General features: G+C 50.6%; 3 protein-coding genes, 1 long non-coding RNA gene and 2 pseudogenes across 4 annotated transcripts in view; all 6 read left to right on the top strand.

The window, feature by feature from the left end:
* LOC141371443 (uncharacterized) overlaps window positions 1–3330 on the top strand; it is a 9320-nt gene extending 5990 nt beyond the window's left edge. The window contains exons 2-3 of the long non-coding RNA XR_012376397.1: window positions 633–1009; window positions 1138–3330. This is a non-coding gene — a long non-coding RNA (uncharacterized lncRNA). The remainder of the gene's footprint in view (window positions 1–632; window positions 1010–1137) is intronic.
* A 9164-nt stretch (window positions 3331–12494) lies between these two features.
* LOC112807324 (U4 spliceosomal RNA) lies at window positions 12495–12626 on the top strand (annotated as a pseudogene).
* A 7316-nt stretch (window positions 12627–19942) lies between these two features.
* On the top strand, window positions 19943–34394 carry IGSF23 (immunoglobulin superfamily member 23). The gene is given in 6 exon segments (XM_025849447.2): window positions 19943–20045; window positions 26251–26577; window positions 28875–29147; window positions 31117–31242; window positions 31245–31269; window positions 33491–34394. Coding segments are annotated over 6 exon segments (849 nt in total). The 5' UTR covers window positions 19943–19981; the 3' UTR covers window positions 33525–34394.
* An 8335-nt stretch (window positions 34395–42729) lies between these two features.
* PVR (PVR cell adhesion molecule) lies at window positions 42730–57641 on the top strand. Its single transcript, XM_025849997.2, has 8 exons — window positions 42730–42970; window positions 45544–45903; window positions 49491–49793; window positions 50744–50861; window positions 53175–53323; window positions 54177–54305; window positions 55783–55814; window positions 56326–57641. The coding sequence occupies exons 1-8, from the start codon at window positions 42907–42909 to the stop codon at window positions 56395–56397; spliced, it is 1227 nt and encodes a 408-aa protein (XP_025705782.2). The 5' UTR covers window positions 42730–42906; the 3' UTR covers window positions 56398–57641.
* LOC141371419 (haloacid dehalogenase-like hydrolase domain-containing protein 2 pseudogene) lies at window positions 47534–48023 on the top strand (annotated as a pseudogene).
* Window positions 57642–64128: 6487 nt separating the features above from the next.
* Window positions 64129–69986, top strand: part of CEACAM19 (CEA cell adhesion molecule 19) — a 17488-nt gene continuing 11630 nt past the window's right edge. Inside the window, 3 exon segments of the mRNA XM_073886558.1 lie at window positions 64129–64228; window positions 64754–64786; window positions 64789–65121. Coding sequence (XP_073742659.1) covers window positions 64174–64228; window positions 64754–64786; window positions 64789–65121 — 421 coding nt within the window. The 5' untranslated portion in view covers window positions 64129–64173.

The raw sequence follows: 69986 nt of genomic DNA, 5'->3' as shown, positions 1-69986 counted from the left end.
CAACCATATGAATGAGTCTTGCCGATGTGATGTCGGGCAAAGGGAGTCAGACCCAAGAATGCATGATGGAGGACTCCGTTTATACGTAAAGTACAAGAGCAGGCAGAGCAAACCTGTGTCCTGGGAGTCAGGATGGTGGTTCCCTCTGCGGGGTAATGACTGGGAGGGGGCGCATGGGGGACAGGAATGGGGCAAATGCTCTGACTTTGATCTGGGTCCTGACTAAACCGGTGTGTGCAGTCTGCAAAAATTCACGCTTCACGCTTACAATGGTGCACATTCCTACATCTGTATGATGCCCCACAGATGTCGCTGAACACCATGGGTTAGGGTTGACAGGCACAGAGAGGGTGGGTCTCGGGGTGTTGCGGTCAGTGTCGTGGCAGGAAACAGATGACCTGCAGAACATCTGAAAAGCACGCAATGGTTTGAGGAGCTATGGGCAGGGCTAAGGAAACCAGTCATGGATGTGGTGGCTCGAAAGGACTAACAAGAGCTAAGCAGGGGCGGGGGTGCCAGGACGCAGAAAGAGCCAGAACCGAGGCTGTGGGTGGAGGCCTCCAGTGGCGGAGCATAGCCAGCCGAGGCGAAGTCAGGGGAACAAACGCTGACACACCCTCTTCTCCCTCCAGACTCTCAGAGACGCCTCCATGGTGGCGCCCAACTAGAAACCGGAGGGCAAGGACCTTGCTGAGGCAGCACAGAGTGGGCAGCCCTCAGGACGGAAGGCCAGGAGGGCACCCAAGGAAGACCAGACGCTGGCTGCCACGCTGGGATGTGGTCCAGCAAGGCCAATGATGCTGTTTTTCAATGGAACTTGGAAATCTGGATTTTTACACACCATCTTTGCATTTGTGAATGCTGGCAACTCACTGAAGATATTTTTCAAGCACTGTCTGGGCCCAGGCAACACGTGTCTGGGAGCTGCTGGTTTGACGTCTCCAAGCCAACATCAGGAGGGGAATCCAGAGCGCTTGCCGGTAGAAGGGCAGCCCCTTCAAAGGGCCAGGTGTGTTGGGGGGCATAGTAGTGAGGACATGGTCGGGGGGAGGGTCCTATCCTTTCATTAGCAGGTATAATAGCACCAACAGGCACAAAATGAGTGGAAACTATGTGTAATTCTGTTTCTTGTTGAAGGCACTGAACCTCCCAGCAGCCAGACTCACTTCTTTGGGTCCACAATGCCCCCTCCTCCCAGTGACACACTTGGCACCTTGGGGCGTACAAAGATGGCTAAGATCCAGATCCCCCCTAAAGACTCTCACAGCCGAGGGAGGGCAGTGGTAAGAAACTCGCCATCCAGAACACGCTCAGGAGAGCTGGGACAGGCGTGAAAACCACAGAGGACATGGGAGCAGAGTGGAGGCTCCAACAACCCGCCTGGGGCTGAAGCAAGGCTTCGAGATGGAAGTCACAGCCAGGGGAGTGTGAGAACCAGGCCCGGGGGGGAAAGAACAGAATCTGTGTGAAACAAATGCAAGAAGTGTGGGCAATCGGGCGTGTACCAAGTACAGGGGCGGCATGGCCCAAGGAGAGGATGGTGGGGGGTCACAGAAGCCACATGGGGACACGCAGACCTGATTCTGATTCAGGAGCAAAGATGAGCCACTGAAGGGTTTTAAGTAGAAAAACGGGACAATGAATTCTGCATTTTGGCAGGGATAAAGTCAGACCTCCTCATGGACGTGATACTGTCCCTCCCAAAGTGGCCCTGACACTGACCCTGTGCCCCCTCTGCTCCCTCCACCAGGATGCCCCTTCCTCCCATGGCCGCTCCCCACCCACTCCTGCCAGCTGGAAGGCAGCGGACACTTCGTGGTTGGATGGTGAATGAACACACGAAGGAAGGAATGAAGACCCACCTTTCTGTACCGAGCAGGAGGCACCCACCCCCCCCCAGGAGTCCCAGAGCACCAGTTCCCCTCCCTTAGGGCCCTGATAGCACTGGCCTTGTCTCCTTTTCAGGACCATAAATTGTCCAAACACCAGGCCTGGCACAGCTGGATGGCCCCCAGCCCAGAGGGAATGGACTTTTATTAAATTTCTTCTCCGCGCCAGGGACTTTATGTGCCTTGAATCATCTCACAACAGAGTGGGGTATGAGTCATCATCACAACACCTTGGAGGAAGAAGCAGGTGTCTGTGCACAAAGTGACTCACCCACAGCTGAGAAGATGAGCCCAGGACGCGGAAGTCTGAGCCACCAAAGAACAGGTGCACCTTCTACTGGCCCAGGTTACCTTGCAAGGCAGCTCTGCCACTTGCTTTCTGACAGCATGAAAAAGATGCCTTAATGAGAGTATTAAACAAAACAGTGTGGAGCGCCAGCAACTGGGTGCCCAGGAGCGCTTTCAGGAGAGGTCACTGGGGTTGAGTGGTGATGGGTGAGGGAGGATCACCATGGGAAGAAAGGAGTGCCTTTGCGGAAGGCAAGGAAGATCTGGATGGGGCTTTGAGGGGCACGAAGAACTGGGATAGCCAGTCAGACCTGGGCACTCCACAGCTACTTAGCATCTTCGGTGTGCCGGGCACTGTGCTGGGTCCTGGGGCTGTGGCAGTGGACTTGCCCTCAGGGAGGTGACCTCTGGGGGGAGGCAGCCAAAGAACACAGCAAGGAAATAAATGATAGGGTACATGAGCCAGCGGTCAGTGCTGTGCAAAAAAAGCAGGGAAGGGAGATAAGTGTTGGGAGGTCTCTCTGGGGAGGAGACACTCGCACAGGGACCCGAAGGAGGTGAGAGAAGGATCTGAGTGCAGATCTGCGGGAGGAGCGTCCAGACATGGGGAGCAGCCAGAGAAGCTGGACTCACACCTGCCCACACAGCGGCCGTGGTGCAGGTGTAGAGGACCAAAGAGCAAGGAAGCTGTGCTGGGACTGAGTGAGGAGAGAGAGGAGGTGAGGGCAGAAAGCTAACCCGGAAGGAGGGGGTGGCATGTGGGCGTGGTGAGGACCTGCGTCTTACCCTGCTCGCCACAGAGAAGGGACAAGATGTGACTTAGGTTTTAATGGGATCCCTGTGGCTATGAGTGGGGGAAAGACGAAGGGGGGGCCAGGGCAGGAACCGGGAGATGTGACTGCCATGACCCAGACCACAGGTGGCAGCACTCTGACCAGGGTATTCCTAGTTTCTCAAAACTGGGACAGCCCAGATGTCCATCAACAGGGGAACGGAGGGCACCTGGGTGGCTCAATTGTTAAGCATCTGCCTTTGGCTCAGGTCATGATCCTAGGGTCCTGGGACTGAGTCCCATGTCGGGCTCCTTGCTCAGTGGGGAGTCTGCTTCTCCCTCTGCCTCTGAGCACCCCCCCACCACCACCACTTGTGCTCTCACTCTCTCTCTCTCAAATAAATAAAATCTTTTTTTTTAAAGATTTTATTTATTTATTTGAGAGAGCGAGAGTGAGAGAGAGAGAGAGAGAGAGAGCGAGCACATGAGCGGGGGGAGGGTCAGAGGGAGAAGCAGACTCCCTGCCGAGCAGGGAGCCCGATGCGGGACTCGATCCCGGGACTCCAGGATCATGACCTGAGCCGAACGCAGGCGCTTAACCAACTGAGCCACCCAGTAAAAAAAAAAAAAAAAAAAAAAAAAAAAAAAAAAAAAACAGGAGACCGGATAAACTTTGTTTGTAAACATAAAAAGGATTACCACACAGTGAGAACAATGAAGGAGCTGCTGCTGATGGAACAATGTGGAGAAAGCTCACAGTAATTATACTAAGTAAAAGCAGCCAGACAAAAGCAAAGAGTACCTGTGGAGTGATTCCATTATATAAAAGATGGGAAAATGCAAACTAACCTAGAGTGACAGAAAGCAGACCAGCAGTTGCCCGGGGATGGGGGGTGGGCAGGGGGCAGGGAGCAAGGAAAGCAATGGGAGATTCTGGAGAAATTCTGGAGGGAGAGCTGATGGAATCTGTGACAGATTGGATGGGGGTGTGAGAAGAGCTGCAAATGACCCTACAGGAGCCAAGGGCAGGTGGCCCTAAAATATGCCACTTTGGCATATTGATTTTTTTTTTAAGATTTTATTTAGAGAGAGAGAGCGAGCGAGCGAGCATGGGCACAAGTGGGGGAGGGGCAGAAGGAGGGGGAGAAGCAGACTTCCTGCTCAGCAGGGAGCCCAGCTCTGGGCTCAATCCCAGGACCCCGAGATCATGACCTAAGCCAAAGTCAGATGCTTAGCTGACTGAGCCACCCAGGCGCCCCTTGATTTTATTTTTATTTTGGGGGGTGCAGAGGGAGAGGAAGGGAGAGAATCCTAAGTAGGCAACACGGGACTCGATCCAACGACCCTGAGATCATGATGAGAGCCAAAATCAGGAGTCAGACATTTAATTGACTGATCCACCCAGGCGCCCCTGGCATATTGATTTTAAAGTTACTTAAGAATCGGCCTGTGTAAGAAGGACACTCAGCCCCTCCCCTGCCCCCTGAAAGCAGAAAATAAATGTCCCATGTGAAAGGTGCCCTCCCTGTACCAAGAGGTAAAGACACATCCTTATTATCACCAGATATAGGGAATTCAGGACCAAGAAGGCTGTTTAAACAATGCTTGTTACTTTTTATTAATTTACTACCCCACAGCAAATTCTCTTTAGAATTCCTTACTAATTGAAGCTCCCAAAGTTAAGCTTTCTTTGTCCTGTCAATTCTCCACAGATTTACTGTCTCTTTGTCTAAAAAAAAATATAAAAACAACGCTGATAATTAACAATTGACAAGCACCTCCCCTGTCGCAAGGGCACCATGTGCCCTGTCCCATTCAGCCCTCACAACAGGCTTTCCTCCCCTCAAAGGACAAAAGGAAGCCCGAGTGGTGCTTCACTCAAGGCCACAGCCACCAAGCAGCAAGCGGAGAGTCTGGGACTCAAACCCAGACACACTGCAGAGCTCAGTGGTTTCAGGAACAAACAGTTTTATCAGGCTTTTATTCCAGTGCCTATTCCAACACCAACCTTTCCTCACATTGTTCGATTAGCCCAGGAGCCTCAGATTTTAGTGGAGGAGCGACTATTCCAGTTAGGACAATCAGGACAAGGGACACTGGCAAAAGGGAAGGGGGGGTGGAGGCTGGGGGAGTGGGTGTGTCTCCAGAGGCCTTGATGCGGGGAAGCTCCGACCTTCCCGGATCAGGCCCCCTCCAGCACACCACAGGCCCTGCTGAAACACAGGACTGCACCTTGCTCACTTGAGATTCAGTCAGGTGAGCCCTAGGGAATCCATCTCCCTCCAAGTGACCAAAACTGTGAGCCTCAGAGAACCTGAGGGCTATGAGGAGCCATGCTCTGGCCTCTGTGGAGAAAGCCAGTCTGTAAGAGAAAAGAATGAATCCAGGGCACAAAGGAAGATGGGAGAGAGAGAGAAAAAATTCTTGTGGCAGTTTGAGCCTCTGGTTCTGGGTGTCCCTGAGGCACAGCCCCAGTCTTGTCTTGGAATCCCCTTATAACAAGTTTCTCAGTTTCCTTAAACTACCTCAAGGTGGCTTCCTGTCCTGTGGACTCAAAAGAATCTTAAGGCATACACCTGCCTTGACAAGATGCCCCCTGCATTTCTCCTTCCTGACAGAGTGTTCGGTCGTGACTAGATTCAGCTCTAAATAACAGAACACCCCAAAATCAAATACCCAAAACAAGATGGAAGTTTAATTTGCTTTTACATAAATGGGGTCTCGAGGTGGCGTGCCCAGGGCTAATGTGGCACCTCATAATCATGGGGACCCAGCCTTTCATATTATTGCTGTCATCTTCAGTCCACACCTTGTGACCCAACATAGCTGCTGGAGTTCCAGCCATCACATCTACATTCCAGTCAGTAGTGAAAAGGAAGCAGGGGTTAGAAAAACTTTCTTTAAGGACAATTCCTGGAAGCCCATACAACACTTTTACTTCTACTGGTCAAATGTAGTCACATTGCCACAGTTAGCCCAGGGGAACATAGACAATGTAATTTTTGCTGGGCTCCAGTGTGTCAAGTCTGTGTTATCAAAGAAGAAAAGGCCATGGATATCAGAGGAATCTTACTCCTTCTGCAGAGGTGCAGGGCATCCTGAACCTTCAGCCCCTCAGGCCCTCTAAACTGAGAAGTTTCCAGACAGATGTTTGGAGAACTGATTCCACCAAAAAGAAATCATCAACAGTGGGCCAGAGGATGTAGCTCACCTGGGGCAGGTGGTGGCCTGGGGAGCCAGCACAAAGCCAAGGATCTCGTGCTAGGTCCTTCTCTCCTGTCTTATTAACCTGGTTAGAGGCCAGTCTTCTCTCTCCTTCTCAAGAGAGAAATCATCCCAGTCCCACCCAGGGCAAGGTCCCTTCCTGACTGGTTGGAGCCAACACTAATCAATAACCCAGTCTTCCCATGTGGCAGCCACAGTGAGCACTTACCTGTGATCCCCCAAAATATACACCTCCAGGAGGCGCCATTTACACAGAGCCCATCCAATGGGGTTCCACAAGGCAGTGGCATCCTGGTCCACAGAGTCATGAGGTGAGAAGCGGGGGCATAAGAACTAGATTGAGAAGGTGTATCCCGCATCAGCTTCCAGAGAAGAGCTTGGTGAGGTGGCACAGGATGGGGTGGAAGAACAGCAAAAGATTGCTACCGTTACAGCCAGAACAACAGGGTCGGAGCCAAGGAACAAGCAGCATCTGGTGGCACGTGGAGGATGGACGGAGATGCAGGGATAGGAAGATAAGCTGGAGGCCCCCTCTGAGCCTCTGGGAGCACAGAGGGCGGCCCTGACCCAAGCAGCACCTGTGAACTACCAGAATTAACTAGTCCCTTGGCCACATTTGTTAGTGTTCTGACCAGTTCTCTAGGGAGGAGGAATTGGTGGGTGAGAGCAGAAAGCATCAGGGAAGGGTGCTCCACGCAAAGGGAAGAGCAGGGGCAAAGGCATGGCTGTACCCTTCTCATGGTATCCCTACACCATCAGGCAGGCACATGGCTAGAAGACCTGCCTTTTGGAAGGCACGTGGTTGAATTTCAAAAACATTATGCTGAGTGAAATGAGTGCTCAAAATGCACAGAAGAATGCATTCAGGTGATTCCATTGATAAAAAATACTGAGGGAGGCAAATCTAATCTTTTTAAAAAGGCTCATCAACGCCTGCCTGGGGTGGGGGAATTAACTGCAAAGAGACACAAAGGAATCCTCTGGGGTCACAAAAATGTTCTGTATCTTGACTATAGTGGTGGTTACACAGGTCAAAATAGAACATAATTTACACTTATAATGGGTGCATTTTAATGGATGTAAATTATACTTCAATAAAGTTGATTTTTAAAGTATATGGATAAAGTATATGGTCCCCCCTCAGAGATTATGATCTGGTTGCTTAGGGGTGTAGCCTGGGCACTGGAATTCTGATAAGCTTTCCAAGTGGTTCCAAAGTGCTGCAAGCAGTGATCCTCCAGGTATACCCAGCAAACATGCATCAGAATCATGGGGAGTTTATTCATGCAGATTCCTGGCTTCTGTCCCCAGAGGTTCTGATGCTGTAGGTCTGGGGTGGGGCTGGAACTCTCATTTTAACAAGCTCCCCAGATGATTCTTGAATGTAGAATTCGAGCACCACTGATTGTGCTGTGGGGCAGACCCCACTCCCAGGAAAGCCAGGGGCTGAGAAGAGTGCAGAGCTGGGCCCTGCTGTATGCCCTTGAGCCAGACTCCAAACCTCTCTGATCCTGCTTTACTGTGCACACTTGAGAACTCACCACAGTTCACAACAGTGGCCACTAGCCAGTGGCCACATGTGGCTAATGGGCATTTGAAATGCAGGTGGTCTGCTCTGAGACATGCTGCAAGTATAAAATTTGGGATTTAGGATGAAAAATGATTGTATGAAATGACTGCATGAAAAAAAGATTATAAAGCATCTCAGTAATGTTTTATATTGAATATATGTTGAAATGACAATGTATTGGATACACTGTGTTAAATTATTTAATTTTACCTGTTTCTTTCGTTTTAATCCCAAAATTTATTTAACTGTGAAACGATCTTCTTTTTCAATAGGGAATTCATATTATATAGAATTCTACTTAAGCAAAGGATACATATGTATTTTTATTTCTAAAATGCTATGATTCTTTAATTGGTAGATTTCTGAAGAAAGACCTTCAAAGAAATATTCTCTTGCCAACGAGGCCTTTCTCATTCTTTTTCCTAAGCAGCTCTGCTGAGGATTCTGATACAGAGGAGCAGAAAGTATCTCTCTGACATATAATGCACCTCCTATACCAATCAAAGTATGTGCTCAGTGCTTCCTGTGGGCCCTTGCTTGTGGGCTTTGGGATGCACAGAACACAGCAGCATCCTTACTCTGGGTAGCTCAGAGTAGCTGTGGAGGCATTCCCTCAACTAAACGTGACAAGCACCACAAGAGCAGGAGTGCAATGCTCTGGGAGCGGGGGCAGGTGGTGGATCGTTATCAAAGGGACAGTAGAGGAAGTTGAGGGAGCCCCTGAAGAATTGGATTTTGCCTGCTCAGTAATTAGGGTATTGTAGTTGTGGCCACGTACAGAGTATATGCCTCCATATACCCTGGCAGAAAGTCAGAATGGAAAGGTCAGCAGAGGTCAGGATACAAAGAACTTCAAATACCAGGCTAAAGATGTCACCATTTTCCTCTGGACAAAAGAAAATAATTTAAGGAAGAAGCATTCAATATAGTTGTTTTCCGGCATTGATTCATAGGATAGAAATCTCTGAGTATGAATTTCTATGAGCACCCACACATTTTTATTAATAACAGTATGTCACATGCCCTAACCGTCACCCTAACCCTACCCCTAAGTCCTAAACCCTAACCCTCTGGAGAGGTCTTTGAACTACAGTATATCAAGAACATACACTCGCCCTCACCCTAGATCTGAGAAAATGGGTTCCTCAACACACAATTTAAAGAGAGAGAGAAGGCGACTAGTTATTCTAAAGAAGATCCCAAATATTAAAGAATTAGAAATATTTCTGAAAATGATGTGACAGCAGAGATAAAAACACAACAACCAACTGAATGCCTATTTAAAAAGTATTTGGGTGGCTCAGTTGGTTAAGCGGCCGACTCTTGATTTCTGCTCAGGGTTGTGAGACTGAGCCCTGAGTCAGGCCCTGCCCTCAGGGTGGGGTCTGCTCCTCTCCCTCTGCCCTTCCCACTCCCCACCCCCCACTCACACTTTCTCTAAGAAAATAAAACTTAGGGGCACCTGCGTGGCTCAGTCGTTGAGCGTCTGCCTTCAGCTCAGGTCGTGATCCCAGGGTCCTGGGATCAAGCCCCCCGTCGGGCTTCCTGCTCTGCGGGGAGCCTGCTTCTCCCTCTCTCACTCCCCCTGCTTGTGTTCCTGCAGGGAACTATCTCTCTGTCAAATAAAGAAATAAAATCTTAAAAAAAAAAGAAAAAGAAAATAAAACTTTTAAAAAATAAAATAAAGAAAGTATTTAGAGTCCCAAATCCGTTCCTTGCTTCCACTGGGTAGATATCAGCCATGCCCTATACACTTACCCCAGCAGAAGTCTGAGGATTTGTTCACCAGAAAGGTCTCAAACTGCAGGATGCCAGGCAAGTACCCTAACCCTATTTCTTACCTCAAACCCCTAACTCCTAACCTTAACTTCCTGGAGAAGTCTGTGAACTGCAGGATACCAGGCACATACCCTCACCCTCATCCTGACTCTAACCCTAGAAAAGAGGGGGGGAAAAAAAAAAAGATGTGGCATATATATGCAATGGAGTGTAAGTCAGCCTTTTAAAAGAATGAAATCTTGCCATTTGCAACAATGTAGATGGAACTAGAGAATATTATGCTAAGCGACATGTCAGAGAAAGACAAATACCATATTGTTTCAATCATATGTGGAATTTAAGAAAGAAAACTAGCAGAGGGAAATGAAAGAGGCAAAACAAGAAACAGACTTAACTATAGAGAGCAAACTGATGGTTACTGGAGGGGAGGTGGGTGGGGGTCAAATAGGAGATGGAGATTAAGGAGTGCACCTGTTGTGATGAACACCAGGTGTAGTATGGACATGTTGAATCACTATATTGTACACCTGAGACTAATATTATACACTGTACATAAAGTAATGGAATTTAAATAAAAACTTAAAAAAAATAGCGTGTCAAGACAATCCATTTTTGGTAAGGAACACTAAAACAGTGACTCTCCATATATATAAGAATATTATATTCCCACCTAGTTTTTCTTACATTAATAGCTCATAATACCCAAGTTTCAAGATATAATTTTCAAGGATTCTCACAACTCAATATATATTACATTTAACTTTAATTACTAATCCAAATCCACCAAAATGATGACCACCTGAAATCAACTTTATAGAGGGAGTGCCAAACGGGTGAAAATAATTATCCTGTCTTTTGCTTTTTAATGTAACTACTAGACAATGTTATTTTTTTTTATTTTTTGTAAGATTTTATGTGACGGAGAGCACGCCCGAGAGAGCACAAGCTGGGGGAGCGGGAGGCACAGGGAGAGGGAGAAGCAGGCTCCCCGCTGAGCAGGGAGCCCAATGCATGGCTCGATCCCAGGACCCTGAGACCATGACCTGAGCCGAAGGCAGACACTTAATGAACTAAGCCACCCAGGCGCCCCACTACTAGACAATTTTAAAACACATATGGCTCACATTATATTTTCATTGTTCAGTGTTGCTTCCCACTTCCCAAAGGCTGACAAATGGCTCTCAGTTCAGCCTAAGCGTACACATACGAGATTGATTTTAAACTTTTGCGGGGGGCGGGGGAGAGTTTGATAAACCATGGTAAAAATTAAAATAGTAATGGGTAGCATGGAAAATGAGTGTGTCCCATACACCAAGCACATATGCGTCCATATTACTTCACTGAATCTGCCTGGGACCCTTGTGTAGGGGGGCATCCACTGCTGTGTAACAGATCACTCCGAATATTCACGGTTTAAAAAGTTATGACAGCACACCGTTTCTGCGCGTCGGGAATTTGGGGGCCGCTTACCTGGGCAGTGCTGGCTCATAACCTCTCGAACTTTCAGGCAGGATTAGGGCCGAAGCTGCAGTTAACTTAACCGAAGGTGTGTTTGAGGTAGAAGACCCACTTTCAGGATGGCTCATTCCCGCGGCTGGTGGCAGGAGGCGCCAGCCCCACCAGCGGAACTCTCTCTCTATGGGGCTGCATTTTAGGGCTGAGGATATGCGGACAGAAGTGCCTGAGGCTGAGCCGCGGGAAGGGAGGCTGTGAACCGCGCTCGGAGGGCCGGGAGCCGTCTCGGATGCGGCAGAGCTGGGAGGCTGGCGGCCGCTGTCGGGGAGCCTCGGCAGCACCCCCTCCTCCCTGCCTTCTTCGTGGAACGAGCCCTAGCACTGCGTGAAAGCCTCTTCCCTCCCTTTCTAGGCCATGGCTTCCAGACAAAAGCCCGCTCAGAAAGGACAAATCCTGATTGGCCGAAGGCTGAGCCAATCAGATGCTCCCGGTCCCGGGAACAGTCATGTGACCTGGCTCTGGCCAATGCCGAGTGAGAGGACGTCTCCTGGGTGGTGATGGGAAAGATTTTATTGGATTTTGAAGAGAGCTAGGAATGGAGCCGCGCGTCGCGTTTTCAGGCCTTCCGCCTCGGTTGTTGGCGCACATGGTGGTCACATCTTGGTCTGTGTAGGGAGTCGGTTTCTGAGCCACTGAGCCACCGTGTTGACAGCCCAGGAACTGCCCCATCATAGGAATCCCTGCTACATGATAGTACGTGTCAGAGTTGCAAACCATTTTGAGTTCGGACACCCATTTTATGCAGCCGGAAGCATCCAAACTGGTATTTTGAAGGCTGCTTTGCTCATCTGATCATAGCCCAGACTCAGTTAAGCATGGGATGGAGTGAGGAGCAGGGACACAGGTGGCAAGATAGAATGTCCATTAAAATGTTTTAAAATATGGGGCACGTGGGTGGCTCAGTCGTTAAGCGTCTGCCTTCCGCTCAGGTCATGATCCCAGGGTCCTGGGCTCAAGCCCCACATCGGGCTCCCTGCTCGGTGAGAAGCCTGCTTCTTCTTCTCCCACTCCCTCCACTGTGTTCCCCCTCTCCCTGTGTCTCTCTCTGTCAAATAAATCTTTTTTAAAAAATGTTTTAAAATACTGGGTATTAAGGGGAAGAAGCCCACCCCCACTCCCTACCCCCAGTAAGACTTGAAGACTGGAGTTGTCACCATTGTAGACTCCTCGGCTTTGCAAGAAGACAAGAGTTTTTCAAATGTAACTCTGAGAGGGAAAGCAATTGTACAAATGTAGATATTTTCCAAAATGAGGGCTAGTGGAATGTCACCATTAACCTCCAAATGGGATATAAAATGACAGGTTATTAAGTCTAAAAGATGGCCCAGGTTCAAAGCCAGCCTGGAACAACTCAAACCAAAGTTTTTATTTTTCTCTCCTACTTTGTTTATTTATCTTGGTGGGTGAAACGTGTTGCATGCCTTGTGTTTTTCTGTTAATAATCACACTATTTGTAAGCTTTGCACAGTGGCACTATCGTAGCCAGTGAGGTTTATCTGAGGTGTGATTACTGCCAATTGAAAATTTTCCCCAATAATCCTAGAATTTGCATTTCCTGTGCATTGTGAACGTTTTTACCCTGTTACAGCTCCTTCTTTATTCTCATGGTGCTAAAAAAATATATGATTGCAAGATTTTGACTTGAAACTCTAGGCTGTTCTAACTGCTAGTAACAAAAACCTAAGCAAAGCAAGAAAGAGAACATGTTCTGTCCTCTCCTACAGCTTCAGAAAAGTGGACTCTGCCTCATGAGACTGTCTTGTTAATGTATTCCTAACAAAGGAGTCTTATAAGACACCCAGACTTCAAAGATGGATTGTTGTTGCATCCTCTGACAGCCACCTTCAAACTCCTGTATTAGTTTGCTAGAGCTGCCATAACAAAATATTACTGGTTAGACTGGTGGCTTAAACATCAGGAATTTTTTTCTCATGGTTCTGGAGGTGGAAAGTTCAAGATCAGTGCTGGCAGAGTTTGTTTCTTCTGAGGCCTCTCTTTGGCCTGCAGATGGGCAACATCTTGCTGTGTCCTCAGATGGCCTTTGCCCTGTGTGAACATATCCCTGGTGTCTTTTCGTCTTCTTATGGAAGTCCTGTTGGATTAGGCCTCTACCCTTATGACTTCATTTAAAGTTAGTTACCTCTGGGTAATTGAGCCTGGCTGGCTTAATCAGTTAAGCGTCTGACTCTTGATTTCAGCTCAGGTCGTGATCTCAGGTTCATGAGATCAAGCCTCACGCTGGGCTCCGTGCTCTGCATGGAGTCTGCTTGAGATTCTCTCTCCCTCTCCCTCTGCTCCTCCCCCACGACTCATATACACATGCGTGTGCTCTCTATATATAAATAAATTAAGTCTTTTTTTAAAAAAGTTAATTACCTCTTTAAAGGTCCTGTCTTCAATACAGTCACATTGAAATTTAGGGCTTCAACATATGAATGGGGGGCACCACAATTTAGTCCATAACACCTCTAAAACCTGGACTGCTTGTCTTAATAATTTGTTGCCCTTGCTAATAATATGTACACCAACACTCCCTTTTCCTGAAAAGTACAAAGACTTGGGAGTTTTCATTGTCACTTCTCTCTTCTCCCACCCTCGTGGAGTAAAAAGAGCATCATAATTCTGCTAAACCTTCTTATTCAAGCAAATAGTGTCGTGTCACTTAAATTCATGTTTTCCTCCTGTTGATCTATGGGCTGTGGCTGAAACAGCAACGCAAGAAAATTGCATTCACATGGGAAATGCTGGTGCACCTGTATTTTCTAAATGTTGGGAGAGTAGGTCTGGTGCTGTGACATTCTCGTGCATCTGATTTGATTTAGGACTGGACTGATTCCAATTCTGAGAGGCTCAAAGGGGGCAGACCCAGCCCAGGGAAAGAGAGCTAGCTGGGTGCTTTCTGATGGGAAGGAAAAGAAAGCCGATTCCATTAGGCCCCACAGGCTGAAGATCTGAAGCTTCTGAACTGACCCACTGGGGGAATTGCTACTGCCACCATCATAGAAAAGTTGCTACTACTGGAGTTGTTGGCTCCAGAACCATGCCACACTTGCTAGATTCACACTGATAAGAGCCTCTCAAAATGCACAAAGCCAGTCACTGGTGGAAAAAGACACCAGCCTCTCCTTGACTGTGCTTGTCAGAATCCATGCCAGAAGCATCATAAGCACCCCCATTTCACTTCTCCTTTCCAAATCTCATGAAGTATGTCACACTGGCAGAACCCTGGCTTCGAGGGAAGTGAGGAAGTGTGCTTTTAGCTTACTGGCCTCTGTAGCACAGAAAGGCACACCAGAAGAAAGAAGGCTTGAGCAAACAAATTCACAATCTAAAACCCCTGGGACATTTTCTCTTCAGCTTCCTACATCCAGGGGGAAACCCATACCTGGTCTTTCCCCTGCATAACAGAGCCTGCTTTGGAGAAAAAGCTCCAGATAATCTCGGGTTTCTTTGCAACTGCTTTTCTACCAGCAACTAGGTGGAGACTTAAACTCTCAAAGAATATCACCCTTCATCCTGGCCTAAAGGCAGAACCAATAGAGAGAGATGCAGAAGTAAAAGAGAGAGAGGAGGCAACATGTTGGCTTTATTACCCAAACACTAAAGAATATCAGGAAACATGACTGAGTTGTGTGGCCCAATGGGTTTGACATCCCCTCCCCTTCTTTTCCCTTAAATTGAGCAGCTTAATTTAGGATATAAATTTGGCTTTGTGTAACAGATTCAAAATAAGAATAGCTTTAATTACATATAAATATATGTAAATGTATTTCTCTCTGCTGTAACAGTGCAAGCTGGTGTTCAGCTCTGCTCTGTGAAGGTGTCAGGAGCCTGAGCTCTTCCACCCTGTTCTTGGCCATCCCTATGGTGTTGTGCTTGTCCCCATGGTCAAAGATGCCACGCCACCATGTCCCCACCCTAGCCTGAAGGAAGGGAAAACAAGAAAGGAAGGGCCCATTCCTTTAAGGGCATGACCCCAAAACTGCACTTTTGCTCACATCTCATCGATCAGAACGTGGCCTCTGGGCCACACTTGCTGCAAGGGAGGCTGGGAAATGTAGTCTTTATTCCAGGCAACCAGGTGCCCAGGGAAAACTTCTTTAACTGTGAAAGAGGGGGCTAATAGATCAGGGGTGAGGGCACCACTAGTTTCTCTTACATATAATCATACTTCCAGGAGGCCCTTTATCACATGGCAGGAGGTAGCAGGCTACAGTGGACTCTTTCAAGAGACAGGCAAATCCATGGAGGGAGGGGGGGTCTGAGCCACGCAAGCTCAGTATCCTCTCCTAGACTCATCAATCTCATAACAAGGAAGTGGGACAAAAGCTGTAGCCTTATTCCAACTCCAGGTTTCTAACTGGGACACTATTGGCATTTTAAGTGAGAAGAATCTCTGTCGCAGAGGACAGTCCCGCCTATTATTGCGGGACGTTTAGCCCAGTTAAACATCAGTACTGTTCTGTCCTCAGGCATGGTGATAACCAAAACGTAGGCAGATATTTCCAAACCCCCTGGAAGGAGCAGGGGTTGCCTCTGACCAGTCTTTCCATGGAAACATGAAACACGTGGGATAAGACCTCTCCCTATCCAAACCTAGCCCCTGGCGGGACAGGGGGTCCTTTTGGCCTTCCAGCTGTCTTTCACAATTCAGCTTTGTCCCAAGCCGCCCAGCACTGGCTATCTGTCCTGTTATAAGTGAAATCATGCTTTACTGCTCCCCTCCAACACACCGAGCCCTTTGCACATGTGCGCATGCGCATGCGCACACGCGCACCAGGAGACATGAATGATGATGTTGCACGGGCTCAAGGAGCCAGGAATACAGGACCTGACCAGTGTCTCAGGAAACTCATCATCCCAGGACCGGAGGAAGTGAGGCTGGCTTGGAGTGAGGGTGCCTTACAGGGTTTGGCCTTAGACAATGTATTTAACCACACTCATTGTATCTGTTTCCTCGTGTGAAGAAGTGGAAACAATATCTAATACCTATGGATGTTAGGAAGCCCAAGTGACTAAAAGATGGGTGTATATAATGCTTAAGATCATGGACTCTGGAAACTAGCACCGGGGTCTGCCCAGTCATGTACCAGCTGCATGGCCTCGGATAAGCTAGCTACCCGCTCTGTGCCTCATTCTCCTCCTCTGTAATTGGAGAATGGCATCCCCTGCCATATGGCGCTGTGCCCCACTCAGAGTCAAGTTCTCCATAAATGCTAGCATTTGTCATTGTCAGGGTCATGACCGTCTCCTCTAAGCGGGACTCCTGTTCTTTTGTAAATGCTAGCAATTGTCATGATTCTGTCCTCCAAGTGGGACTCATGGTCTTTTTTTTTTTTTTTAACTCTAGACATTATTCACATCTCACCAATTTTTCCATTAATGTCCCTCTTTTGTTCCAGGATCCAATCCACGATCCCACACTGCATTTAGTTTTCATGTCTCCTGAATCTCCTTTGTGACAATTTCTCAGTCCTACCTTGTTTTCTCATGGCCATGATCATTTTAAGGAACACAGGGTATTTTGTAGAATGTCCCTCAATTTGGATTTGGCTAAGTTTTTCTCATACTTAGACTGGGGTTCTGGGTTTGGGGGTCGGGGAGAATACCATAGAGCTGAAGGGGCTCTTCCTCTTCTTCTTCTCCTCTTCCTCCAACACCCCCTCCCCCTTCTTCCTCCTCCTCCTTATTGTTGTTGTTGTTCTTCTTCTTATTATTATTATTATTATTTCTTCTTCTTCTTCTTCTTCTTCTTCTTCTTCTTCTTCTTCTTCTTCTTCTTCTTCTTCTTCTTTCTTCTTTCTTCTTTCTTCTTTCTTCTTTCTTCTTCTTCTCCTTGAAGTGCCCTTCTTATCATATCATTTCGGGGCCTACATAATACCCACATGACATTACTAGCCAGGTTGAACTTGCTCCATTGGTTAAGTTATCTTACTCTAATGAAAGAGAAGTGACTCATTAGATGTTATATCTGCCATTTGCATTCTGTTTTACTTCTTAATTAATCCCTTCCCCCAAGTTATCTATGGACTTGACGATGGTTTGTTAAGATTTCTGCAAATGTAACTTAGCTATTTCTTGGAGTATCAGCAAGGGTTGATTTCAACTCCATCCTACCTTGACTGGACCATAAAGGCAAGCTAGGTACATGATTGCTCCTTGTCCTCTTTTCTCTCTTCTTCTTCTTTAAATAATTTTTAAGAATTTTAATGGTGGTTTTAAAAAAAGCTCAGGACACAAAATTTACCATCTTAACCATTTTTAAGGTACAGTTCGGCAGTAAGTATCTTCACATTGTTGTGCTGCGGATCAGGGCTCATGTTCTTTCAGTGACACACCAAAATTTTTTGCACAGTTATGTGGACAGATGTGTTTCATTTTCATCATTATATTTTTGCCGTCATCTGCACTGATGCAAGTAGCCTATTAGGATGCACTTTTGTGGGTGTTATTATTTAAAAACTGAGTCAAGCTTATTTTAGATGAGCTGTTTTTAAGTAAGATATTGAATAAATAAATAAAAGTGCAGATGGGGGTACATATGGAAGGAATTAAGATGTGGTATAAGAAAGGCTGAGGTTTGGGATACAAAGACCTGCTAAGTCCTCCTCCTCCCCCAAGGCATCCCTTACCCATCTTCAGTCTCCACTAGATCCTGAATCACATGCTCTCAAAAAGCTCTGTTTTCACCTTTCCTTTCCATCAGAGTTCTTTGGGAAGCAAGTAACTAAATCGCAAATCAAACTTCCAGGAAGATCTAGGGGAATATATAGACTCAGATGACACAAAAGCTGAAAGATGAGGGCCAGCTTCAGGCACAGATGGGTCTAGGTGTTTAAATGAAGTCATCAGAAATCTGTCCGTCTACTCTGCTATGCTTTCTTATGCGTTGGCCTCATTCTAGGCAGCCTTTCTACTCATGGTAGAAAGAGGGCCCCCAGCTGCTCCACAGCTTTGGAGCCAGACAAAAAGAAAATGTTTTCTGTCCCTTCAGCTTTGCAAGCCAGAGAGAAAGAAAATGCTTTATCCCCCAGAGTTCCAACAGAAGACCTCTGTTTGCTTTTCCTGGGCCTGTGTTGGGTGGTGTGTCCAGGTATCACTGAAGCACGGGGTTGAAATTCTCCTATTGCTAGGCTAGGGTCACGTGCCCAACCCTCCCCCAATCACTGTGGTTGGAGGATGAAGTGCTCTGATCTGGAACCATGAGAAGGCTGGTTTCTCAAAGCAAACTCCAGATGCTTTGCCCCAATAAAAGAGCGTGAAAGCTGGATAAGCTGAAATGCCAGACTCCTCACCCATAGACGGTTATTAATCGTGTTGCAGATATTTGCTTATCACCCACTGGTAGTCCCCTGGCCTGGTTAATCGCCCCAGCAAGCCTTCACAAAAATCATTTTTAAAAAAAGGCAGTATGGGTAATGTTAATAAAGATATTACCAAGTCACTTGATAATGACTATTCTCAAAGACTTGTGTGTGAAACTTTGCCCCAGGGTAGAAACCTGGACCTCTTTGGGAGGGAGAAGCATGAGCTGCTGAGTCAGATAGGAGTTCAAATTCCAACACTCCCATGACACTCACTCACTTAGTCATTGTTCATTCACTATAAAAGAAATTATTGAGCACCCATGATATGCCTGGCACTGTTCTAGACACTGTGGACACAGCCAGACAAAATCCTTCCCGCCTGATGTTCTAGAGAGGTGGGTGTGGGAATGGGGAGACAGATAATAAACAAGTGGACAAAGAAATGAATAATTTCAGACAGTAGTAAATATTGGAAAGAAAAGAAAACAGTGTGCTTTGCTAGCAAGAAGATGGGGCTTCACCTGCCGCAGGCATTAGGGAAGGCCCTTTGGAGGAGTTTCTATTTGATTTGAGACTGGAACAATGAGATGCAATCAGCCATAAGATGACTTGTGTAAGGTGCTAAGAAAAGGGAGCAGCGAGTGCTAAGGCCCTGAGATGACTCTCTCCAAGAACTGACAAAAGCCATTGTGAATAGCTGTGTGAGGTTAGGTGAACTACTTAGCCTCTGTGAGCCACTGGAAAAAGAAGATGATCATACTGACCCCGCAGGGTTGCTATGAGCATTCAATTAAACAACAATCCTTAAAGGTCAACTGCTGTGCCGGGCATGTGGTAGGTGTTCAATAAATGCCAGCTGTTCGTTTGAGCAATACAATTATGGAGGAGGAAAGAATGGGTCCAAAGGATGAGAGAAAGAAGTTTTTGTGGATTATTCTTCCAGAATCCAAAATTCAGGATATAGTAGGAGCAAGGCCCTGAGAAAGGGCTTCTGAACATGCCTCCAGGACATCCCGGATACCTATAACAATACTTCGCATTATTTTAATAACTACTGCCATTCATCGAGCACCTGCTCTATGCCAGGCACTCTGCTGGGCATCTTGATGTCCATGGGCCCCTCTGACTCTGAGGCAGGCACTATTATCAACATCCCCATTTTACAGAGGAGAGACGTGGAGTCTCAGAGCTGATAGTCACGGAGTCTGGAGCCAAGTCAGGAGGCAAGCGAGGCCCCAGCCACCTCCTACCTGATGATCTTTGGCCATTCCTCTCCTCTGATGTGAAGTGACGGAAGCAGGACAATTCCGCCCCACCCTCCCATCTTCATCATTCTCCAGGCCAGGAGGGCTGGAAGGGGGCGGGGGCAAAGAGGGAACGAGCGAAACCCTAAAACCCCTTCTCCCAGAATCCCGCCCCTGCGTGCTCCCCACCCACCACTACCATAAAACCGGTGCTAGAGAAGAGTGCTGGTCCGGGAGGTGAATTCCCAGCCAAGAGCAGGAGCCAGGCAGGGAAGCGGGGGTGTGGCCAGGACGGGGGGCGGGGCCAAAGCTGCGTCCTTGACTTTGAGGTCTAGGAGGCCCCGCTCCTGACAGGGCGACCTCCCCTGCGCAGCGCCTGGACAGAACGAGGCATGAGGTGTCCTCTGGACGCCGGACCCGGCCACAGCCCTGCCTGGAAGAGGCTACTTCTAACAGGTGCGTAAGGAACATTGGCTTCACCCACAGGTTGGGGACAGGGAGAAGACACCCCCAGGGAGAGTCTCTATCCAAGTCAGAGTTGCCCCTCTCAGAGCTCTGCCTCTAATCAGTTGAGAGATGCACAAGAGCTCTTGAAGTCCCCCCAAGAGGCCGTGCTGTTGACCCTTTTTACCAAGGAAGAGAGGCTCAGAGAGGGACAGAGTCACCTGTCCAAGATCGCTGGCTGGTGAGGGTAGAATCAGAATTCAGGACCAGGACCACCCCCGCCCCGCCCTTTTTCACCGAGCTCCCTGGCTCACCCCAGCTATCTACATCTAATAATAATTTTTAAATAATAATAATATGATAGGGGCACCTGGCTGGCTCAGTTGGTTGAGTGTGGGACTCTTGGTTTTAGAGCAGGTCACAATTTCATGGGTCGTGGGATGGAGCCCCGCCTGGGGCACCACTCTCATCGCAGAGTCTGCTTGAGGATTCTTTCTCTCTCTCTGCTCCTCCCTCCACTAGCATGCACTCTCTCTCTCAAATAAATAAATACATCTTTTTAAAAATAATAATAATAGGGGCACCTGGGTGGCTCAGTCAGTTAAGCATCTGCCTTCAGCTTGGGTCATGATCCCGGCATCCTAGGATGGAGCCCTGGGACGGGCTCCCTGCTCAGTGGGGAGTCTGCTTGAGATTCTCCTTCTCCCTCTCCCTCTCCCTCTGCCCCTCCCCCTGCTCGTGCTCTCTCTCTCTCTCTCTCTCTCTCAAATAAATAAAATCTTAAATAATAATAATGGTGATTATAAAATAACAAGTCATAATATCAAGAGGTCATATAACTGACTTCTTCTACATGCCAGGCTGTTCTAAGAGCTTTCATGTAGTAACATTTAATTCTTAACTCTATGAGGTAAGGGCTATATGATCCCCACTTCATAGTGGAGGAAACTGAGGCACAGAGAGATTATGTGCCTCCCCCCAGGCCACACAGCTTAGAAATGGCAGAGGGAGAATTTGAACCCAGGTGGTCTGGCCACCAAGACCGCACTTGCCAAAGACGACACACATCCACCTCTCAGAAGGTAAATGAATTGCCTCCTTTTCCAGGTCTTAAAAGGTCAGGTTCCATGTAGTTTCAAAACCCCAAACTCCACCCTGTTTAAAGCTTTGCCTCATCCCCAGCTGAGGCCTGTGTCCGACTGTAGTAAGATTCTAGGCCTGTTTCTCTTTGTGTCCTTCCTCCCCACCCAGAGATGTGGTCTGTGGCCCTCTCAGGGCCACAGGCAGAGGGGAGGAAGTCCAGGAAGGGGGCAGGAAAGTTTCTACTTGGCTATTTTACTTGTAAGGTGGAGTCAAGCCCTTCTGTGTGGTTGAGGCACCATTGCTGCATCCGTCTGGTTGGGGGACACTTTGAGGACCCTCTTCACTGCAGAGTATGTTGTTGTGGCTGCATGAACTGGGCCCCCCTAGAGGCTCACCAGCATCTCCCGGCTCCCTCCAGCCTCTTTCTGCCAAGGTCTGCCCTTGGGAGCCCTGTCCCATGAGGGGCTTTGCCAGACAGCCTCCAGCCGGCTCCCTGCCGAGGCATCCACCACTGCCTCATGGGAAACATGAGGACACATTTGTCATCACATGGAACACTAGAGGCGTGGGTCATTTCCACTCCAGCCTCTATTCCCTCTGCCCCACGGGCCCTTTCCACTCCATCCCTCACTTGGACACCAGAAATAATAAGTGGCAGAGTCAGGGTTAGGAACCCGGGTCTAGTGGCCTCAAAGTCTCCAAGTGAAACTGTGACTCCACAGCAGCTGGAGGAAGTGTCGCCGAGACGTGAGGTCTTCTTAAGGTGCCTTGGGGACACTCGTTGAATCACCAGGCACCTGCGATGGTGTCAGAGTCAGAACTCCATCCCCGAATTCAGATTGGGTGACCTGAGATCTTCTACTTCAATAACTGATTCAACAAACACTCCTGAGCACCTGCTGGGGACCCAGCTTGTGCGGGGTGGTGCTGGGGACAGAGCGGTGACCAAGACAGCCCCAGCCCTGCTCTCTTGGGGCTCACAGTCCAGAGAGAAGACAGACCCATCCCCCAGTGGGTAGGGCAGGAATGTGGGGGACCCAGAGAAGAGGGCTGAGGTCTGAAGCTGGGGAGGTGCTGGCCAGGGAAGGCCCTTTTCAAAGCCGTTAAAATCAAAGTAAGAGCTCAGAGAAAGGTGGCGTCGCTCATGCAAATTGCATCCCTGTGCCCTTTGTTTCATAAAAGGGGAAGAATGCAAATTTTTCTTTTCCGTCAAGATAGAAAAGCAACACCCTGAGCAGGTCCTGTTTATTCCCATCACTCTGTGGCTAGAGCTTCCATCACTCCATCTCCTGAGGTCCCTGCCCGGACACAAGTGTAGTGTCTATCACCAAGCCTCCCTGAGGGTCAGGGAAGGCTTCAGAAGGGGGGTGCCGGAGCTGAAACTGGAATCACAGCTAGATGAAGAGTTAGAGGGAACAGCATTCTAGGGAGGGGGACCCACATGTGCAAAGGCCCAGAGGCCAGGGCAGCTGCACAGAGTTCGGTCTGCCTGATGCAGACAATGAGGGAGGAGTGGAGAGAGGAGCGTGGAGTTGTGGGAGGGTGCCAGGCAAGGGGATCTGCGCTGTGTCCTGAGAGCACTGGGGAGCCACAGGAGGCTTATGAGCAGGGGAACAGGAAAGTCACACCAGGGGCACCTGGGTGGCTCAGTCGGTTAAGTGACTCTTGATTTTGGCTCAGGTCATGATCTCAGGGTCATGAGATCGAGCCCCATGTGGGGCTCCATGCTCAGCAGGGAGGCCACTTGAGACTCTCTCTCCCTCTGCCTCACCCCCCCCAACTCTCTCTCAAATAAATACATAGATCTTTTTAAAAAGAAAAATCACACCAGCTGCCGACTCGAAGATAAAAGACTCAGTGAGCCCCCCTCACCCACCCAGAAGGCCCTGTAATGGGACAACTCCCAGCTCTCCACTTTTGACCTTGGCTCTGAGACTCAAGCTCGCTGTGCCCCAGTTTCCCTGCCTATAAAACAGACTAGTGCTGATCTCAGAGTTGTAGAGGGGACCAGTGAGGTCGTGGTTGGGAGAATCTGGCACAGTCCCTGGCACGCAGCCAGCAGGGGGTGTCAGCTGACCCCCTGCCCCGGAAGCTGCCCTTCTGAGACCTGTCACCCCGGGTTCCAGAGCCCAGCACTGTCTGTATCTGATGCTGCTGCCCTGGGAGTCATTCGCTACCACTTCTCATTCCAGGAGAGAGCTGATGTTTTCACGTTTGTTCTGTAAGTGGGAATTTCTGATCCTTAGAATGTAACCACTTAGTGTATTGCTTTTGTTTTTAATCTTTAAAAGACATATTTACAGCACCCCAAGGACTCGCAATTACAGAAGCAAGAATGGTAATAGTGATGATAATTATAATGTCAAGCATTGATTTGGCGTTCACCTTGTTGGCACATTGTTCTAAGCGCCCTTTACAAGCATTAGATCAGGGCTTCTCAACATCGGCACTACTCATATTTGGGGTCCAATGCTTCCTTGTTGCTGGGGCTGTCATGAGCATGGTAGGAGGCTGATCAGTCTCCTTGGCCTCTACCCATTGGATGCCAGTAGCACCTCCCCCACCCCACATCATGACAACCAGAAAAACTTCTAGACGTTACCAATGTCCCCTGAGGGGAGCAAATCATCCCCAGTTGAAAAATCACTGGAGGCATCATCATTCCCATTTTATAGATAAAGAAACTGATGCTTGGAGAGGATAAGTAATTTTCCCAAAGTCACCAGAGCTAATAAGTTTTGGGACTTGCACACTGGCAGTCCAATTCTGGATCTTACATTCTGGTGTATGTGCACTGTGTGTGTGTGCGCGCGCATGTGTGTGTGAAAGACTATTGAGAACATTTATGCTCTCTTACTTCCTTTATTCAAATTTTACTTAATTTTTGAATGGGTTGTATATTCCCACGGTTTAAATCTCAAAGATACAGAAAAGACCTTGAGTGAAGTCTCTGTCCTCGCCACCCATCCAGTTCTGAGGCTTCCCTCCCCGCCATCACACACAGAGAACCACTGTTTTTGTGTATCCTTCCAGGGTTTCTTTGTGTGTTTATAAGAAATGCAAATATATATTTACTTTTCTCCCATTTTTACACCAAAGGTAGCATACCATAAGAACTATCCAGCAGCATGCATTCGTAACTTAACTACATACTATGGAGATCTTTACCTCTCAGTTCATGCCATTCTGGACAGAGTTCTTCCTCATCCTTTTGTACAAGTGTATCATTCCACTGTGTGAACGGACCATAATTTATTAAATTGGTTCCCGGTGGACGGGCACTTGGATATTTCCAATCTTTAGCCATTATAACTAAGGTGTGGCAAATGACCCTGCCCATTAGTCATTTTATATTGAGAAAGTGTATCTGTAGAACACATTCCCTGACGTTTAATTTCAGGGTCAGAGGATATGGAGGGCACCCGGGTGGTTCAGTCGGTTAAGTGTCTGACTTCGGCTCAGGTCATGATCTCAGGGTCCTGGGATCGAGTCCTGTATCAGGCTCCCTGCTCAGCGGGGAGTCTGTTTCTCTCTGTCTGCTGCTCCGCCTGCTTGTGCTCTCTCTCTCTCTCTCTCTGTCAAATAAAAATATAGTCTTTAAAAATAATAATAATAATTTGCATTTCTCTTACCATGAGCACAGCTGAACATTTGACATTTCTATTTTCTTTTCTTTTCTATGAATGGGCTACCCACATCCTTTGTATATGTTTCTGTTAGGTTACTGATATTTTTTTTTATTGATATCTCAGAGCTTTTTACATATTAGCAAAATGAGCTCTTGGTCTGTGAGATCTGTTGCAAATCATTTTCCTGGTATGTCATTGTTCTTCTGAGTTGGTGGGTGGTATTTGTTTTTTTCCACTTGGCTGAAGTTCTTTACATTTTCCCCTCAGATGTTTCAGTCTTTTATGGCTGGACCTTGTGTTCTTGCTGCCACAGCCATCAATCCAATGGGAGGCAGAAGAGTGGGGTGGGTAAGTGCATAGGGTCTGGAGTCAGACCCTGAGGATTTCACTCCAAGCACTAAGCCACATGGAAATTTAATTAAAGGAAGTGAGAGCAACTGGGGATGGTGGGGCACACTCACCAGTCTACTTTACTGACAGAATTTTGCCTGCCTGGGTGTGGCTCACAGCCCTGCTGTTTATCACCTATGACATCCTGGACAATGGTCTTCAATTCTCTGAGCTTCCGTTTCCTCAGTCCTCCTGGGGGTATAATAATTGTGTCACTCAGGGTTGAGGTAGAAAATGGTCTACTCAAAAGGAGTAATGACGGGGGGTTAATATAGGGACTATTTGCAGAGGTGTAGGCAGGACATAGGTAAACCCACCCGAGATTGTGCAACACCCAGGGACTAGCCAGAGCAGAAAGCTGTTACTTCCTCTCTGCTAGAAGCCGTAAGAGGAAGAGCAGACCCCCAAAACCCAAAGACAGTGGTGTATGGAGAGGGACACCAACAGCAGCCTTATTAGAGGGACAGAGCCGACCCACGTTGATGGAGCAGGGAGGGAGCTGTGGGACCAGCTACTCAAGGTCACTCCCATTGGCAGAAGCCAACCCAAAGCAAAAGACATGGGCACCTAACGATGCAGCTCAAAGAAGTCAGCCTCTCAGGAAGCAGAGCAGGGCAGAGGTCAGAGAATGGATCTGTAGGATACCCTGAATAATGTGTGCTTGGTGGGGTCGATGAAGGAGTAAGTAAGATAATATATGTTCATTGCTTAAAACAGTGTCTGGCTTGTAGAAGGTGCTCAGTGAATGTTCCCTTTTATTTCTGTTTTTTTAAGATTTATTTATTTTAGAGGGAGAGAAAGAGAGTGAGCAAGCAGGGGGAGGGGCAAAGGAAGAGGGAGAGAGAGAGAATCCTCAAGCAGACTTCCCGCTGAGTATGGACCTCGAGCCCAGGACCCCGAGATCATGACCTGAGCAGAAATCAGGAGTCAGACACTTAACCAGCCGAGCTATCCAGGCGCGCCCCCTACACTATTTCTGTCATTATCACTGCTATCAACTCTTGATGTGCCACACTCCTCGCAAGCTCAGGAAGGTTTATTTGCTGGGGCATCATCTCGCCTTTGGTCCCATTTGCTCCCTCTGCTCTCTCCTCTCCCTTCCCACACCCTCCAAGGCATCCTGATCGCATCCTGCACCTGTTCTGCCTCCTTGGAGCTGCCCGCCCCCGCGTCTCCAGACCCCTTGACCGAAGGAGCCAGTGCCCGCCTGCCTGTCCCCGGAAGCCTGAATGGTGTTCTCTCCACTTCTTGGTTCCAAGGGCACAAGGCCCGGCCAGAAACCATGATCTTCTCCCCTGAGGGCTTCCCAGGGCCCAACCACATCGGCCAGGAGACACTGGACACCCAAAGCAGCCTGATCATTGGAAATGCAACAGCTCAAGACACAGTGCTGGAAACCAGCAAAGGACGCAGGAGTGCGACAGAGCAGATACTTGGCCAGGGTGAGTGGGGCTGAGAGGGACCGAGTTCTCAGGCAGAGAGAGCAGCAAGGCTGGAGGGGCAAGAGAGATCTGGAGAGCACAAGAAATTGTGCACAGAACCATGTAGGGGGTGCAGGCCACGCGAGGCTGTTGGCTTTTCAGTGTAACTTGGGAAGGCAGGTAGAGCTGGTGGTCGGCAGGGCTGACCATGTGGGGCCTGAGATTTCCGCTCAACAAAACACTTACCGACGCTGATTCTTACATATGCATCAAATCTTTTTTTAGTGCCTTCTCTGTCCTGGGTGGGGCTGGGCTCGTGGGCAGGGACATGCAAGAACCTAGCCTAGGAGACAGGTAGGGCTCCCCAGAGGAGGGGCCATCCGAGCTGGGACCTGTAAAGCCGATCAGGAGTTTGCCCCGTGAAGAGTGGGAGAAAGTGCTCTCTTAGAGAGGCCAGCTGGAGTAAACACCAAAAAGCAGGAAGGACTGGCTGCAACTTACTGAGCCCTCGATACATACCAAACACAGGGGATTTCACAACGACCGGAGAAAGCAGATGCTCCGAGCACCAAAACCATTGCACAGGTGAGGAGCTAAGACCGAGAGGTGATGTCAATAGCCTGTGGTCACCTAGAAGCAAAAGGCCAAGCTGGGATTCTACAGGACTCTCTTTGGTCCTGGAGCTTATCCCCTTTCCCACGGCCTCTCTAGCCCAGCACCATCTTCAGGGTACCAAAGGTGGGGAGAGCTCCCCCACCTCCCGTGCCCGTGCCATGCTCAGCCTAGAGCTTGTGCAGCCTCTGAAACCAGGACAGCCTTGCAAAGACGTGGCTGCCCCACCAGTGACTAGCCTTGTGTCTTTGCAAAGGTACTTCCCATCTGTGTACTTCAGTGTCTTCATCTGTAAAATGGAGTCACGGTAGAACCTACCACATAGGGTTGTGTTGAGGATTTCAGGAGTAAATCTGGTGTTTTTCAAGCTTTTCCATCGTGACCCACAGTGAGAAATGAACTTCACATCATGACCTGGTGTGTACGTGTACACACACACGCACGCGTAAGACACGTGCCATAAAATAACAGTTATTGCTACAAGCAGTGCATTCTGATAGTTTCTATCATATTATAGTTCATGTCACATTTCAAATGCTGATTACCACTTTTTTTTTAAGAGTTTATTTATTTATTTGACAGAGACACAGAGAGAGAGGGAACACAAGCAGGGGGAGTGGGAGAGGGAGAAGCAGGCTTCCCGCGGAGCAGGGAGCCCCATGCGGGGCTCAATCCCAGGACCCTAGGACGATGACCTGAGCCGAAGGCAGACGCTTAAAGACTGAGCCACCCAGGCGCCCCGATTACAACTTTCTAAATGATTTCGCCCAAGCATGGATGGGTTTCACTCACTCATAACCGGCCATGAGTTAACATGTGTTTGGAACGGCGTTTGGCTCCTAGTAAGAGCCAGATCCAAGTGGATAGTACATTGATTCTTGTTTCTACACCTGGTGGGCTCTTTCTCCTCCTGCCAAGCTTAGCTGAGACACCACCTCCTCCAGGAAGCCTTCCGCGAGTTATTGGTTTGAGCTAAAGTTCTTTTCACTATCATATTGCACTGAAATTGGAAATCAGCTCAGTGTGGAGGCTCCAGGTACTCACCATGACATCAGACTTCCAGCTTCAAATACTCGCTGTGCCTCTCTCTGACCATGAAGCCTGAGCCTAAGAACCCCTGGACCTCAAGTCTTTAACCTGGAAAGAGAACTAGTATGGATGCCCCACCTCTGTAAAGAGGGTTCCCAGCAGCCAGGCGCAGGTCCCGAGCCTTTGGAGACCCCCTCTTGACTCCTCTCTTTCTCTCCAATCCATCAGCAAATCCTGTGGGCTCTGCTTTCAAACTAATCCAGAATCTAGCCACTCCTCCCAGCTCTTCTGCCTCACCCTGGGCCAGCTGAGGGCTGGGCAGCTGGGATATTTATATACCAGCCCATGCCAGTCACTGCATAGTGCCCTGGCTGTGCCCATCTCCCAATTCTCTGCCCTGCTTCCTCCTTGGCCAGAGCAGGCTCTGGCAGCCGCAGAAAGTGCCCAGGCAACAGGTGCAATGTGGCAGTTGGAAGTGGTGAGGGTGAGGGTGAGGGGCTGGGGTGGGGGCACCAACAGCTCTGCCACGCCCCATGTCTGGAGCAGCACTGGGCACCAATCAGGAACTCCAAACACATTTGTTGATGAATGAATGAATGTCCCTGTGTTGGACAAAAGAAGTGCTCAGCCTCTTTGAGGGGTCTCCATCCATGTGGCCTTGCTCTCTGTTTGCACAGCCAGCTCCAACGGAGTGATGCTGCTGACACTCCCCTATGTCTTCGAGGGCGTTATCCAGAGTGACCTCAACTACTCAGTGATCCTGGAGTGCCTGGCTTCTTCTATCACCCCCAAACCTGTGCTGCACTGGACCTTCAACGGGGAGCCCTACAAGATTGGGGCTATGCTGATCATCCGGAGGTTGTCCCTGGAACATCTGGGCACCTACGTGTGCACAGCCAAGAACAGCCAGGGACAGTATCCCTCCTATCCTGTGACCCTCTCGCTGCCACGTGAGTCCCCCGCCCCCACCCCAGACTTCTGCATCCTTGGTTGCATTGAGCCACCTACAGAGCAGTCCACTCTGAGCCCCTCTCCAGCCAAGATGTCATCCCGTCCTTCCATCTGCCTGGCAGAGTGGGGATTATTAGCCCATTTTACAGAGGCTGCAGCTGACAGAGATGAGCTCAAACAAAAGCTCAGCTCAGGATCTGGAGCCAGCGATCTGGATCCCAGCTCCAACTATTTGCTGGCTATGTGAACTTAACCTCTCTAGGTCTCAGCACATACTGGCAAAAAAAAAAAAAAAAAAAAAAAAAAAAAAAAAAGGCAGGTGATAATGAGTGGTTCTGAGCACAGGCTTTGGAATTTGAATTTTGGCTTCACCACTTCCTAGCTGTGTGACTTTAGACCACTGCCTTGACTTCTCTGTGCCTCGGTGTCCTCATCTGTAAATTGGGAAAATAATAGCGCCCACCCCAAAGTATAGTTGTGAGCATTCAATGAGATAAGGAGGAGAACAGCTTAAAATAATAGTGCCCAGTGCTACTGGACACTAGTGAGAGCTCAGAAAGCATGAGCTAGTATCGTGGCTGCAATTACCATTATCCATATTATTATGAATCTTGTGACTATTACTGTATGCGGTGGCACGTGTGGAGCCCCAAGGGGCAGTAACAAGAACAGCCTGTTGCGATCAGGAAAGTGGTCTGGGAGCTGGTTAAACCTGGATTCAATTCCCGCCCTTGTGCCTTCCTGGCCAGGTGACTTAAGATAAGTGACATCCCTTCTCTGAGCCTCTGTTTCTTCCTGAGCATAATGGGTGTGACTGTGTATACCTCTGGAAGATTGTCATAAGGAGCAGAAATAATACATGAATGAGGCTAGCAGAACACCTGTAGGAAAGCAGGTGCTTAAAGGGCACCTGGCTAGTTCTGTCGGTGGAGCATAAGACTCTTGATCTTGGGGTCGTGAACTCAAGCCCAACGATGGGCGTGAAGCCTACTGAAAAAAAAGAAGAAGAAAGAAAGCAGGTCCTTTAAATAGCAGCTATCCTCATGAATATTATTTTTCGTGTATTTATGCATGGAGGAGGAGAGGCCCGGAATGAGCTAGAATGGTACAGAGGACCTGGCCAGTAGAGAAGTAGGGGAGGGACTTGGGCAGCAGGGAACACATGAGCAAAGGTCCAGAGCATGGAAAAGGCAAGGGTGATGGAAAGTCTGGCTTGGCTGGGCCCCAGAGAGCTGCCATTTCTTCCCAGCCAGGCTTTAGAAGGAGCTTCAGGATTTGGTTTGGGGGTGAGTCACTGGGAGAAAAAAGTTTAAATCCTGTAGCAGCAGGTGACTCTGATATGTTCATTGAGAATGACTTTCAGTTCCCCCTTTATTCGTCCATCAACTATTCTGGAAATGTTTGTTGGCTGCCTACTACATGACCAGCCTGTGCTGGGTGGTGCTGGGGACATTCTGGAGACAGCCCTGGCCCTGTCCCCACACACTAATGTTTGAGTGGGGGACAGACCGGTGGGGGACTGACCCATCCACAAACAGTAATGACCAGAGTGGGCAAGACTGGGGTGGGGGAGCCAAGGGGCCACCTGACCCAGCAAGCGGGTCAGGGAGGGCTTCCTGGAGGAGGGGACATCTGAGCTGGTACTAGGATACATAGGAATTATCCAGGCCAAGGGGAAGAAAATGGCATAAATAGCATTCTAGGGGGTACAAAGGCCAGGAAGTAGAAGAGAGAGGTGAGCCCAGAAATTGAGTAGAGTCCAGTGGAACTAAGTTAACAAGGTAGGGAGAGAGAGAGAGAGAGAGAGAGAGAGAGAGCTGAGGCTGGCCTCCAGGAGGAGGCTGGGGTGGAGGCCAGAGGATGGGGAGGAGGCAGTAGACTAAAGACACGTTCAGGAGGTGAAATGGTGGGAGGCGGCAGTGTGGAGGGAGGATGGCTTCTCCAGTCTCGCCCCTTCTTGGTCCCCAGAAGACAACGTGGATCCCACAGACGCTGAGCCCATTGAGCCAGACCCCATTCTCACTGTGTCAGGAGAAGCTGCTATCGGCCTCCTCGTCGCTGGAAGTATAGGGGCCGTGGTGCTGATAGGAGGCATAGCTTTGCCATCATCCAGAGCATAAGGTATGTGCTGCCCTTCACCTCTGTCCACTGCCTGACATCCACTCAGCCCCTACAAGACACAGCTCACTCTGCAGCAAGACAGAAACCCCACCAGCAGCCTCATCCAAGAGGCTTTAGACTCAGAGAGGAGGATACCTACCCTTGACGCATGCACGCAAAGTTAACCAGGGAACAAAGAGACAGAAAAGGATTCCGGAGCTCGTCTGCCTAGGTTCGAATCCCGGCTCTATTCCTTACCCACAGTGAGGCCATAGGCAAGTTGCTCCCACTGTCTGTGCCTCAGTTTGCCCATCTGCAAAATGCCATCCTTGGGGCTGCTGTGAGGATGAAACAAGTTACTATTTCTCAAGCATCTACACCTGTGCCTGGCATGTGGTCAGTGCTGTATTCAGTCCTTCTACACATATCCATCCAGTGCACACTCTGCCGGCGCTGGGGAAGCCCTGGGAATAGCAGCCGGAGTCCTGGACCTCAGGATCTTGCATCCTAGTCAGAGACACCAGCAATTCACGTGATGACCAAGTAAAATATAGATTTTGGATGTTGGATATCCAGCATGTTGGATAATGGTGAGTGCTAAGCAGTGGAGTAAGGCTGAGAAGTAAATCCAGGGTTGGGGTGGGGCACAGCTTAAGTCAGTGAAGGCCTCCCCAAGAAAGTGACATCTGAGCTAAGACACTGAGCAAAGGAGGGATGGATGTCAGTGGATGTCTGGCAGAAGGGCATACCCAGCAGGAAAAATAGCCAGGGCAAAAGGCCCTGAGGTAGGACTTCCCTGGTGAGTTCAAGCAATAGCAAGGAGGCCAGTGTGGCTGGAGTGGTGTGAGGAAGGGAAAGAGAAATACGGCATGAGATCAGGGAGGGAATGGGGGTGGGGGTGGGGGTGGACAGAAAGTGTAAGGTCTTGCGGGCCATATAAGGACTTGGCTTTTGTTCTGAGTGACATGAGAGCCATGGAGGGTTTAGAGCAGAGGAGGGACGGGATCTGACTTATATCCGACTTGCATTTCATTCCTAGATGTATTAGCTATTACCGTAATACTATAATATCTTACCACGTATTGAGTGCCTATTACGTGCTTGCTAAACATTATTCTATTTAATGTCCACAAGAGCTCTGCAGGGGTTGGGGGGAAGGGGGAGGGGCGGTGGTGGATAAGAAAGAAGATCTTGTTTTTGTCAAAGAGGGAACTACGGCTCAGAGAGAAGTGACTAGCCCCAGACCCCACAGCTAGAGAGGAATTCGAACCCAGAACCCTGCCTCATTCCTAGTTCTCGCCCCTAACCTCAACTGCCTCTTTTCCTGCCATAACAACACAAGCCTTCATAGCTTATGTACTGCAAGCTGACATGGTTTGCAAAGGCCTTGTGGATCAACTGGGAGAGGCTGGGGCCAAGTCTCCAGTCCCTGAGTCCCATGTGGAACCTTCCATGGGTGAGGGAGGGCCAGGCTACTGCCTGAATCCCCTGCATCAGCCTCGTCGCTGTAGCAGCTGCAACTTCCTGGGCCCTCAGGAAGTGCCAAGAGCCTTCAAGTCACAGCTACTCCAAGGGATGGGTATGTTCTTGTCCTCATTTTCCAAGTGAGTAAACCAGAGAAACTCACCTTGCCCAGCGACACAGCTGACAAATGGCTGACCCTGAACCAAGCCCAGATTCAAATCCAAAATCATGTTCTTAGAGGGGAGGGATGAGACATCCAGTCCCTGCCTCCATGAGCAGGCAGGAGGGGTCACTTCCTCTCCTCCCACAATTTTGGCCAAGACGTTTGATGACGGACGGACGCTGACGGCAGCCAGGAGGAACCAGCCTCTTCGAGTCATGGCAACCTTGGAGATGAGGTCATGAGGACAGGCGTGGCTGTCTTGCCCCTCCCAGTGGGGAGGAGCAGTCGTTGGGAAAGAGGGGTATGGGCTGAGGGGAAGCCCCACACACATCCACCACACCCAACAAGGGCCAAGAGAGATCCCTGCTGTTTGCAGTTAAGGCCCTGGGCCTTGAAGCCAGGCTAACTAACCTCCTACCCTATCCGTAAAACAAGGATAAATGGTAATTCCTACCTCAAAGGGAAAGTGTGCAGATTACATGACACAGCAGGAGTAAAGCACTGCAAATAGTACCTGGCAATGGTAAACCTCCAAAAAATGTCAGCCACATTATGATGATGATGATGGTGATGATGATGATGACGATTTCACTCTCTCTCTCTCTCTCATTATAGGACTAACAGACAAAGAATACAGATATGCTGCTGAAGTGGGCACTTGTCTGTCAGCCTCAGAGGTAATGCTGGGAAGGGCAGCAAGAGAATCCTGGGGCTGGGACCAGATGAAGTTCCTGGGGGCTCCAGATGAGACCTCCTCCTTCCTGATCATTTGTCTTTGGGATGTTCTCATCTTGCAGAGAGTCCCAGAGACTGCCTTTCTCTCCCTCTTGCCAGCTGCCAGTGTCCCATCTGCCCAGCTCACCAAATCCCTGGAAACCACCTACACAAGCAGTCCATATTTCATAAAATTTGCGGGCTGAGAGCAAAGGATACTCACTTAAGTGGGCCGATAAAAACAAAAGGAGGAATTTAATACAAGGATCCAGGAAGACTTCCAAAACTCTAAGGGTGTATCAGTTAGCACCCTCTGTGTAACAAACTATCCCCCACCAAATTTAATGGCTTGAAAAGACAGCCATGGATTTAGCTTACAATTCTGCAGGGTTTTCAGTTTGGGCTGGGCTCAGCTGGGCCATTCTTCTGGTCTCTGCTGGGCCCACTCATGCACCTGTGATGAGTTGGCAGTTACCCAGGGACTGTCTGGACTAAGACAGTTGTCTGGAACAATTAACCTGTCCTCCACATCATCTATCATTCTGTAGCAGGCCGACCCAAGCTTGTTCACATGACAGAGGCAGGATTCCAGGAGTGAGAGCAGAGGGGCAATGCCTTTTAGGGCCAGTGTTAAGAATGGCACATCATCATTTCTGGGGCACCTGGGTGGCTCAGTTGATTGAGCAGCTGCCTTCAGCTCAGGTCATGATCCCGGGGTCCTGGGATCAAGCCCCATGTTGGTGGGGGGGGGGTCCCTGCTCAGCAGGGAGTCTGCTTCTCCCTCTCCCTCTGCCTCTCCCTACACTCGTGCTCTGTCTCTCAGATAAAAGAAATCTTAAAAAAAGAACAGCACATCATCATTTCTGCCACATTCTTCTGGCCAAAGCCAGCCACGTGGCCAGCCCAGATTTGAGGGGTGGGAAATGGACACCACCTCTTCATGAAAAGGAAAGAATCTGTGGCCATTTTTTTCAAGCTCCCACTGAAGGCAGTGCGTGACCAGAAAACAGGAACGCTGCTGGAACCAGGGCAGGGCAGGAGCTTGCTGCCCCTCTCGGCCCCCAGCCCTCACCCCTTGTCACCCTCCTCTCTGGGTACATGGGATTCCACAGTTCTCTCTCTGTCTCTCTCTGCATGTGGGTGCTCAGTGTTTCTCCATCCACATGGGAAAAGACACAACCCCATAACTTCTAAGTCCACAGAATCCCTTCGCCTTGTCCCTGAAACCCCTGGAGAAGGCATCTGATTGGCTCACTCATGTCAGGTATCAACCGTGGTCCCATTCCTGTGGCTGGGTTGGGGTCCAGGAGGATTCGTACAAGCAGAGTTCAAGGGGCTTAGCCCTGTCTGTTTCGTCGCCCAGAAAACAGGAGAGGTTTTGCCTTGTAAGCTGGACAGACACCCCAAAATGTCTTCTACACATGCCGCTTATTTTTGCTCCTTTTCAAAAAAGAAAAAAAAAAACTGGAACAGAGAAGTGGGGGAGGTGGTTACAAGGCCCAGAAGTCCATGGCCCATTTGTAAATAAGATTGACCACTTGATTTTGAGCTGTTGGAGAATCCTGGTAGATGGCAGGCTGAGGGGAAAGGAGTATGGATGAAGCTCTGGCGTGGATGCATCTAACATCTGAGGAACTTCAGTGCTTTTGTGACCAACACAAAGCCACCTATCACATCATGATGATTAGCAGTAATAAGAGCAGACCTGAGTTCAAATGTTGTCTGCCAAGGGCTGTCTCTGTGTCAGCCCCAATACTACATACCTTAGGTGATTCATGGGTCATATCATCTTCACTGAACCCCCTGTGGAAAGGAGAATCCACCCCCACTTTCCTGACAAAGCAGGAGAGGCTCAGAGGGTAAGTGACTTGCCCAGGGTCACATGGGTAGCAAAAGGTGGAGCTGTTCTCCAAGCCAGGTTGCCTGGCTCTGTTTCCAATCACCCCACTTTCCTGTTGCTCTCTCCTTGGGGCCAGAGCCCCTTTCCCCTTCTTTCATGAGCTCCCACCTACTGTATCAGGTAGTGGTCATTTTGCTTGTGTACATAGGATAAAAGTGATGCTCAGAAAGGGCAAGTGACTCACCTGAGGTAACACAGCCATGCATGGTGCCAACTCGGGTCTACCCAATTCCAAAACCCGTGCCTTAGACCAGTGCTGTCCAATAGAAGTCTCTGTGGTAATGGAAATGTTCTATATCTGCACCATCCGATACATGTGGTTATTGAGACCTTGCAATGTGGATAGTGTAACTGAGGAACTAAAATTTTTATTTGTTTTTAATTCAACTTAATTTTAATTTATATTGCCGCCTGCGGCTAGGGGCTATTGTACTGGACAGTGCAACTCTAACTCCTCATTGTTAAAAATAAATACCCCCCCCCAGCACCCATATGTGTAGATCACTGACTCTGGGGTCCTTGCCCTGGTCTGTCCAAGGGTTCAGATTTGTTTGGAAATCCCTAATATCTAACCAGTTCCTTTGTCACCTGAGGCATCCTGCTGTGCCCCTTTCCCTCCTCCCTTTTCCCTTCACTGTTAAAGAAGAAGTTAGTCATTTCCTGCTTGCAGGGTGACAGGGCGGTCTAGCCAGCCTCAGCAATGACACTCCAACCACCCCCCAAGCCAGCTGTCCTCAGGCCAAGCCTGTAGCAAGTCTATTTCCCTTGCCCATTGGAACAGCTGAGAATTTTTGTGAAGTCCCTCCCCACTCCTAAAGATAAACTGGGCAAATTTCCTCAAAGAGACTTCCTGACAATGCCTGTTATAAATTCAGTCTGCTGGGGGAACTCTGTCCGAGCACTGTTCTGCTTAATAGCATTTAACCACATCATGTCATTAAATATTTATTGGTGTGAATATTTAATATTTATCCCATCCACTAGATTGTCAGCGCTGCGATAGCAAGATCTGTATCTGTTACACAGTATGTGCTCAACGAACCTTGCTACAGCAGGCTCACCATGGAAACCAGAGGTTTTGTGTTGTCTTGGGGGTTTTGGTGTTTTTGTTTTTGTTTTTTTGGAGAGAGCCAATTTACCAACACCTCACTGAAAAATGGGTGCCCAAAGACTTCATGAAGCCATCCAGCTAGCCCCGTCTTAAATACCTCGGGATTCTTTGTACATGAAAGAAGAAACACCCCTCTTTCCTACTTAGGCCACTGTTGCCTTAATTCCGTGGTTCCTTGCAGCCCATCTAATACCCATGGATACATCTAACCCTAAGATTTAAGCAATAAAGTCAAGGATTTAAATGACACTTGGCAAAACAAAGCTTGCATGACTAGGAGGGAGCCTGGACCACACGTAGGTGTGGAGGAATTGGGCCACAGTGAAAATGTGAGCCGAGAACAAGCAAAATCATACCCCAACGTCCCCCCAGGGGGGTGGAAAGTGCTGTCAAAAGTAGGAGATGCGGGGTAAGAAAATTAAGAATCCTGCACCTGTTCTTATTCTGTGACTGTGTAGACATCACACATTTTGCATCCAGATAGGAGACAAAAACAAAGAAAACCTGGAACTTTCCTCCTCTCTCCAGGCATTCCATACATCCCAGACAGCCATATCGGTTGTCTTGAGGACCACAGGCAGAATCAAAGAAGGAAGAAGGGTGATAGAATTTCTAGTTGTAACCTCTGGCCACAATTCCTCTCCATTTTCACATCCATTTTGCCAGAGTGCATTCCTCCTCAACTACCACTTTTTTCTAAAGATTTTATTTATTTATTTGACAGAAAGAGCACGAGCAGGGGGAGCAGCAGGCAGAGGGAGGGAGAGAAGCAGGCTCCCTGCTCAGCAGGGAGCCCGAAGACGAGGTGGGGCTCAATCCCAGGACCCTGGGATCATGACCTGAGTCTAAGGCAGACGATTAACTGACTGAGCCACCCAGGCACCCTCAACTACCATTTTTGATAGATTGGAGTAGCTACTCTAAGTATACTGAGAGTTCTGGAAACCCACCCACGCTCCCCAGGAAGGAGTGCTGGTATCAAGTATCGAGACTGATGTTCCCGGGAGCCTGGAATAGAGTGGTGACGGCAGTCTCATATTTGTCTCCCATGCTTACCAGCAATGAGTCTGACTCTCTCATCGCTGAAAGGGACAAAAAGAACTTACTTCTGGTTCAAGACCTGCCCAAAGCACACCATGATCTGCAATTATAGAGGCACAGCAAGATTCCTAGGCTACTTTAACAACACCTTGTTCATTCATTAACCCAACAAATATTTATTGAGGATCTTCTGTGTGACTAGACGCTGGACATGGCCCAGAACAAGACAGACATGGCCTCTGCCCTCACAGAGTTCACAGATTATATCTCCAAAATCCGAAACTCCAGCCCATTCCTTGCTCAAGTCGTCAGCCCTCCCTGCTTCCCACCCCCCCGCCCATCTCTTCCCTCTTGGAACACACTCAAACTCTCTTCCTCAAGCTCTCAAGCTAGCACTCTCCCTCTCTCTCTCTCTCTCTTTCACACACACACACACACACACACACACACACACACACACACACACAACTTCATTAGTAAGTTTCCTCTAAATTCCAGTATAGACAGAAAACATGATTGTATGTGCTAAGGTGGGAAAGAGGACTAACAGACAAATGACAGTCAGATCAAATAATTGCTAAAGCCATTCACTCATTCATTCATTCATTCAACATGCCTTCCTCCGGCCCCTGGTCCATGTAGAGCCCTGTGCTGGGTAGTACTGGGGACCCAGGGCTGACCACAGCAGCTGCAGCCCTGCCCTCCCAGGGTTAACCATCCAGTGGGGGAGACAGAACCATCCCCAGCAGTGACAACCCGGAGTAGTCCAGGCTGGGATGTGGGAGCCCAGAGGGGGCTCCAGATCCAGCCTGGGGGTCCAAGAGGGCTTCCTGGGGAAGGGGTCAGCTGTGCTGGAGAATACATTAAGATGATAAACAAGAGCAACCATGCCCCTAGAAGGTATTATTTATGCTAACAGGTTTTAATGCCTCATTTCTGTTTATTAACCCAAACCCTGGAAAGTGGATGCTATTATTAGCTCCATTTTAGAAATGAGGTAGTTGGGGCGCCTGGGTGGCTCAGTCAGTTAAGTGTTCAACCCTGGATTTCGGCTCAGGTCAGAATCTCAGGGTCATGGGATCAAGTCCTGAGTCTGGGGCTCTGAGCTCCGTGGGGAGTTTGCTTCAGATTCTCTCCCTCTCCCTCTGCCCCTCCCTGCCCCGTGCTCACTCTCCTCTCTCTCTCTCTCTTTCAAATAAATAAATACATCTTTAAAAAAATGAAAATGAGGAAATTGAATTCTCACTACCCTGGGCCCTGCCGCCATGGAACTTACAGCTTAGGAAGCTCAGGAACACCAGAGGAGAGATTGCTCAGCATGGAGCACCAGGAAGGCTTCTAGGAAGAGGCACCGGCTCAGTCGCGAACTGAAGTGTGAGTAGCCATTGCCAGGTGGAGAACAGAGGAAACGTGTCCCAGCCTGAAGGTGAGCAAACACAGTTCATTTAGAGGGACGGCAAGGGCTTTGGTCTGGCTGTCTTGTAAAGTGGAAGAAGAAGTGACACCATGCTGTCATCAGGGGCTGCGTCATGTGGGAGCGACAATCCAGGCCTTGTCCTTCGTACGACAGAAAGCTGCCTCTCAGAGGGTATGGCTCTGATTGGTCATCAGTGGTAGAAGTGGGCTGGGGAGGGCAGGCCTCATATCCTACCTTGGGCTGTGAGAGGCCTTCGGGGATTTGGAAGGGAAGAAAGAGGGAACCCCCTTGGGGAGAGGCACCACTACACCCCTGCACCTCAGTGAACATGGGGGTGGGAGCTGGCCGGAGACGACAGAGAGGAAGTGCCCACTCTGGTGGCCAGCCTGTTCTTGGGGAAGGACAGGCAGGGTGGTGGCGGTTTGGGGGTTTCTTTCCGTCTTTTTTCCCTCCTAACCTCAGAGTGTAGAAGATGAAAAGTCTGCCCCGGGACACCAAGAATAGTTTCTGCTAGTTGTGGAACGCCTGAACAAATTTACTTGTTTAACCATATAACTTACTTTCAAATACCTTACGTCACCATCACCACATGGCTTTTAGATCCCCCTATTTTACGGATAAGAAGAAAGGAGGCAAGAGAAATGATCCGGGTTGTTGAGGATCACCAGCTACTCCTAATCGGTGAAACCAGAATTTGAAGCAGAAGAGTCACACTCCGGGCTCCCACTCCCTCCGCTCCCTTCCCTCTCCGTGCTCTCCCTCCCTTCCCCAACTCCTCCCTTCTCCCCTCCCTATTCTCTCCCCTCCCCACTCTTTCTGCCCCCCTCCCTCCCCCTTCCCCCCTACCCAGCCTCCAGGTTCCTAGATCAGACCCTTGGGACAAAGCTTCACATCTGAAATTGTAGAGGCTCCAGTTTACTGCCCTGAGGGTGTCTGGGGAGCAAGCCCTGCACTGCAACCCTCTACCTTGCTGGCAAGAGCACTGGCTAACAATTTGGCAATATCCTCCCAAACCACAAATGTGCATGCCCTTGGACCCAGTCAGCTTCTAGGAATGCGTGGAACTGATTCCGTCCCACAGTCCCACACCGGGCAAATGGCGTGGTCGTGGTTACTCGTGGAGCCACCCTCTGCACGGGCAAAGCACTGGAAATACCCAAAAGGCCCATGCACTGAGGACAGGTTCAAAACTGATGGTGTGCTCATGCACAGGAACACTTTGACTAAAGGAGAGTGGTTTCAAGGAGATCCCAGGCCGCCCCCAGGGCTCAGAGGTGGGGGGTGGGGTCCCAGGAGGGGCTGTCTAGGGAATGGTAGAACATCTTGCCTCAACCCACCCATTCCAACTGGCAACAATCTCCCCCCATCATACCCTCACTGAGGTTCATCGAGACCTGAAAGAGGACATTTACTTGAATTCAGCGATTTTGATAGCATGGTACTTTTGGCCTTCCCAAGTATTTATTGACCCAACTTTTTTTGTGAGGGGGAAGGGAGGGCCAGGAATACCAGCCACCGAAGGCCTCCCACTGACCCTCCACTCATCCTAGCCCCATCCCTGAGACCCTCCCTTTTCTTGACCCCATCTCTTGCTGCATCCTTAACCTTCACCCCATCCCTGACCCCGGGCTCTGCCTTGACCCCACTTTTGAGCTTCTGAGGGCCCGTATCATTCCCTTTATGTGACATTGTTTAAGACCAGCGTTCTGATGGCTTGTTTTCAGACCAAGGCTCCGTTCCTGTCAAAGAGGAGTCAGATGTCCAGTGGAAAAGAGTATGGGATGAGTATGGGAAGTATGGTGGGCCCCAAATCTGAAGCTCAAACATCAGTGGAGGAGGGGGCGGCCTCTGACCGCCCAGAGCTCTGAGAGGAGGCTCCCTGTGCGCAGTAGCTGGGGAGCACTGGAGGAGGGGGAACCCCGGAGAGTGACAGCATGGTCCAGAGGAGGAACAGAGCAGGGGCCACAGGTTCCGGATTCAGAGATAACTCAGCACCCCAGAATGAGAGTGCCAGAAAATTCAGAGATTTCCCAGAGACTAGCGTCTATGTTTCCATTCAGAAATTCACCTACATCCAGGGCGAGAGACACCAGGCATCATAACCACCCTCCCACAGCCATGCGCCATGAGTGAGCACCAGCTCCAAGTCCAAGACGTCAGCGGGAGACAAAACCCTCCGAACCGACCAAAGCCTAAAAGGGGAACTGTCTAGAAAGATAGAGGGATGTTACAGAACAAGGGTCAGAGCTGCTAGGGGGTGCTGGTGGGGACCGTAGCCAGGATGGGCACAGCTGGGGAGCAGGCAGTCTCCCAAGCTCTGTGTCTGGGTCTCTCTGTCATCTCGCAGTTCTCTCACATCTCACTCTCTCTATACTCGCGTCTTCCTCTCCTCTCTCTTGGTCCCTCGAACGCATCTCTTTCTTTGTATCTGTTTCTCTCTCTCTCCCTACCTCCCAGTCACTGCCTCTGAGTGTCTCTATTTCCCCGCCCCCCCTCCGTCCATCTCTCTCTCATTCTTCTCTCTGTTGTCTGTGGCTCTAGGACCATCATCATCACCAGACAGGATGGTGTTCTCTGCATTAATCTGCTAACATCTGTTTCCCTCCAGTAGAAAGTGGGCTTCACAGAGGCAGAGATTTTTGTCTGTGTTATTTTCTGCGGCCTTCCCCATGCCCGGAATAGTGCCTGGTCCAATAAATTTATGTTGAATGGAGAATGGGTGAATCTTCATTCTCACCAACATTATTACTCGGTGATAATCTGTAAAAACACTGATACTAGTTGTCATTCTTACAGCTACTGTCTATTGAGTACAAACTATAATACCTGGAATTGGGCGAAGCAGTTACTCGTTTAAGCCTTACAAACCCTCCTGTGAGGGGAGTACTGTTATCATGTCCATTTCTCGGAGGAGGAAAGCGAGGGGAAGCAATTTGCCCAGTATGAGCCCAGGCCTTGTCTGCCTTCAGAGTCCAGAGGGTTTAGGCCTGTTGGTTAGGCCCAGATCCCCTCGGGATCTGGGGATGCCTGGGTGGCCCAGTCAGTTAGGCGCCTGTCCGTCTCAGGTCATGATCCCAGGGTCCTGGGATCGAGTCCCGCATCAGGCTCCTTGCTCAGCGGGAAGCCTGCTTCTCCCTCTGCCTGCAGCTCCCCCTGCTTGTGCTCTTTCTCTCTCTGACAAACAAATAAATTAAGTTTAAAAAAAAAAAAAAAAGAATTCGGGATCTGTCCTGATTGTAGGTTGGAATGTCAGCTTGTGGCACTTAGCAGTCTTGACCTTTAAAAAGTGAAGTAAGTCAGTCAGAGAAAGACAAACATCAAATTATTTCACTTAGGTGGAATTTAAGAAACAGAACCCAGGTGGGGGGAGGGAAGAGACAGGCCCTTAAATACAGAGAAGGAACTGGGGGCTGTCAGAGGGGAGGGGGGGGGGGGGGGAATGGGAAAAACAGGTGAGGGGGCTTAAGAGTACACTTGTTGCGGTGAGCACCAAGAAACGTATAGAAGTGTTGAATCCCTATAGCGTACACCCGAGATTAATACAACACTGTGCTTGTTCACACGTCACAGAGAAAGAAGAAAGCCCCCGCTCGGTCCCGGGCAGCCTGGGCGGGTCTCTCCGGCGGCGCGCAGGCGCGGAGGCAGCCGCGCCCCGCCCACTCCCCCGGCCGCGGGTGGTGATACGGCAGCTTCCCGCGCGCCTGGTCGCTACTGCCGCTGGGCCGCCGCGGGTTCAAGGCTGCATATCCTGGGAGGCGGCGGCGGCGGCGGCCGAGGGAGAACGAGCCCAGCCGACCAGGGAGGAGGCTCGTCGGGAGCGGCGACCCAGCTGCCGGGAGGAACCGAGGATGGTGTGGCCGCTGCTGCTGCGGCTGATTGTGCTGTCGCTGCCCTGGGTGCCCACGGAAGCCGGTGAGTGACACCCCTTCCACCCCGCGGTGCGGCGGCCGCTGCTGCCCCTCTCCCTCCGCACTGGCAGGATGGTCGGCCTCCCCGGGGGCTGGAGGAACGAACGGGGCGGAGGCTCAGCCTCCCAGAAAGCTGCCAGAGTCCCTGCCGGTAGAGGCAGCCGTAGTCTAGGAAAGTCCTAGCCCACAGCCGAGCATGAATGATTCATCCCCAGACACCTCACCTCCCGCTCCTGCTCGCTGCGGCCACACCCCAACAGGCTGTGCCCGCTGACCTCGTCAGAGAACGCTTTAAGGGGCCGGGTCAAGAGGGCGGGGCACACAACCCATTCCCCCTTCTGACCCCAAATGTGTGGCTCTAAGAGCATGGCCATTCATTCCTTCACGCATGCCTGCGTTCATCCCACACTCGTTTACTATGTGTCGGGCAGTGTTCCAGGCCCTGGGGATACAGCTCTGAAGTCAGACGGCCCTGGTTTCAAATGAGCTTTTGGCATTTAATACCTGTGTGAGCTCAGGAGAGTTTCCTAAACTCTCTGTTTCCCTAAAATGTGTTGTGGATGGTGGGGGGAGGTGGAGTGGAGATTCTACCTACCTTGTAAGACTGTGTCTTGGGAGGATGCTGAGCAAAGTCGGATGCACTCAGTAAGAACAATAATGATAATGATAATTCATATGAACATTATTATACCGAATGCAGACTTGGGGAAGCCACAGTCGCTCATCTCATTTCCCAAAAGGTGATTCCAAGAACACCAAGCACTTCTCCAGAAAAGAGGGGCCCGAGGCTTGAGGAGTTCACGGAGGGCCACCAACTCAAACCTCTTAAGGAGATTCCCACTATGGGTCCTACTGTAACCTCCGTTTACAGATGAGGAGACAGGCACAGAGAAGGGAAGCGACTTGCCCAAGGCACCAGCAAGAAGTAGCAGGTCCAGTGCGTGAACCAAAATAGCGGACAGAGCCCCCTCTACCAGGACATTAGAGCCTGGTGCCCAGGAGCCAGGGCGCAGGGTAGACCTAGGCAAGTGGCTTGACCTTCAGAGGTGCGCTTGACCTCTCTGTCCAGTTGGGATGAAAATATGAGTGCACATCTCATGGGGCCATGGAGAGGGTTGCAGGAGGCCACTTGTAAGGAAACAGCTCAGTGTCTGGCACAGAGAAGGCACCTGAGTGTGGCCGTTAAACTTCACCCAATGTCATCTTCATGGCAACCATGAAGGTTGCCAGGGAGGAGACCTGCCGTCTGGTGGACGAAAACACCAGAGAAGGAGCCCCGCATGCCTAGAGCCACGCAGCACATCAGTGGCAGAGTGAGCATTCACACCCACGCTAGCATGCTCACCACTCCCCGATTGCCTGTGTCCAAACCCTGCCTCCTCCACACAGCACGCTCCTAGCACCCCGGCCCGCTACCTCCCAGCTTCCCCTTCCTCATAACACAATAATATTCATCTTGACAGAGTTGTTGGCACACGCTAAACCCTCTACGTAGATTTCATCACCTCGTTCACCCAGCCACCCTATTATGCCGTAACCACCCGCAGTTTACAGATGGCAAGACTGAGGCTCAGAGGAGTGAAACCCCTACCCCCAGACTCAAGCTGCTGAGTAGCAGTACCAGGGTTCAAAGAACTTACCTCCTTCCCACCTTCTCCACTATCTTTATTATTAATAACAAGAATGGATAGCATTGTGTTTGTTTATAGCAGTAAGAGCCAGGACATATCGAGGACCTACTATGTGCTGAGGCCTGAGGCTGAAAGATTTTAATATGGAGCCTGCTGGGTTAGAGGTCAGGACTCCTGAGTGCAGACCACAGGGTTCAAATCCCTCTTCTGCCATTTACCCTCTCTGTGACTTGGAGCAAACAACCGGCAAACAACCCTCCGCCTTGGTTTCCCCATCTATAAAGTGGAGCTGGTGGTAGTAGTGCTTGCTTCAAGGAGCTGTTTAAGGACTAAGTGCTGAGAAATGTGTGAAGCACTCAGAACAGCCTGTGAGTGTTAACTGTTATTAGTCCCACGTTACAAACTAGGAAAAAGAATCGGAGAGGTTAAGTAACCTGCCTGAAGCCTCACAGCAGAGGTCGGAAGGGATCCAAAATCCTTGGGTTATAATCGCCTCGCTTCTTGTGCCAGGATCCCCTACAAACCTTCTCCCAGTCGGGGTCCATGCATAGTAAAAATAATGATAATAATAGTAATACCATAGTTCATGGATCCTAAGACTTAGAATTTCTGCCCCTTTTCCCACCCCTCAGTCAGAGGTGCTGACACTGGGCTGATGAAAACGTTCTGGAACTAGATAGTGGTGATAGTTACATACACAACGTAATGCCACGGAACTGTGCACTTTAAAATGGTTTAAATGACAGATTCAAGTTTTTAACCACAGTATTGACCACAGTTTAAAGCACCAATGGGGAAATACGGTAATCACAGCCCAGCGAAGCTGCGCGGACGCCGGACGCCGGTAACCGCAGACCGGGTCCAGCCCCGGAAGGGCCTCCCGGGCGCCCCTCGGCATCCAGACCCGCGGACGCCCGGGTCTGACCCGCCTCGCCTTTCCCCTCAGGGCCCGGGACGGTCCGCGTGCTGGCGCCCACGCAGGTGCGCGGCCTCGTGGGCGCCACGGTCGAGCTGCCGTGCCGACTGCCGCCGCTGGAGCACGGGGTGCGCGTGACGCAGGTGACGTGGACACAGCGGGATGCGGCGGGGAACGACGTCAACGTGGCGGTCTTCCACCCCACGCAGGGTCCCAGCTTCCCCGAGCCCGGCCGGTTGGAGTTTGTGGCTGCCAGGCCGGGCGAGGAGCTGCGGGACGGGTCGCTGGTCCTGCGGGACTTGCGCACCGAGGATGAAGCCAACTACACCTGCCGCTTCGCCATGTTCCCCGAGGGCAGCAGGAGCGCCAGCACCTGGCTCCGCGTGCTCGGTGAGCAGAGGAGGGGGGACAGAAGGGAGCTGCGGGGGGGGGGGGCTGGGGGAGGAGGAGGCGCAGGGATGGAGCGGGGAGATTCTGTGGGGACAAAAGGAGGTGATGGGGCAATGATAGCGGCGGAAGGGGCTGGAGGCTAGGAACAGAGCTGGGATCCTGGAGAGTAAGGTTAAGATCTTGCAGACTGAGGGCAGAGCATGGGGGTGGGGGCGGGTAGAACGGGGGAGCAGGGAGAATCCTCCCCGGGGACCTGGGAAGCACGGAGGCCAGGGTTTGCCTCCCAGGTGGCTACCACCAGCTTGGCAAATGCTTTCATCTCAGATTCTCCTTTCCTCGCCTGTAAAATACGGTTAGTAACAGGGGTGCTGCCCTCAGAAAGCTATCCCGAGGGTCTCGGGAGTTTATCCAGCTGAACCTTAGAACAGAGGCCCCTGTGAGCTCCTAAAGGCTGTCAATCATTGTTACTCCTTTTGGTAAGGAAGGGAGAGTTGAAATAGACGGGAAGGAGGGCGATTCTTTTTTTTTTTTTTTTTTTTTTTTTTTATTTATTAACGAGCGAGAGAGAGGGGGGGGCAGAGGGAGAAGCAGGCTCCCAAGGAGCAGGGAGCCCGATGCGGGACTCGACCCCAAGACCCTGGGATCATGACCTGAGCCGAAGGCAGACGCTTAACCATCTGAGCCACCCAGGCGCCCAAGGAGGGTGATTCTGATTCCCAGCAGAGGAGGCTTTCCCCAGCGGTGGCCCAAATGCCCTCCCAGGCATTGCCATGGACTCATGGTTCATGTTCCTGAGAACATTTCCTCTTTGAAACTGAGTAAGTCTCTGTGAAGTGGAGATCCCTCTGAGGATTAGTAAGAGTTGACTCACCGTTCCTGTGTTTGAGTGCATGCCAGGAACTGATCCAGGCCCTTACAGGACTGACTCCTGCACTGTTAAGTGCTTGGAATGGTGCCCACAGCACCCAGCCAAAGGCAGCACTTGTCATTTCAGCAAATCTGGGACTTCAGGTCTTCAGGATGAGAGTAACACAGAACCAGTGAGTGGCCCCGGCTTGGGGGGGGGGGGGGGGGGGGGGTTCCCGGCATCTAGCCTCACGGGCGCTGGATTCAAGGAGGCTGTGCTGACTTTCCTGTTAGCGGGGCTTCAAAGTTGTTTTGGTGGATCTCAGTGGCCCACTTCACACTGAAGGTGCAGCTGTCCCAGGTGCGGGGGGAGCTCTTAAAAGGTTACATGGTACTTCCGTCGTGGTTAGATGTGTGACCAGGACCACCCAAGAGAGCAAGCAAGACCAATTGGAAAGGTGGAAAAAATTGCAGTTTGAGATCTCTGCAGCTGAGATATCATCTTCTCTGGCTGCAGCCAGAAATTTAGTAGAGCAGAGGGGGCGCCTGGGTGGCTTAGTCGGTTGGAGCTTCCGACTCTTGATTTTGGCTCAGGTCATGCTCTCAGGGTCGTGAGATCGAGCCCAGCGTCGGGCTCCATGCTGGGCATGGAGCCTGCTTGGGATTCTCTCTTTCCTTCAGCCCCTGCCCCATCCCTGCTCAAGCCCTCACCTATGCCCATTCTCTCTTTCTCTCTCAAAAAAAAAAAAAATTTTTTTTAGTAGAGCAGAAACAGGTTGGACCCATGCTACTAGGAGATGATCAGGCGCTACCTGATTTCAAAGGAATATGAATGAGTCATCCTAACACTGTGGCCAGAGGATTGGCACCAGAACAATTTCATTATCAAAATCTGAATCAAGCACTCTGGTTACTCCCGGACGGGACGCCTCTGATAGCAATCTACCAAGCCAGGTAGTACAAGAGCAGAGAGGGTCTAGCCCTGGGGCCTGGACCGTTCCTGACTGCTTTAGAGTAGGCCGCAGACCCCAAGACCACCATAGCGGGAGAACCAGAGTAAATGTCCCTTTTGGAGGCATCGTGGGGCGCTGGCCATGAACCTGAAGAGACCATCATGATAGGAGATGTTGGTGGGGCTCAGAATGTCAGCATTCTGGGTATCTTAGGAACAACTGGGAAATATGGAGCAGCAGATGAAAAAAAATTAATCCACCTCCTTACTTTGTGAGAGCTTCCCTTGGACTGTAGGCCACATTCTGGAGCATCTACCATGATCCCTTAGGTGAATCAGAAGCAGCTGGAAACACAGCTTTTCACGTCTGGAATGAATCCCTCCCCAATTCCTTGCCAACATAGATAGACCTGGACCAACCAACCCTCCTCTACTGTACATTAATTAGAAAGAAAGGTGTTGAATGGCAGCCAGTCCTTAAGCCTTGCCTATGTCTTTTGTTTTATTTTTGTAAAAGATGATGAGACCCAAAGAAAGGGAAAGCTGAGATTTTATGCCATGCCTTTTAAAATATTCATCAGTTAGGCAGGGCTGGGAGGGAGCATCTACCCCAGAGAGTCAAGTTCTCTGCTGCCTCCTCGCTGGTACACTGTGAATAAAATTGAATGGCGTTTTGCAAATTATAAAATAATGTGTTGAAAAGCGCATTTGGCTGTAGTTTTAATACTGAGTTCAGCTGTGAAATCCATCACGTGCCAAGTGAAGTACAAGTCAGGAAAAGCAAAATAAATTGACCTTAAGCCCAAGTGATCGAGTGAATTTGCTTTAACAGATGTGGAAAACTAGATAATCTACTAGATTATTCCCAGCACCTGTGATTTCTTTTTCTCTTCATTAGCCAGAGATGACTAATTTAAATTTAGAAGCTGATTTTAACTTAAAATTTCCATGAATAACCTATTCATTGCAGTTGCCTAGTATATTGTGTAACCATTGTTTTGGAAATTTTATGTAAAATTAAAACTACCAGTATTTTACCCCCCCCCCAAAACAAACCCACAACCAGTGAGTCAAATTTAAGGGAAATCTCCAGTCCATAATGACACTACACTAACAAGTAATAATGAGGAAGGAACTAAGCAGAGCCCCAGGTTTGGGAATCACCAGAATAATGAACAAGAGATGGTCACAGATGGGTTTGGAGTCAGACCTCCTGTGAAAGCCCAGCTCTGTCCCAAAGAACTGTGTGACCTCAAGCCTGCCTCCCCTTCTCAACTTCCAGAGCACTGCTCAGACCTCCTCTCCTCCATGAAGCCCTCCTTCATCACTCCCCCAGCACTGGGGCACCCCTTCTGGGCTCTCCCATCCCAGCCTTGCCCCCTCTGGGTTGCGACTTTCTGGGGAAATCTGTCTTCCCCTTGGACTGTATACCCTCTGACGGCAGGGCTGGGGCTGCCTCGGGCATTGCTGGGTCCCCGACATTGCCCATCCTCCAGCCAGGCAATGTATTCAATTCCCAATGATAATAGTAGCATTTACTGAGCACTTCTTATGCGCCAAGTACCATTTTAGGAGCTTTAGTTGCATATTCTCATTGCCTGGGATCCTATCATTATCTCCCATTGACAGACAAAGAAACTGAGCACGGACGTGCCCAAAGCCACCCAAGGGCCTAGGGACAGAGCTGGGATTTGAACCCGGTCCTCCGGGTTGCCCCGTTCTGCTGCTGCGCTGTTTGTTGAAAGACTGCAGGCGGGGACTGACTGGTCCCTTTTGCTCCTGTCCACAGCCCAGCTGGAGAACAAGGCTGAGACCCAGGAGGTCCCGCTCAGCCCGCTCAGCCCGGGGCCTGTGCTTGTGGCCTCCTGCATCTCCAGTGAAGGTCGCCCGCCCGCGCGGATCTCCTGGTCACAGCTGGATGGGAAGGCCAATGAGAGCCAGGTGCCAGGACACCTGCCCGGCACATTCACCGTCATCAGCCTCTTAAGCCTAACACCCTCAAGCCAGACAGATGGCAGGACTGTTACCTGCAAAGTGGAACATGAGAGCTTCGAGGAGCCCGTCCTGCTGACCATGACTCTCGCCGTGCCTTGTGAGTGCACCCAAATGTGAGCAAGGACGGGGACCACTCCCCAACTGTCCCCACCCCACCTTGTGTACATGGGGCCCCCTGGACCACAAATACTGTCCTTTATTGTCTGTACCAGCTTCTGAGGCCACAGTCAATGCTGCAGCCTGGCTTGTCTCCCCTGGCCCTCCTGGCCTCTGTCTACACTGACACCCCACACTGTCTCTCCCAGCTCCCTTGAACATGGCCTACACACACTGCGTCCACCTGCTTCCCTAGGCAGCTGTCCACACTGGCCTTGCCCACATTGCTACGCTGTTTCCTGCATTGTCTACAACTCCCTTGTCCATTTGCTGCACTGCTTTACCATCGTCTACACTGGGTGTCTGAATATTGCCTCCTGGGCAGGTGCTACACTGATTCCCTCAGGCGCTGTCTACCCTGGACACCCTCAACATGGCCACTGGGTCTGAGGGAGGAGGGGATCAACACTGGCTCCTCTCCATAAAAAACCACTCTGTCTCATTGGCCTTCCCCATTAGAACTTTGGAAAGTCTTCCCTGTCGATCACATTTGGGATGGATCAACAGCAGCTGAAGCAGGGCCATAAAGGATTCTTCCCAGCAGGACTTGTCAGAGCCCTGAATATGCTCCTGTGTGGTATGGGTGTCTAAAAGGCCTTTTCTAAGAGGACACCCATGGCATGCCAGGACCTGGCTACCCAGGAAAATGACTAGAGAGAAACAGGTCCCCAGAAGCCTTCTCAGCACCCTGCTACCTCCCACCATGCCGAGGACTTCTGGCCTTCTGTTCTCTGGGGGAATCCATTGCCCCAGACTCCTCACGGGCCTCTCTGTCTTGGGCTGTTCCTGAAAACCCATTGAGGCCTTTTCTCATTATGACGTGATCCCACGTTATCTTTAGGCCCCTGTGAAGGGTCCCTGTCTCTGAGCCTGTGTGTCTGTTTCCTCCAGACCCCCCCGAGGTCTCCATCTCCGGCTACGATGACAACTGGTACCTCGGCCTCAGCGAGGCCACCCTGAGCTGTGACGTCCGCAGCAAACCGGAGCCCACAGGCTATGACTGGAGCACGTGAGTCCGGGGTGGTCCTGGACTCCCGGGTCTGAGGGAGGAGGGGGTGGGAGTCTAGATTCCTGGGTCTGAGGGAGGAGGGGGCTGGGAGTCTGGACTCCTGAGTCTGAGGGAGGAGGGGCTGGGGGCCCGGACTCTTGGATCTGAGGGAAGAGACAGGTACAAGAAAGTGCAAAGAGAGAAGTTGAATTTAGGCCCCAGTAAAATTTTCTGTCTTGTATGCACAGTTTATGAGGAGGTTTAGTTCAGGTTCACCATTACACCTGCTGTTTTTGGTTGTCTGCTGTGTGCGGGTCGGTGGTCACCTCATCCCGTGTGACCCCCACGCTCCGGGCACAGGCAGCACCGTCACTGTGCCCGGGGCCGAAGATAGGTTGGGCCCCAGTAGGGACCCATCTGCGCGGCTCTCACTGCCACAAGGGCACCCAAGTGGCTCCAAATTGATCCTCTTAACCTCTGAGCTGCGCCACCCGCCCGGTCACCTCATGTAACCCACTCAGTCACTTCTGACGGAGCGGGTGCTGTCACCATTCTCTAGATGAGGAAGCTGAGGTGCAGAGCACTCAGATTTCCTCAAATTCATAGCAAGGCTAGGCTGAAGAGGGGGGAAAGAGAAAGGCAAAGGGATTGATTGTTTTCCGTAATGTGTATCAGGCTTTTGTTCTTATTACAAAATAACCTGTGGCCATTGTAGAAACTTCAGACAATCCAGTTATGAGCAAAAAGAAGAAAATAAGACAAAGTCAGGTGTCCGTAAATACCCGCCGTTACCCTTTGTTATATACCCCTCCCACCTTTTATTCTCTACGCTTCTCAGCAAAAGCTGTGCCGTGGGCACCATTTTGAAACTTTGCCTCTGTCTTAGGATCGCCTTCCCACATCACAGCACGTAGGTCCCCACCCCCATTCCCCCCAACAGTTCCTCAGGCGGATCTGTAGACGTACAGAAAAGATGTAAGACTTTCCCAGCGGGCACTCGAGAACCCACCCTGTGGATTCTCCTGCTCACCTTTGACTGGATTTGCCCAGTCACATCCGTCGGTCCATCCCTCTCCCCATCCATCTGTCCTCTACCTGTTATGCACGTCAGAGTCCCCACAGCCCCCTTTTCGGTGCTGCTGGGATCCCATTCCATCCAGTGCGCATGCCATCAGTTACTTAACTAACCCCAGACGTGGGATACGGGGCTCGCGTCCCCGCTTGCAACCACGCAGATGCCACGGTGGCGCCCATCCCCCACCGGCCACCTCTGTGGATAGCCACAGCTGGGTCTCTACGGTCAGCCAAAGGAATCGCGGTCAAAGGTCTTCCAGTGGCGTTGGCAGACGCCTCTCCTTGTCCTGCCTCAAAGCACCGTGATCCAGGCTCGTGAGCCGCAGGGCTGGGTTTCCGTGCCGGCTCTGCAGGACCCCCAGAACCCCATGCTTGCGTCTTCTCTGTCCACTAAACCGAAGCGTTTTTGACTGCGCTGTGTGCCGGATCGCACGGGCCAACGTGCCCCGGTAAATAAAACAGACCAGGTTCCCTCCCCTCCTGGTGCTTCCACTCTAGTGGAAGAGGGAAACAAGAAACAAAACAACGCTGGGAAGTCCATGGTGCGTCAGATGGGATAACGGGCTAAACGCTGCGGAAGAGGTAAAGCAGAGGGTGGGGGCGCGCTGCAGTTAAAATCGGGTGGCCAAGAAAGGTGTCGCTAAGGTGACATCTGAGCAGAGGCCTGAAGGAAGGGAGGATGAGCTGGGTGCGTACCCAGGGGAAGAGCATTCCGGGCAGAGGGAACAGCATGTGCAGAGACCCTGAGGTGGGAGCCTAACTGGAGTGTTCGAAGACCAGCAAGGAGGCCACCGTGGACACAGAGCGGAGGGGAGAGTCACAGCCTGGGGTCCGTGGTATCTGCAGCCGGCGCGTGGGGTCTGTGGCTGCGTAAGCACTTTGGGTTTCTGCTGAGTGAGGCGGGAGCCACGGGAGGGCTCTGAACAGTGAAGGGATGTGAACAAGTTAGTTCTAACAAGATCTCTCCAGCCACTGCCTGTGGGAACAGAGTGGAGTGTGGGGTGGCGTGGAGGCAGGGAGCCCCGTAGGCCCAGGAGCAGGGGGATCAGCCTGGGGTGGTGGCCGGGGAGGCCTTGTGGAGCGGTCAGAGTCTGCAGAGGTTTTGGAGTTGGGGTGGATGGCACCTGCTGTTAAGTGGGATGTGGGTGTGAGAGGAAGAGCTGGGAAATTCCAGGGTTGCTCTCAGCTAAGGTCGGAGATGGCATGCGTGTACAGTGAGAGTTCACACCTGCCGCTTCCTCCCCCATCTGTCTCTCCCAGGACCAAGGGGCCCCTGCCGCCTTCTGCTGTGGCCCAGGGCTCTCAGCTCCTGATCCAGACCGTGGACGAGTCCATCAACACGACATTCATCTGCCGTGTCACCAACGCGCTAGGGACTGGCCAGGCAGAACTGAACATCCTGGTCAGAGGTGAGGAGCCCCTTGGGCGGCAAGGATAGAGGGACCGAAAGAGGAGGTCACAGCAGGCTTCCCTCTGAGGGAGGAGTTAGGAGGTGGTTCTTGGTTAAGGGAGTCCTCAGACACAAGAATGCTTTCTGATTCCCATCCTTCCCCTAACCCCCCTCATGAAAGGACCAGTGGAGTCAGCTCTGCTCTCTGTTAACTCACCATCTGTACCATTGGAACTGTTGGGCAGCCCCCTGGATACACCCCCTCTGCAAACCCAGGCTTGGGTAGCTGTGTGAGGCTTGCGCCAAGGGACTCAGGCCTTTCCAGGCATCTGAGGCAGTAGTCTCTATCAATTGCAAAGGATAGAAGCACAACTCAAAATAATCTAAGCAAAAAACGGGACTTTATTGAAAATGCACCTTCAGGTAGGGTTGGATCCCGATGCTCCAGCCATGAAACCCAGGAACTTTCCTTTCCATCTCTTGTCTCTGCTTTTCTCTGTGTTCTCAGGGAGGTGAGATGTCCCTCGGCAGTTACAGCCTCCTGTCTCACCTGTTTAGGAATCCCAGGGGCAAGAATACACCACTTTCAGTAGCTCTAGCCACAGTCCCAGGGCTGGGTGTCATTGGCTCAGCTGGGGTCCTGGCACCCCCGTGAATCTATCACAACAGCCAAGGAGAATGGAATGCTCTGATCGGCCAGGCCTGGGTCAAAGTCCCATCCTAGGAACCAGAGGGTGGAGTCAAGTCCTCCTGAACCGTGACCAGGAGAGGCCGAGCGGTAACTTCCTTAAAGGATGAGGAGTCATGTTTTGGGGGCAGGTGAAGACCCCAGGAGCCTCTGAACCTAACCCTGCTTCCTTCTTCTCTTCCAGAAGAACCTCCCAACCAGGCGCTACAACAAGGCTTGTCCACCGAGAACATCATTATCCTGACTGTAGGAGTCGTGGTCGGGCTGGTCCTGCTGGGGTTCCTGATTTATTTCCGGTTGTTCCGACGCCCCCGTGAGTCCCTCCTCTTTGGCATATCTCCTGCCTGTTGGCTGTGAATGAGCATCACCACAGCCACCATGCTTGGCCACCTACTATGATCTAGACTCAGCCCTGCGTACGGCAGCCTCCCGCTGAATCCTCAGCACCGTGAGCTTCCCCCATCTGACACAGGAGGACACCAAGTTCAGAGACTCCTGTTCACTGGATCGTTGATTCCTTTTTACAAATGTTTAGGGAGGAGGGGCTGCAGCTGGCGCCCTGATCCCAGCTCTTAAGGGCCTGATGCTCTTGACTGAAGGGCTCCGCACAGGCGGTTCCCCTGCCTAGACCACCCTCCCCACGGCTCCTTCTGGTGAAGCGCTTTGGCTTCATAAGAATCGCTGCAGAAAAGCTGTTTTGCAGAGGACTTTCTGCATGCTGAGCACTGAGCCCCACTGTATAGAGGAGAAAATGTTTGCTTGGAGAGAGGAGGTCTGCCAGTGGGAGGGCAGTTCTGTGGACTACAAAGCTCGTTCCCTCAGCCACTAAACCAAACTGCCTCTTCACGTCCCAGCTGGAGGCCGCCTCCTCCAGGAAGCCCTCCCCGATTTCCCAGAGTGAGCCAAGCACCTGCTCTGGGCTTCCCAACCCCAGCCCTTGCCCACTCTGGGACATGCCCCTGTGTGGGGGCTCGTCTGTCTCTCCAGTGAACTGTGATCCCCAGGAGGACAGAGCTAGAACTGTCATGGTCACAGCTCTGTCCCCAGCCCCGCCTACCACTGGGCCAGGCACAAAGGAGGCACTTGAGGAAGTGCCAAGTGTGGCATCTCCAGAGCCAGACTGACTGCCTGTGTCTGGGCCTGCATTCTACTGCTTTATTTTGTCATCAAGGGCAAATGACCTAATCTCTTTGACTCAGTTTCCTCCTCTGCGAAATGAGAGTAAACATACCTGATCGTGCAGGTGAAGCACTTAGTGCAGCATTTGGCACATCGTAAGCCACGCACTAGGTGTATGTAGGCTCTGATTACTGTTGCCGCCAGTATGATTACCGTGGTTAATAGGAGCTCCGTGAGAACAGGGATTTGGGGCTGTTTTGCTCACAGCTATATCTCCTGCACCTAGAATGCAGCTGGCGCAAAGTAGACATTGCCTATTTGCTGCATAAATCCCTGTTTGATGGTTGAGGAAACTGAGGCACAAGGTGTCAATTGCCCGAGGTCACACAGCTCCTAAAGGACAGAGCTGGGGTTTGAAATCTTCTATCAGGTTCCAGAACCCATGCCGAATAAATAAATATTCATTTATACTTGGTAACTGCATGAATAGCTGGGTGAGGCACATACCCCAGGCCTGTTTTACAAATAACCACTGTGGGGAGTGGCTCCCCCGTGTCAATAGCAGAGCTGGGACTGAGAATTCAACGGGCTCTGCTACCCACATGTGTCTTCTCGTCATGCTGTCCGGCATTGTCATTCACTCCTGACAAGTTCTCCTCCTCTTTCCCTAGGTCAGGACCAACACAGCTCTTCTGCTAATGGCGTAAGTGTGGTGGTGGGGCTGAGGAGGGTGTGGGGGTCTGCATGAACCCCAGACTAATTGCATGGACATTCCCAAGGAGGGGACGGTCATCTCTGGGCACCTGCATCACTTGGTCAAAAGCCGGCACGGTATCAGGAGCCAGGTCCCGGATCTTTGCTTCAGATGCCTTGAGCCGTAGTTCCCAACCTTTCCTGCTGGGCAGACTCCCCTGAAAAGTTTGCTTAAAAACTGCAGGTTCCCAGGCCCTGCCCCATGAGCATCTGGTCTGGTGGGTCTGTGCTGGGTCCTGGGGATCTGCATTTCCATAGGTGCCCCTTCCCCTCCCCACTCATGACCACACCTTAAGAAATGCTGCCCCAATCACTTCTGGGCCTTTTGGCTAAGATCAGCCGAGGAAGCGCTGCCCTGACCTCCAGGGAGAGGGGAGGGGGCAGGCCTGCCCGCTGGGCTCCAGTGGGCAGATTCTGTCTGGAAGGGCCCTGAGGCTAAAGTCTGAATGTCTGCCTTCCAGTATGCCTCCTATAAGGCTGTGGACGTCAATGACAGGTCTACCCAGGACCCACTGACAGAGAGTGAAAGGTGACAACGTCAGGACTGTTGGAGAGAGACACTGTGGCTGGGGAGGACCTGGACCTCGCAGCTGGCCCCTGGCCCCAGGGGATGAAGTCTCCCTCCAAAGAGACTGACCACCCTTCTCGTGCCAGACCTCAAGAATGTCCCCTCCGCCCTGCATTGCACCGGCGGGTGCAAGTTCAGGTGCCCCCATGACCCCTCTCAGGTGCAGTCATTTGCTGGAAGGAATCGCAGCACTCGGGAAAGCCATTGTGCTCATGGTTACGGTTTATTACAATGAACAGATGAGGTTAAGGTGAAAAGCCTTAACCTGTGGAAAGCCACATGGGGCACCATCCGGGAGAGTCCCGCCACCAGCTACCAGTCACACAGTGTCGATTTCTCCCAGCGATGATGTGTGACAGCACACAGAGTCTCGCTAACCAGAGACGCTCATCTGAGCCTTGGTTTCCAGGTGGAGCCCCACAGACTATTCCAACTGCCAGAGAATTTTTGTAAGAATTTGATTTTCTGGCCTTGAGCTTCTAAATCTATGTATCCGTGGCATCCCTGTGGTTACAAGAAAGAGCCACCGGCCCTTGTCCAGAAGAGAACCCGAGGCTGGAGCTCAGCTGCTCAGGGCTGTTCGAGGAGCAGGAAAAATGGTGGACGTGAACTTGAAGGATGTGAGGTCCTGGCGCCTTCTGCCAAGACTCAGGTCCTGGGAGAGCATCTGTAGCCAACGTGCTGGGCTTGGTGGGACCCCGGAGAATGGGAGCCAGTCACCCACCAAGGAAAGCAAAGTGTCAAAAACAAGGAGGAAGAGGTCCTGGGGGAGCAGAAGCCACAGCTGTGCAAGACACACGGATGGCCCTCAGACCAGTGAGGATACAGCCTAAGGTCCCGGAGGCAGAGCTGTTCAGATGCAACGGACCCGTTTCCTTTATAACAGACTCTGATCTCGGGATCAGGCACGAGAATTCCTCTTACAGCAAGACCCGTCTGTTGGGGAAGTACTTGGCAGGAAGTAAGACTGTGGGCCAGGATGCTAAACTAGAGCATGAGGCATGAGCTGCTGTGCAAGAGAAAACAAGTCCTTGGGGTCTGTTCTGGCCAGAAGGGAGAGTGGGAACAGAGAGTGGGGGGGGTGAGGGGCAAGAGTGTGACAAGGCCTGTCAGGCTGCGCAGTGTCAGGGAGATCTTGCTGCTACATAAACCCTTATCCATCCCCATCCACAAGTCTTTTGTCAATAAAGTTAATTTATTACGCCTTGAGTGGCTGTGTGCAAGGGAGGACTTTTGTAGGAATTGGGGAGGGGCTGAGTTTTGTGTGGACTTCCAGTATGTGGGACAGAACCAGAGGGTGTGGGAGCAAGAACGTGAAGCAAGGCGGGGGGGGGGGGGGCCTGGGTGGCTCAGCCAGTTAAGCAAATGAGTCGATCTCAGCTCAGGTCTTGATCTCAGGGTCATGAGTTCAAGCCCCACGCTGGGCAAGGAGCCCACTTCGAAAAAGGCAAAAGAAGACCCCAGGGACGCGAGCCCCCAGGTTTCTCAGATGCCCTGGGGAGAGCTCATCTTATTTCTCTCTAATATTTTTATCTAGGTCCTATATAAACATCCCCAAATCCAAAGTTATAAAAAGCATCAGGGGCCCACTTTGAGTTAATTAGCGCATAGAGAATAAGGTGAGGGTCCAGCTTCATTCTTCTGCTTACGGATACCCAGTTTTGCACAAGCTTGTGAACGTGATTGAGGCCACAAAACTGTACGCTTAAAAATGCCAGAAATGGCCAATTTTTGTCATCTCTCTTTTCCCACAATTTTTAAAAATTAATGTAACATACCAAAAACCGCCAAATAGTCCATCTTATTTTTTTTTAAGATTTTATTTATTTATTTGACAGCACGCAAGTAGGGGGAGCAGCAGGGGAACCCAGGACCCTGGGATCATGACCTGAGCTGAAGGCAGACACTTAACCGACTGAGGCACCCAGGCGCCCCAGTATGTGGCTTTTTGTAAAAAGACTGAAGACCCTCTCTCAGAATTTCCAGAAACCCTAGTAATAAAAGTAAGGTGCAGAACGGTGTGTCTGAGACGTTACTTAGTATGGAAAAAGTACATATTTGTTCTCTGTGCATTAATAACCTCACCTGACAAGCAATGCCATGGTTATCCTGGTAGGAGTGGTAGATAAGATATGTTCACTTCTACAGCGAAAGGACTTTGCGGGTATGACTAAGTTGAGGACCTTGAGATGGGGCGCTTATTCTGGGTGACCCGAGTGGGCCCAGTGTAATCACAGGGTTCTTTAAAGGGAAGAGGGAGGCAAGGACTTCAGAGGCGGGAGGGGGGAGCGGGAGGAGGAAAGGCACGTGATGGGCTGTATGCTAAGGAATGCTGGCAGCACCTCTAGAAGCTGGAAAGGCAGGGAACAGATTCTCGCCCCACCCGGAGCCTCTACAGGAACCAGCCCTGCTGACACCTTGATTTTAGCCCGGTAAGACTCTGGACTTCTGACCTCCGGAGCTGTAAGAGAAGAATTTTGTGTCTGAAGCCACTAAGCTTGTGGTGACACAATTCCCCCTCTAAAATGTACTATTTGGGGGGCGCGTGGGTGGCTCAGTCGTTGGGTGTCTGCCTTCGGCTCAGGTCCTGATCCCAGGGTCCTGGGATCGAGCCCCGCATCGGGCTCCCTGCTAAACAGGGAGCCTGCTTCTCCCTCTCCTATTCCCCCTGCTTGTGTGTGCGCACTTGCTCGCTCTCTGTCAAATAAATAAAATATTTAAAGAAAAAAATTTTAAGCCACATAGTACTCCACAGGGGGACATCCAGGACTTTTTCAACCAACCCCTCATTGGACAGGTGTTTGTAGTATTTCTGCCCCTTTACCATTACAGTGATGTAGTGAGTGGCCTTGTGCACTGTCACCCTCGCCCCAGGTCATGCTGACCCATGAGTGTAGGACACACTCCCGGAGGTGAAATTGCTAGTCAAAGAGTACGTGCCCCTGTTGTTGCAATAGATACTGACAACTTGCCCCCATAGAAGTCTCTGTTCCCGGCAGTGATGGATGCGACCGCTCGTTTCAGTGAGGGAAGCATCTGTGGATTCCACAAGAGCCAGAGTCGAGAGTGGACCCTGAATTTTGGTGTAGGAGTTGTATAAACTTCACACACGATTGAGAGAACCACGATCATCAATCCTGGACAAGGAAGGGGAGGGGGTCTGATGGAAAGACTAAAACAGCCCAAACCCTCCCCGGGCACTGCTCCGACTTGGAAGAAGAGGCGTTCCAAGCCGATACTACCCCACCTCGAGCAGCTTCAAGGTTCTGGAAACCTCTGGGTGGCAGACGGCTCGGGCTGAGGATCCTGGGCTATTGAAATCCGAGTGAAAAGGGGGTGACCCCGCAGTTTCACTTCTAGGCAGGTACCCAGAAAAATTGAAGCTAGGTCCTCAAATACCTGCACACGAATGTTCACAGCAGCACTGTTCCCAATGGCCAACAGGTGGAGACACCCCAAATGCCCGTCAACAGATGGATGGGAAACCAAATGTGATCTATGCACACAGTGGAATGTTATCCACGAGAAAAGGAGGGAAGCATGCACACACACTACAAGAGGAATGAACCCGGAAAGAGTGAAAGAAGCCAGACATGAAAGGCTGCAGAGTGTAGGATTCCATCTATAGGAACTGTTCAGAGCAGGCAAACCCGTGGAGACAGAAGAGAGATCAGTGGTTGCCAGGGCCTGGGGGAAGGAGGTGACAGGGAGTGACCACTTAATGGGTTCAAGGTTACCCTTTGGCATGATAAAAAAAAAAATGGAAATAGGGGTGATGGTTGCACAATACTATGAATGTACTAAATGCCACTGAACTGCACACTTTAAAATGGTTAAAATGAGGGGCGCCTAGGTGGCTCAGTCGGTTAAGCATCTAACTCTTGGTTTTGGCTCAGGTCATGATCTCAGGGTCGTGAGATAGAGCTCCATGTGGGGTTCCATGCTCAGTGGGGAGTCTGCTTGAGATTCTCTCCCTGTCCCTCTGCCCTTCCCCTCTCTCTCCCTCCCTCTAAAACTAAAAAATATAATGAATATAATATAAAATGTGGTTAAAGTGATCAATTTTATGTGTTAGTTTTACCACAATTAAAAAAAAACTTTAAAATTTTTATAGAAAAAAAAATGTTTCCATTTCCCAGCTCTTAGGGGCAGAATTTTTAGGAACCAATTAAATTCATGAAGTGAAGGATGGGTGAATTTTAAAGAAAAAAATAATATCTTAACTTTTTAAAAAGATTTTATTTATTTGTTAAAGAGAGCACACAAGCAGGGGGAGCAGCAGACAGAGGGAGAAGCAGGCTTCCCGCCGAGCAGGGAACCCAAGGCGGGGCTTGATCCCAGGACCCTGGGATCATGACCTGAGCTGAAGGCAGCCGCTTAACCAACTGAGCCACCGAGGCGTCCCCTATCCTAACTTTTAAAGAAAACAGTTATTTAATGACCCCCGTTAAAGCACAATAAGGCAGACTTTCTTCAAGGGGAGGGGCCGTTCAATAGAACTACAGCAATGGGATCTTGTGGGGACTGGCAGGGGATTAGACTCAGCTCTGAACACAGCAGGGACAAGTGGGACTTTATAACCAAGGAGCGGGGTGGGGGGGCAGCAGGAGGGACTTTACTAAGAGGTAACATCAGGGGTAAGGGGGATCCTGGCTAACCTGACCTGACAAGATTCTTGCTGAAGGCAGGCCAGGGTGATCAGACATCACCCAGAGAGTGGGGGGTGGAGGGTGGGGGGTGGAGGATGAGGAACCTGATCAGACGTGGAGAGCAAGCAGCTATGAAAGGTGGGTTAACTTTCCAGTTAAACTGACTTAGGAGGATACTTGCCAAAACTGGGCAAAACAGACATGAACACAGAAGTCCAAAACTCAGGCTTCGTAGGAAGAGTGCACAGGGAGCCTAGGTCGAGTCCAGCCAATGAGAGAATCTCCATCAGTATAATAAAAATGTGATGGTGAAGATGCTTCAGGCACCAAGAGCAGAGAGCACCCTCTCTCTCCGACACTCCCCAGGCTGGAATTAAAAACAAGAAACCAAACTGTCTGTTTCTATTCCAGGCACCGTGTGTGGAGTTCAGCCCTGCTACTCTGCTGTTTGTTCCGTTTTCCACCATATAGTGGCATCATCCTCAGGCTGGCGCCACGATGGCTGCTGCATTCCGGCCATTGCAACCAGACCCAGACCTGGAAAAACAGACCACCTTGTGCTGGGTGAACTTTCCCAGCAGCCTTCTCTCGGCTGTCATTGGCCAGCATCGCCCACTGCTCAACCAATCCCTAGCCAAAAGAAGGAGACTGCCAGGGAGGCTTGGACCAATCAGGACCTGTCCTCTGGGGCTGGAGAAAAACCCAGAGGAAGGCTGCCCAACGGATGACAGAAGTCTGGACCTCTGGTATTTATTAGCAGTGCCTCTCTCTGGGTAGTTGGAAGGTGGGTGAATTTTACTCTCTTCTTTTTGAGATCATCCTGTCTAAATTTCCTGATGAATGATGATTCCTAATGAATCAAAGTCATTATTTGAGACAGAGACAGACAGAAAGAGAGAGAAGCTTCAGCACCCGGAAAATTCAGAATAACTGGGTTTGCTTTATACGCTGCCTAGCACTGCTTACAGAGCCTTTGCTTCAGGGGGTTAGTGGTGATAATGCATCAGAATCCCTCTGACCCCCTAAACTCCACTCCTGCTGCACAACCAAATTCCTACCAGAATGAGGCTGGTTTGGGCAATTTTGTTGCTGCCCAAACTTGGAACTCTCTCCCCTAGGTGGCTCCACTTGGAAACAATGGCTGGGTTTGCAACAATCTCTCTCTCTCTCTCTCAAGCAGATAGAGGAAATTTCCAAACTACAGCCAGAAGGACTGAAGGTAAATCCCTGTGAACACTACAGTAAACATCGTACAAAACCTTACAGACATTAGGGACTTTTCAGGAGGTGGGGGATCAGTAACCCCTCCGGAGAAAATGCACTTCCCTTGAGCAGGGTGCCAGAGGGGCAGGGAGAATTCAGGAGGTACCTCAGGTCCAAAGACAAAGTCAGCGCTACCACCAGGAGACAGCTGTTGGGGCATGAGCATCTCCTTACCCCTCCCAGCAGCCCCGTGAGGTGGGGATGCTTGTCCCCATTCTCCAGAGGAGAGATGAAGTCATTTGCTACCAAGATCCCACAGCCAAGTGGTAGCACAGGCAGGCTAAGAGTCAGGCTCACCAGCTCACCGGACGGCTGGGCCGGGCTCTGCAATTGTTCCGCCCACCTGGGCCACGTCACCCCACCCCAAGGCAGATCAAAGTCAAGACTTCTATCTCACTCCAACCTGGGGACCCTGGTAAATGCCATCACCTCTGGCAATCTGGTGACATACCCAGGCAAACTGCTACTGACTTATGGCACCCCAACCTAGCGTTCTTCCCACAGACCCGGAAACCTCCCACAGTGCTGCCCCCTTCAGATCCGTAGACAAGCGCTGTCCAACAGAGATTTCCGTGATGGTGAAGGAAATGTTCTGTAGCTGCACTATCAAATGTGATAGCCACATGGGATAATTGATCACTTGAAAGCGACCAGGTCGAGAAACTAATTTTGAAGGCACTGAATTTTAATTAATTTAAGGGTCTATTTCAGTCACCTTAGGTGACTACTGTCTATAGTATTAGCACAACCCTGGACCCCCCATCACCTAGACCCTGTCCCAACAGAGCTCAAAATTCCAATTAATCCCTCCTTCTTCCCCAGCCTCACCCCCTCCTACCCAGTCCCCCCTCGGCCAGGATTTTTAGCCTCCAAGCCTTGCATGTGCTATTTACGATGCTTGGCAAACCTCATCCCCCGCCCCCACACCCCACCATCTCTCTCATTGCTACTCCTACTCCAGGTCTCTGTTCAGATGTCTCCTCCTCCAGGAAGCCTTCCCTGCCCCTCAGGCTGAGTGAGGCACCCCTTTGGGCTTTCCCGGTCCCCTGGGCTCCTCCATCCCACTGCTGATCACTGTGGATCATTGCCCTGGGGAATCAGTCTGCTCCCCCCAACACAGACACAGAACTGTGAGACCCGCTGTGGACTGAGGACAAAGGAAGAACTATGTCAATCACCACTGTGTCTGCAGCATCGTCCAGCACAGCGCTGAGCATAGGGAGTGTCGTTGGAGTGAATGAATGAATGAATGAATGGTGGATGCTTTTGAAAAACTGTGCTAAAAGCTTTAGAGTGAGCCAGCCACAGGTCAAGTCCCATCTCCACCTACTGGTAGACTTGCCTCCTTCCTCGAGCCTCTGTTTCCTCATCTGTGAAATGGACGCAGTTATGTGTGGGTGGATGTTGGATGAAGCAGTTGTGTTGGGCCTCCCTGCGGGGACCTGCCTGGCCCAGGGGGATGGCTCAAGCAGAGACTGCCATGACTCCCTCCCGTTGTCATTACTGCTATTGTTCCTGACAGTCACACTGGGTGGGAAGAAGAAGTTGAAGGGGATTAGGGAGGAGTCGGGGGGCGGGGGGGAGCCCCAGAAGGTCCCCAGTCACCCTGGAAAACTGGTTCAACCAGTGTCTGCGCCCATCCCAGAGAGCACAGGTGAAGCCTCTGAAGGCTGTGGAAAGGGGGTGCTGGGGATCAGCCAGCCTCAGCCACGTCTAGAAGGCACCCCCAGGACCCCCACTGAGCTGGCCTACTTCCGACAGCCAGGGCCCGGCCCTCCAGCCCCACGGGTGTCCGCAGTGGCCCCTTGGCATCTCCACGGGACACCAAGATGGAGAGTCCCGAGAAGGCCCAGTGCCACTTCTCAAAGGGCCTCCTGCTCTCAGGTAAGGGGGAGCACGCCAGGGCTGAGGGGGGAAGGTGGGACTCAGCCCAGGGGTTGAGGTCTCCTCTCGGAAGAAAGGAAAGATTGCCAGGGAAGATGAAATTATTAGAGTAAGATGGGGGGGGCTGATTTGAGCTGTAGAATCACAGCCCCATAGCCAGTTTTACCTATGGAATTTTAGATATACCATATATAATTGGTACTGTAGCACAAATAATATATATATCTGTAAGTATTGGTTAGATGGATGAACGAATAAATTCAGAGAGTCCAACTGTTTAGAGGCAGACCACACATCATCTCAGGGCAGAGAAATCTGCTGGACTAATGGGATGAGAAATCTATGGCTTTCCTATCTGGGTTCCCACTGCTGAACCCAGGGCAGACATCACTCATCCATCCCAGCCCTGTTGCCAATGAACAGCGCTCAGAGTCCTTGTCCCCAGATGAGGACATAAAGGGAAGAAAATGCTTTGGTCCCTGCCCAACACTTCTGATCTCAGGCCACCCCTGTAACTCCCCACAGCCTCAATTCTGGTTCTCTGGATCCCCCAAAGCTCCGGGCTGCCCTCCACATCCAGAAGGTCCCAGAGCATCCTCAAAAGGACCAGAACCTTCTCCCGTCCGTCCAGGGCATCCCAGGCAACTTTCAGGACCTCAGCTGGTACCCGGGGGAGGAGGCCAATGGCGGCACGATGTTATTCACCTCCTTCCCTGACCTCCAGCGGCCCCAGAGGGACGGCAGCGCCATGGGGCAACGTGACATCGTTGGCTTCCCCAATGGGTCCACACTGCTGTACCGCATCCAGCCCACAGACAGCGGCACCTACCAGGTAGCTGTCACCATCAATCCTGACTGGACCACGAGGGCCAAGACCGAGGTCCAGGTGGACGGTGAGTGTTACGCCGCTGAGGGAGAAAGTGGGTAGGCTCATGCATGCACCCCGACACCTGCCATGGGTCAGGACCACTGCCCTATATTAACTCATTTGTATCTTTAAAAAACAAAACAAGCAAGCAAACAAAAAAGTATGGGGGGCGCCTGGCTGGCTCAGTCGGAAGAGCATGCGACTCTTGGCCTCGGGGGTCGTGAGTTTGAACTCCACATTGGGTACAGAGCTTACTTAAAAATAAATAAATAAACTTTAAAATTAAATGAGGGGTACCTGGGTGGCTCAGTCGGTTAAGTGTCTGACTTCAGCTCAGGTCATGATCTTGGGGTCCTGGGATGGAGTCCTGTGTCAGGCTCCCTGCTCAGCGGGGAGGGAGCCTGCTTCTCCCTCTGCCCCTCCCCCCACCTGTGCGTGTGTGTGCGCGTGGACACACACACTCTCTCTCTCCCTCAAATAAATGAAATCTTTAAAATTAAATTTTAAAACCCTATGAAATGTGATATGCCATTTACATCTCAATAGAGCTGGGGGAATAAAATAACTTCTCAACCCTCCCAGGCAGACTTGGTCATTAACCATCCATGTCCCCAGAGGACTCTGATCATCCCATTACCTCTGTGATTTTCATAATGTGCTCTGATGCGTCACATTCCAAACATGTCTCACTGGGAGAGTAATTCTTCAAGGTGAGAGAGTGAAAACATACTTGTCCTTTTATCATCCAGCATCTACCACGGCGGGGAGTGGAGGGACACTCAGTTAATGTTTGTTGAATAAAGAAATAAATGAAAACTTTCTCTCTTTTTTTGAAGAGAGAGAGTTGGTGGGGGAGCCAGGGGGAGAGAGAAAATCTCAAGCAGAATGTGGAGCCTGACTTGGGCTCGATCTCATGACCCTAAGATCATGACCTGAGCCGAAATCAAGAGTCAGACGCTTAACTGACCGAGCCACCCAGGCGCCCCTGAATGAAAACTCTCAAAACCCAAAACTCCATGAGGCAGGCCCCATTATTGTCTTCATTTTACAGTTAGGGAAACTAAGGCACAGAGCATGGTATGGCTGGGATTTGATCCCACGAAGTCACAATACCAGAGTCTGGGAGCTTAACTACTTCCTCTCAAAGCAGAGAAAGAAGGAAAAAAAGTCTCCTTGCCTTCATTCATATGTGGGATGCCAATAACGAGCATGTAAATAATAAATTAAGATCATATTTCAGAGACATTAACAATAATAGTTATTGCTAACATTATTTGGTGTTTATTACATGCCTACTGTATGTATAACTCATTTACTCCTCACTGCTGCCCTGTGAGGTGGGTAATATTATTGGACTCATTTTACAGATGAGGAAACTGAGGCACAGAGAGTTTATAATTTCCCCAGTTAAAAAAAATTAAACAGGATGATGTGATATGGGATGGGAGGTCATCAAGAAGGAGTGACATTTGAACAGAGGAAAGGAAGGGAGCCCGGAAGATTTCTAAGAGACAGAGTTCCTAGCAGAGGGAACCGCAAGTGCAAAGGCCCTGAGGTAAGACTAGCTTAGTGTGTTCAAGGCATATAGACAGAAGGATGCCATGGCTATAAAGCAGAGAGCAAGTTGGGTGTTAGGCGTTGAGGTCTGAGAGGCACACAGGGGCCGGGCTTGTTGGCTGTGGGGAGCTTGAAAGAAGCCACTAGAGGGTTTTAAACAGAAGAGTGATCTGATTCACAGTTTAACCCAGCCATGGTTAAGTGTGGGCTGAATTTCCATTCTATCCAGAAAGAAGCTGAGGCTCGGGTGGTTTAAGGCATGCCCCGAATATTGGGCATCCAGCCATCCAATCAGCAACAGCATTGGGATTCGAATGCAGGGCTGCCTGAATGAGACACAGAGCTGCCTCTGCAGATGCTGAGCTGCTCATTCACTTGTTCCTTCAGCAAAGCTTCTCCCAGTGCCTCTTTCTCAAGGCTGCCTCTGCGTCCAGACTGTACTGGGCAGTGCTGGGGACACAGTGCAGACTGAGGCTGCCCTGGCCCTGCCCTTCCAGGGCTCACAGCCCAGCGGGGGAGACTGATATTAACTAATAATCACATACACAAAATAGATCATTATGCACAGTGCAGGGACCATGAAGGAAAGGCACATACGGGGATGATGAGAGTGTAAATTGGGGGGCATAAGGGAGGTTGCCGTGGGAAGGTGATCCTTCAACAAAGCTTGAATGATGACTAGCAGTCCTAAGGAGGGGGAAAGGAGCTTTGGGAGGTGTTTGGGCAGAGGACTTGGTCTGTGCAAAGGGCCTGTGGGAGGAAGCTGTAGGGCTCATGAACTGAGCTAGCAGGAGGCCAGCATGACTGAGGCAAAAGAACAGGAGGGGCATCCTCAGAGGCCAGAGCAGCAGGATGTATTCAAGCCAAGGCTCAGGTTGTAAGGACAGAAGCTCTCGGCAACTGACTCACAATGTAGGGAGCCTTGTAGGACCCCAGGGTAGCCCCTGGGATGTTGGCTCCAGGAGCCCTGGGTTCACAGCTGTCTCCTCCAAGCCTAGAATAGGGACAGACACACTGTTGCATAAATGAATGGGTGGGGAGCCCTTCAGAGCTGATGGGAAATAGTTGTCAGAAAGGCAAGTGCCCCCTCCTCCTCCAGAGGGCGCCACCTCTGGCCTCATCTCGGCTCTCCGACTCCATTCTCCTCTTCATGACCAGGGATTCCTGCCAGGCCTGAACTGGGTGTCAGCCCAGGCTTCTTTGCATATTCTGAATCTCCTCTTCCAAAATGCAGAGACAGAAAGAAAGACAGCTGGAGAGACAGACAGACAGACCAAGATAGAATCTCGTTGGTCTGGGGCGCCAAAGTGGCTCAGTCAGTTGAGCGTTCGACTCTTGGTTTCAGCTCAGGTCATAATCTCGGGGTTGTGGGATTGAGCCCCCTGCATAGGGCTCCAGGCTCGGCGGGGAGTCTACTTGTCCCTCTCTCTCTGCTCCCTGCCCCCCGCCCCGTGCTCGTGCTCTCTCTCAAGTAAATGAATAAATAAAATCTTTAATAATAATAATAATAATAATCTGGTTAGTCCAACCTGGCCTGTGGTTTCCTTCGCCTTGAGTGAAGGGTCCACCCCTTGTCCAAGGGGGTGGGATCACATAGGTCAAACAAGATGGGGAGCCATATGCCGGGGATCAGGGCAGGGAAGATGAGCAAGGACTCAACACCTGCTCTCCTCATAATAATCATAACATATATATCTATTATGGTTTTGTTCACCACTGAACCCCCAGTGCAGAGCAGTGCTTAGCACACATTAGGTACTCCATAAATACTTGTAATTCCTTCTCCCATCTGTGAGCACTTACTGTATGCCAGGCACCTCCAAGCCAAGCACTTTGCTGACCTCACTTCATTGCATTCCCACAAGACCCCCATCAGGCCCTAGGATGATCCCCATTTTAGAGAGGGGCAAACAAACAGAGACCCAGAGGGCCCACCACCACGCAGCTGGGGAAGGCAGGAACCGAGGCCCCCGCTGGGTCTGAGTCCATGTCCCTGGCCCTCTGCCACCTGGCTTTTTCCCAGCCCCAGTGGAATCCACTCCCTCATGGGAAATGCCTTGGCTTCCCAAAGGCTGAACACAGGGAGCAGGGAAGCAAAATGATTCAGCAAAAGGAAGAGCAAAGGAAAAGGCGGAGGGGATGAGGCATAGGGTTGGGCACGTCCTCATGTCAGGTTGGGTCACCTCAGCAGCCAGGGCATTTCTATTTGAGGACAGCTTTGGCCCCAAATCCAGCCCCTGGCGGTGGGGAGGCAAGGGGGTGGGGATGGACTTGGCTGGGAGCTCTTCCTGTGTCCCGAGTAATTCCCACGCTTTACCTGTCTCAATCATGAAGGGATTTGGCATGCCTTTAGTGGCTGCAACAGAAGCCAACCCCAGCAGGCATGTACAGAAAAGGGCTTTAATGAAGGGTATCACAGGCTCGCGGGACCCCAAGGAGGCTGGGAACCAGAAACAAGATGCAAACTACTTGCAGAATTCTCCTGCCAAAGCCAGCATTGCCCAAGTGTCAGCCCTGGGTCCAGAACACCTGCCTGGGCACTGGGAAGCTGCATTCATTCAACAAACATCTATTGAGCACTCCTGTGTGCCAGGCACTGAGTGTACAGAAGGAACAGACAGAGATCTCTGCCCTCCCTCATGGAGTTTATCTGTTGGTAGGCATGTCCCTGACTGGGGACCTGGGTCACATGACACTGCCCCATGGAAAAAGAAGCTAAGAAAGCCAGTCTCTGGCAGAACTCCCAAAGGGAAGGATTCACAGCTCAGGGCAGAAAACACAAGAAAGGCCCAGGACACATAGGTCCCCTGTGTACCGATGAGGAAACAGAGGCTCAGAGAGGTCCCACAGCCAGTAAGCAGCCCAAACCAGGCTTGGAAGCCAGAGCGGGATCACGGTCATTGACAGCTGGTGTCTGTTCTCCTGTAAATCCAGTGGTGGAGACTTGGGGGCCTTCAAGCAACCCTGTGTGGGTTCCCCAAAGCCTTCTGGGCCCTCTGACACCCAAGGCAGTTAATTACAAGCCCAGCACCCCTTTACTGAATATGTGCAGAGTGCTTCACACACATTTCTCCTTTGTGTCCTCCCTGCCATGGCAAGATGATCCCTGTTACACAGTTGGAGAAACTGAGGCACAGGGAGTTTAAGTAACTGGCCCAGGTCACTCAGCTAAGGGGCAACAGGTGCAGGACTTGAACTCTGGCCTGTGGGCTCCAGAGCCCACACTTTTAGGACTTTATTCTGCCTCATCATTAACAACCACTAACTGGCTGGTATCATGGGTTTATGTGACCTTTAGTCAAATGGCCAAACCTTTCAGAGCCTCTGTTCCCC

The sequence above is a fragment of the Callorhinus ursinus genome, unplaced genomic scaffold (genome assembly GCF_003265705.2).
Source record: "Callorhinus ursinus isolate GAN/ISIS: 27379988/994484 unplaced genomic scaffold, GSC_fseal_2.0 scaffold71, whole genome shotgun sequence".
Lineage (NCBI taxonomy): Eukaryota > Metazoa > Chordata > Mammalia > Carnivora > Otariidae > Callorhinus > Callorhinus ursinus.
Note: the sequence above shows the minus strand (reverse complement) of the source record. Positions and strands in the feature narration are given on the sequence as shown.

What these genes read in the sequence shown, in the direction of transcription:
- PVR (XM_025849997.2), top strand. Translation starts at nt 42,907, where the DNA reads ATGGTGTGGCCGCTGCTGCTGCGGCTGATTGTGCTGTCGCTGCCCTGG. An exon ending in CTGGGTGCCCACGGAAGCCG is followed by an intron (nt 42,971 to 45,543) that starts GTGAGTGACACC and finishes CTTTCCCCTCAG; the next exon opens with GGCCCGGGACGGTCCGCGTG. An exon ending in ACAGCTCTTCTGCTAATGGC is followed by an intron (nt 55,815 to 56,325) that starts GTAAGTGTGGTG and finishes TCTGCCTTCCAG; the next exon opens with TATGCCTCCTATAAGGCTGT.